This window comes from Solanum tuberosum, unplaced genomic scaffold (genome assembly GCF_000226075.1).
Source record: "Solanum tuberosum cultivar DM 1-3 516 R44 unplaced genomic scaffold, SolTub_3.0 scf00001, whole genome shotgun sequence".
Lineage (NCBI taxonomy): Eukaryota > Viridiplantae > Streptophyta > Magnoliopsida > Solanales > Solanaceae > Solanum > Solanum tuberosum.
In genome coordinates this window covers 208,960-266,156 of record NW_006238927.1, presented here as the reverse complement: position 1 = coordinate 266,156, position 57,197 = coordinate 208,960, and the positions used below count along the sequence as shown (strand labels likewise).

The window sequence follows — 57,197 nt, the reverse complement described above, 5'->3', positions numbered from 1 at the left end:
AGCTTGTGAGTTGTTTGATGTATTGTATTGATATATACTTGCTTTTAATTTTGGTATAGATATCATGGTGGCCTCGACGGCCCAATCAGGACTTCTGTACTAGCTGACAATTTCTTTATATAAACTCTTGGGAGTAGCTGTTTCTTTTGTAGATCTGTTGACAGGGGCCTTGCCGGCCAACGGCTTAGCTTTAAGCCGAGATATACTTATTTGATTTCTTGATTGCGTGTGGCTGCCATGCGCTAGTAGCAAATGGATCAGCTGGGTGGGCTCGGGCCTGAGTTTTGGCATTAGGAGCCAGTTGCGTCCCTCGAGTTTGGGGCGTGACACAATAAACCTTGCAATACCTTTATTGATTGTAAATGAATATGTTTGTGTCATAATTCAAAGTATACCTCACACGTAACATGACATATAGGATTCCGAGAGAACCGCCCAAGCCACTTAGCATACATCATCCAAGATAATAGAAAATCAAGAGATTTTAAAAGACAATTTCAAAACATAAGAGTTTATAAAATGTAGCGGAAGTCTAACATAGTTTCAAAGCCATCTAGTACATCAAGAGTGATCGGGATGTAATCTGTACATCACATACAATACGAAAAGTAAAGACATATGAAATAAAGGTTCGGTCCTCGAAACATGAGGACTCACCAATCTTCAATCTACCAAAGTGATCCCTAGCCACGAAAATGTGAATCAGGAGCGTCGGACCCTACATTAATGAAAGAATGTAGGCAAGAGTATGTGTTAGTATATGAAATGTATCAAGTATGATAGCAATGCATAAAAGATAAGAAATCATGCTGGACTTTTCATGACATTACATGCAATAACCAAGATAAATCAAAAGATGAAGGGGTTATAATACATATATCATAAAACATGGTCAATGCAAGCTTAACATCTTTAAACATTTGTAAGATACTTCTTGAAGTAACTTTAGTTCATTATTGTGGGAGATTTACCTTTAACCTACATAGAGACCATGTGAGCTATAACATAGAATCCAATGTCTACCCCACATCGAAAAAAGGTGTTCTCACTTGCCAAGGTGAGAACCATGAACTTCTAGCTTATGTGGATCCACTAGCTAATGTCTATCTAGACAAACCTATGGTGACACATAGTTTATGGGACATGGATAATCACCACTTGTTCACTCGGTGCTAAGCATAAATCTCATAGAATATTCATTAGTCTTAAATTTTCTTATCATTCATGGGACATGGGTAATCGACACTTGTCTTATCACTAGAGGTCATGGGTAATCGCTGCTTGCCTCTTTATCCATGAAAGGGCACATCAAGTATCCAATCCAAGCTAAGTTTCATTAGAATAGCTCATTAAGTCTTTATTCATCTTAGGTGAGAAAAACTTTCAACCATATGAACACTTTATGTGAGAAATTCTTTCACAACAACAACATTAATGCTTCACTCTCAAAGAAAATCTTAAATCATTTTCATCAATTTCATAAGAGCATGCATATCTTCATAAAACTCATCTTTCATGATTCAAAAGCTTCATCATATGATCAATTCTAGAAAACATGGATCATGCATGGGATCACATGAGTTTAACTCAAAATCATGCACTTATCTCAATTCATGCATAAAAAGACAAAAATCAATCAATTAAATCATGATTGAAAACAACCCATGATACTGAGTAAAAATCCTAACTTTCATTAGAGATTCTACCTTGCAAAATTAGAGAATTTAGAAACCTTAGGGAGGAAAGACTACATCAGTGAATACTATCATACCTTGATGCCAAGAGCTTACAATCGATGGTGAATTTGGAGACTTGACATGAAACCCTAGTCTTCTTCTTCAAGCTTTAGAGATAGAAATATTTGGGAGGATGAACTTGTTCTTCTTTTAGGAATTTGAGAGAATGAGTTGAATTAGGAGATTTGGGGGGGGGGGGTAAAACGTTTATATAGGGTTTCTAATAGAGGGTAAAATGACATAGTATTGAGTTGAAATAATTAGGAAAAAGTCCAAAAATTCTTCTTAAAAATAACCTTATGAACATTTTATGTGAGAAATTCTTTCACAACTGTTGCATCCAAAAGCACACACAAGTGCACGTGGTCACTCAAGTAGTACAATGACTCTTTTGAGCCAGATTATCGAACCCAAAGGACTTCAAATCAACAAACACTAACTTTATTGTAACTAAACTAAACTTACTTCTAGGACAAACGTTTTCAAGAATTTGTTTATATCAACTAAACTGAACTATCTCAAATATTAATTACTACAATTAAACAGCTTCAAACAAGGGAATTTTGCAATTTGGGAAAATATTCCAGGGTTGTAACATATACCGATTTCAAGCACAATAATAACTTATCCTATCATTCGACATGATATCCTTATTATTGACTCACAAGGTTAATTTTACGATCATGATCTCCCGACCTCTAATCGCCTACCACCATTAACAACCTAACTACATCGTAGAGCGAAGATAGGCATGCATGAACCAATGTCGGAGCATTAAGCTATCATCTTGTATATTAATCAAATGCGGCATATAAGTATAAACCTATCCTATATACGAAACACTCTAAGTTTTACCCTAGAATGAACACGCTTCTCACATTCTTTGGTCTATCCCTTTATTCGTCTTTCGATTTCAAGAGCGGACAATGAGTTTATTTTAATGTTGATCAGTCATTAAAATAGTTAAACAAGAATGTGAGCATAAATCATAAGAAAATCCATCTCATGCTAGAAACAAATATTATTACACCATTAATCGTAGCTACAACCCTAGAATAAGGGAATTTAACTACTCGATCATATAATAAAACATCATCCAATAATGTTCAAAGATCATAGAAATGTTTACCAAAATGAAGGACTAGAAGAAAAGCCCTAGATAGTGTCAGCAAAATTTCCCAAATCGATGTTCTTCCATTTTTCAAAAATTGAATAATGATAAAATAATACAACTGAACTATTTATAGTCTGAAATAAAACACGTGACTCAATTTTGAAGTCCAGGTCCGCAACGCGGACCTGTTCCCTCGCAATAATTTGTGCACAATTGGATCCTCTCAGCGATGCGCTCCTGGCGCGCACTCCACTGTTGAATTAAATTGTTTTCCACATACTGGCTTCAGGTCCGCGACGCGGAGTTGCTCCCTTGCAGTGTATTTTTTTAGTTTCTTGGCCCTTCTCCTTAGCAACTTCGGCTTCTATTCTCTGACCTTTTGCATAGTGTCCTTTTTCGCTCCTTTTTCTTTGCTTTTCACCCTGAAACATCTAATCATATTGGTTAGAGGAAAACACAATCAATGGACTCTAAAATTTCAGTTTTGATTAGGAATTTGCTCTCAAACTTTGCTATATATATCAGATAAATTGGTTATTAGGCGCATAAATACGCCTAAGATCAACAATAACAACATTAAGTCTGATTTCTAAGGTGTTACACGCACTCCTTAGGATTCTTGCGTTCTTAGTCAGTCTCATGTTTCCTCATGCATACATGCTTATGAAAATTCTGATTTTTTGAAGATATGATTTAGCTTGATTGATTTCTTCATGATTATGTGCATTTGACTACAATATGCATGTATTCCTTATGAAATGATGTTTTGAATATGTTTTAGCTTGGAGTCAATGTTCCTCCTTGGTTATGTGCATTTGGATGAATTACATTCATGTTGGGTTGCTAGTTTCTCTCCTACTATTTTCATGCTAGCTTGAGTTTCATTCAAGGACGAATGTTTCCAAGAGGGAGATATTGTAACACATAGGGCTTTGAAAAAGGTTAAAATGAGTTAAAGGGCAAATTCACGAACCCAAAATAGACCATGAACCCTTTACGGAATCCTAAACAGTCCGTTAGGGTATCACTAGACGCGTATTTGGATGAATTGCATTCATGTTGGGTTGCTAGTTTCTCTCCTACTATTTTCATGCTAGCTTGAGTTTCATTCAAGGACGAATGTTTCCAAGAGGGAGATATTGTAACACATAGGGCTTTGAAAAAGGTTAAAATGAGTTAACGGGCAAATTCACGAACCCAAAATGGACCATGAACCCTTTACGGAATCCTAAATAGTCCGTTAGGGTATCACTAGACGCGCATTTGGATGAATTGCATTCATGTTGGGTTGCTAGTTTCTCTTCTACTATTTTCATGCTAGCTTGAGTTTCATTCGAGGACAAATGTTTCCAAGAGGGAGATATTGTAACACACAGGGCTTTGAAAAAGGTTAAAGTGAGTTAACCTTTACGAACCCAAAATGGACCATGACCCCTTTACGGAATCCTAAAGAGTCTGTTAGGGTATCACTAGACGTTTAGGGAAAGTGGCTGGCCATTTAGGGCAACCTAATTTTTGGCCTCCTTTGTACGGTTCCATAAATGGACCATGTTGACCTATACAGTCCGTTTAGGGGTTCATATAGGTCACCCATCAACTTTTAAAGTTAGGACTATTTTAGGTCTTTTCCTTTGTGTTCGGTACCTAAGCTATGTCGTTTTAACCCTTATTTCTAGACCTATATAAGTGATATAGGTCCTAAAACCATCCATTTTAAATCATTCACCTAATTTCTAAATTTCCCTCCAAGATCATCCCCAAAATCCTCTCTAAGGCTAAGGAAGAAGCAACTAGAGTTTCACTTTAAGATTCTCAATTCACCATAGCTATTGGGCCTTGATTACTAAGGTATGTTAGTATTCACCTATGAAGTCCTTTCCTCCATAGGGTTCCTCAAAGATCTTCCAATTTTGCAACTTAGATTCTCAATTCAAAGTTAGGGTTTTATTCAATCTTCAAGTGTTCTCTTCAATTACAATTCAATTACTTGTTTTCTATCTTATAATTCATGAATTGAAGTACTTACATGATTTCAAGTTGAATTCATATGAAACCCATGCATGCTCCATGATTTTTGACTATGAACAGATGATGAAGCTTATGAATTATGATTTATGGAAATTATGCATGTTTTATGAAAACAATGTTTATGACTTAAGTAAGCTTATAGATGAAGGTATCTATATTTTCTACGAAGCTTGGCCATATGACATGAATGTCATCTAGATTTTCCATTAATGCTTTTGATTATTTATATATATTATGTTTTGATTAGTATGGTAGTCAAATATGCCATCAATGATCATGGACCAAGTTTCTAAAACTAATATCAATAGTAGTATGACACTTTAGTATGAAGTTAATGTCTATGGGTCTTATAAAGTTATTATGAAAAGATTATCGATGGTGAAAGGTTTTATCACGCATGGTTTAAGTAGATACTCTATGATATTTCTAGCTTGTATTAGTAAACTTAATTGTGCTTTTCCATGAATCATAATATGAATATGATTAATGACATTGAGATTGAGGCTCTCCCGCTGTAGAGGTCGGGTCTCTAGTAGCAATCTCTTTGTCCCAAACTATGTGCCACCATAGGATGTTGTCTCAGATAGACATTACCTAGTGGATCCACCTTAGCTCAGACTCATATTCCTTACCTTGGCATGTAGGATTTTTGGTGTGGGAGCAGTACACTGGATTTCATGTTATAGCTCACATAGTTTATGTCGGTTAATGGTAAGCTTCTCACAATAATGAACTAAGGTTACTTTTAAAGTATCTCACAAAGTATTTTGAAGATGTTAAACTTGCATTGAGTATGATTATGACTTATGTTTTCTAACCTTTGATCTTATGATTTAGCTTGGTCATTGCATGTCATGTAAAGTCCCTTTTTAGCATGATTTCATAACTCTTACGCATTGCTATCATACTTAGTACATTACATGTACTAATGCATACTTGTGCTTGCATTGTTTCATAATGTAGGGCTCGATGCTCCTACCTCTCATACTCGTGGCTAGTTGATCCATTTGACATTTGAAGATTGGTGAGTCCTCATGATCCGAGGGCCGGACCAAGACACTTTTATAACTTTATATCATTCTAGTTTTCAGACATTTGTACGTAGTGTATGGGTTACGTTCCAACTGCTTCCTTTGAGTTAGTAGATGGATAGTTGAGACTTATGTTAGACTTTCGCTTTGTCAAACTCTTTTATGATATAAGACTGTTTCATTTGAAATCTTTATTTCCATTATTTTGTATGATGTATGCTGGCTTGTGTAGGGCCTTTCAGGATTTTATACGCCATGTTACTACTAGGGTATACTTTGGATTGCTTCCTACAGTTCGTTGACCCTACTCGTAGAACTCAACCTTAACCCCAAATTTTTAGTAAGTCAGGATTGCTTCTACGGAACCTATCTACGACCCATAGATCATTCGACAGATCCTCCGGGTCAACCATAGCATGAGATACTAGAACATCATTTTTCAAAAAATATTCTCCCATTTCTACGAGACAGGTTTACGACCAGTAAAAATTTCTACGACCCGTAGACTGGTCCTCTAGACCTGAACAAGTAGCTACAATTTATCCAACCTTTTCCCTTTTCGAAATTCGAGGTGTTAATAGAGGGTAAATAATTGTCATCTCAATAAATTGATTACTCAAAAAACATCAATTTTCATTTAAAAAAAAATATAGACCATATACTTTTAAACCAAAAAGATGGTAAACAATAGTAAAATCAAATAAACCATCTACGCTTACACATAAATATTGCAAGTTGTAGTTTTGATATGTGTGCAATTTTATAAATTGTTCAATATACAAATAATTAAAAAATCACATATATATCAACAAATAATATATTCATTTAAGATCAAAAACGTCATGTGGTCATATATTTGTCTTTTCAATTAGTAAATGTTAAACAACTCCCATTTCGAATATTGTATTGATTTGTTTTGATTTTATTTAGCAATAAACAACTCTTTCTAAATAATAAAATTTGTAAGCTAATTTATTTAAAAAATTTCTAGTACAAATATAGATTAATCCCATGATATTAAATTTTATGTATTACTAATACCACCAAATAGAAGGTATTAATTATACCTCCTATAATACCATGTAGGGTGTATAACTAATCTATTAATTAGTTATATATATGCCCAAAATTCCATCTAACACAGTACTAAAAATATCATACATAATATATGAACTATTTCTCTTAAACTCCGTGCTAAACGACCCTTAAGTGTGGTTCATATGCTTTTGAGGATGTATTGATTCACGTGAATAAAGTTAAGGGATAAAGAATTATCCGTAAAGTTGAGGAATTTTTTATGTATTTTATCAAAAGAAATGTGGCAAAAAATGTGTATTTGATCATATGGTGGGTCAATGGTGGACGAAGTTGCTTACCAACCGCGGAAAGTTCCTCCAATTGGGTCACTTGGGTCCACCTTCAGCTGAAGAATCTGATCACTTGTTCAGGTGCCCATTTCTTAATTTTCTTATACAATTTCACGAGGAAGAGAAGACAGGGAATTGGTGAACATGGGCCTGGAAATCTTGCAACCTAACACTTGCATTCGTGGTTGTTGTACCAGCCAAAAAATCCCCATTCATCTCCCTCCTCCTTCTTATTCTCTCTCTCACCCTATTGCTCGAGGTCTTATTCATTTTACACTTTAAAATCTCTACAGACATGCAGCTACATACCAAATTTTTACTAATCTTTATTTGGTTGCAGGGGCTGAAAGTGTGGTATATGAAGCCATTCTTGATGGTAAAAGAGTTGCTGCTAAAAAACCAATCTTGTCCACATCTGAAGACATTGATAAGTTCCATAAAGAACTGCAATTATTGTGGTGAATTTCCTCCCTTATTTTGTTTGATTAATTTGAAATGTGTTTTCTATATTGCAAAGTAGATATCATTGAACAGCAAAGTAAGTAGTTCTTACTTTGTCCTTACCTATGACCAAAATTGGTATTTATTTATGGCCTGAAATGCCTCTCAACTATCCTCCATCTAACTTTCGGCTCCAAATACCCTGACATTAACCTTTTGGCCCCAAATACTGCCTCTTGGAACAAATTATTTCTATATGAATGCCACAAGTTTAAGAAAATTAAATTTAAAGTGATTGAAAAGATCGCAGAAGAGAAAAGTGGAAGAGAGAGGAAGTGAAGGGGGGTGGGGAGGTGATTTTACTATGGAACTCAAAATCAGGTCAATCATATGAGTCCATATATTGATTAAGTAATTTCAAATTATTTTAACAGAGAAGGGCCTAAAATGCTCTTAAACTATGTGATTTGGTACAATATTGCCCTCCATCCACCTTAGGAGTGTGAACCGTTAGAAATAAAGATATTTTTTAGCCAAAAGATTGACGTCAGGGGTATTATTGAGCCAAAAAAATGACGTCTAGGTTATTTGGGGGCCGAAAGGAGGACGGAGGATAGTTTTGTACCAATTCAAATAGTTGAGGTCATTTTAGGCCCTTCTCCGTATATTTCCGTATGCAAAATTACAATTTCTGATTGACAAAACTAGAATATCTACCTTTTAAGCCATATGAGGATACTCCCTACTTGTTGTTGTTGTGTTTCCCTACAAGAATATCATGAGTTATTGTTATGTTTTTGAGGATAGTTAATATATTTGTTTGTTAAGTTCTGTTAAAATGTCTTTTGGATATAGCACATTGGATCATTGGGGGATAGCAAAGCTAGTGGGGGCACACGCCAAGCCGCCAAATTACATGTTTTTCTTTGAATACTATGAGTCTGGAAATCTTGCCGGGAAATTACACGTGGATGAATGGAGTCCAAGTATCAGACATACACTTGAAATCGCAGCTCGTTTAGGTGTGTTATGCATGTGCATTTTCCAGCTGCTTGTCTTTTTCCACGTAATCATGGATAATACTAACTTCTTTTTTCTTCGGTGTGGGGATTGTTTAACCTATCGAATAAGGTTAATGATGTAATGTAATTCCAAAGAATTTATAACATTTTCCATGAAGGATCATGTAAGTGATCAATCTTGTGAAACTTGCATTGAGAATGCTATGCTATTGAGTGTGATTAGGAAAATATTCATTAATGAAGTGAGTTAAGACCCATGAGATGGCAAATTCAATTCCTAGCTGAGGCAAAAAACATTAGGTGATTTTTTTCCATCTGGCTAAGCTTTAGTGGATAGACATGTGCTGGTGGGAGGTAGCTGATGTCCCCATGAATTTAGTTGAGGTGTGCGCATGACACTGTGGTTATTAAAAAATAAAAAGCAATTAAGCGTCTATTGGAAGACTACAATATCAGATTGTCATTGATAGTAGATGACACATATGGACTAAAAATAAAAAGGGAAAGAAAGGGCATTGGATGACACTTGAATCATTACTAGACACCTGGACTGCTATGAGAATTTGTAGTTTAATAGTTATATCCGCTATTGAGAATTTATTTAACCATGATGAAATATATAGAAAGAAAAATCATTGAGTGGTGGGAATGCAATAGAAAATTTGGAGGAGGTGAAGCAAATACCAGGATGTTTCAGGAAACGCCATCACATCTTGTTGAGTCCCAGTTACATTTGCGGATGAAAGAGTAATCTTCTAGCTAAGATGTTTTTTCCTACTAAAGTTAAGTATATCCCACACTTTTTCTACTTCCTCAAGTTTTCCCTAAAACTGGCTATCTTTCCAAATGGCTTTAAGCATAGAATATGTTTGCTTAAATGGCATTTCTTTCTCCGAACACTTTTGATATCAAAGCACACCAACTACCCTACTGTTTTTGGCTACATAGGAAATGTATTGAATTGTTTAGGCTACTTTGTTTTCTCTCCTTTATTCCTCTGTTAATGAAAAAAAATCAATTCAATGGTAGCAAATTTACAGTGCTCTCGCCTTTTACAGCAAAGGCCTTACAGTACCTACATAACCTTGGGATTGTGCACAGGGATGTGAAACCAGCAAACATTCTCGTAATGTCTTTGATCTTCCTGATTCTTTTTGCAGTTTTTATGTATATCATTGTCCACTTTAAATAAGTCCCTCTCCCAATTATCTCAATGATAAACTTCCATTGATTTTTTTCGCTATACTGCAGCTTGATAGACAGCTACAACCACATCTCGCGGACTTTGGTTTGGCCGAATACAAAAAAAATCTTAAACTAGTTTCCACTGAAAACTGGAAATCGACTGGCAAGCCAACTGGAGGTTTCCATAAGAGGAATATGGTTGGTACGCTTATTTACATGGCACCAGAGGTGCTGACGAAAGAGATCCACACTGAAAAGTCTGATGTATATAGCTTTGGAATAACAGTGAAGTAAGTATTGTAGTCACCAGCTGCATTGCATCACAATAAGAAATGGAAGTGATTCTGCAAGTTTACATACCTGCTAGTAACTTGTTATGCCTGCTTTCAATGTATACTATGTGCTGTTTGAATGTTGTTTTGCTTCTAAACAAGTTTCTTCCTATATAGAATCATTGATTTGTTGTCATAATTCGGGGATGTGATTTCTCCATGAATATGGAGTGGTGAGAAGGCTGGAAGCACAAGGGCTGAATATTTCTATCAGAAGTTCAATGAATTGAATCCAAATAAATAATTTAGCTGTATATAAACTCTAACCAGACTCCATTTGGTGGGATTTCATTGGGTATGTTGTTGTTATATAAATTCTAGAGGAAAAAGATCAGCATAAACATGATACATGCTCCATATAGGGTAAAACAATCCATCCCTAGCAAGTGAAAACTCATCCATTCACATTCCAAAACACGTACTTGTCTACCTTAAACCGTCTCATATGTTCATCTTACAGATACTGGAAACTAATAGACATTCACAGTCTGGAGATATCTAGTAAATACATTAACCCTCAACCTTCATACAGAAAACTCCCACCTGAACTGAATGTTCTCTATGTAATGATATCTGAAACATAAACATGGATATATACAACAATTTGAAGCTAAAAATGCTCAAGAAAATTGTACCCAAGGGTGTAGCCTAGTGGTCAATAAAGTAGGTTGAGCATCATGAGGTCTCAGGTTCAAATCCCAACAGAGATAGAACACTAGGGAGTAGTTTGGTTTGCATACAAGTTATGATGGAATAAGTTATGCTGGTATTAGTTATGATGGATAAGTTATGTTGAGTTTATTTCTTATTGAATGTTTTGTTTGTTGTATTTGTTGTATTCAAAATAATATACGTTGCATGAATTTTACGAACAAGTTATATGTTCACAAAAATATCCTTCATGAATATGAAAAGTGATGTATAAAAAGGGTTCAAAGGGATATCTTTGTCATTTACCTATTTTATACCGGGATAAGTTATCTTAGAATTACTATACCACCCCAGGGGAGGGATAACTTATTCCGGTACTAATTATTAATCCCGGAATAAGTTATCCCGGACATGCCAATCAAACAACAAATTAAGTGACACTATAATTTAATCCCATGACTATTTGGTGTTATCGTTCACACCAAACAACCCCTAGGTGATTATTTCCTGTGTTCTAGCCTTGGTGGACAGAGTTACTTGGTGCATGTTGCTAGTGGGAGGTAGAAGTATCCGTGGAATTAGTCGAGGTGCACAAGCTGGCTGGAGACCACGGTTAACAAAACAAAACAAAAAAAGATGCTCCAGAAAATTTAAATGGAATGCTTTAGCTTTGACTTCATCAAAATTTCTTCAGTTGAAGAATCATTGTTTCAGTGTGCTGCAAGGTAGATATTTCTCTTTTGATAAATGTCACAAAGAGTGGTAAATTTCATGGGTAATAGCTCTGGTAATTTGATGCTCACATCACTTCCACTGCTTGCTTAGCAAAGCTGAATTGATTACTTGTCCACCATGTAGCTGTTGTAAACTTCGCAAATTATGTGAACTTGTTGTCTTCCAAACATAGTCGGTTACGCAAACAAGCTGAAAACATTTAATGATGTTGATTCAGTGATTAATGCAGCTTCTGTAGACCGTCAGCTACTTTAAGTCATTATCTTGATACCCTATCTCTGCATCCACATGGATCTGTCGAGGTTCTTGTGTGTAGAAGTAAGTTAATCAGCTACTGTGTATTCTCTTTTTTTTTTTTTTTTTGACAGCCCTAATTATTATCAGATAGAAGATTGCTCACCGAAAGGCCTTCTGAGTTGTCAAAAGTGGTTTGGGCATTGTTTTCCCCAACTTGGATATAATTGACTTCTTCAGATTTTTCATGCAAGATGTTTCATGGGTAACTGCCCAAGTCCTATGTTTCAGTCTTAATTATTGAAACAAACATATTAGCTTTTCTAGGTGACATACCTCTTACCACCTTTACAATATTGTGATAAGAATTTAAGAACTCTGTATGGGCTACTCATGCAAGAAGAAGATTGTGTGACCTCTTAAGGTCTCAGAATTTATTTCAGGAAGTGTGGTTTTCAGAAACTTTTGTGTGTCCCATGATAATAATTTGAGACACATTGCTATTTGCAGAGACAACAACAACAAACCCAGTGTAATCCCACGGGTGGTCTAGGGAGAGTAGAGTGCACCTTACCCCTACCTTGAGAAGGTAGAGAGACTGTTTCCGTTAGACTTTCGGCTCGATGTTTGCAGCAGCATTGCTTCTATTTTCTATTACTCATTAACTCCTCGGCTCGAAGTTTGCAGCAGCATTGCTTTTATTTTCTATTATTAGCTTCTTTTTAATGGATCATGACAAAGACCAGGTTGTTCCCATAATGAGCTAGTTTTGTGTTACTGTATCCAATCTACTGGCATATCCTTTTCTCTTTGGTTAGTGATGCTATGTTGGCAAATACGTTGATGGGGCTGCTAGCAGTAACACGGATTAACCTGTCCTCAGTTTGTAATTGATGCTAAAAGCCTAAAACATGCATGGACTAACTCTTTATTTGAAACTTTTTTTGAAATGTATTTTTGTATTTCTACATTCTAAGAGCTTGTGGATTTATCATGTTGCAGTGAACTTCTTACTGGCATAGTTCCATACACTGATCTTCGTGCTGAGACACAGGTTGGTGTTCTTTTCACTTCCCCAAATAGTCAACATTTAATTACCATACTAGTTACACCTTAATCTCAAGCTAGTTAGTGTCGGCAAATTGTCGGCCTTCATTCCTATCAAATTTAAGGTAAATTTTACCTTTCATAAAAATAAGAAAAAAAGACCCTCCATTAGACAGTCAAGTATTCTTCAGCTCTATTTCCTTTTGTTGGGTAAACAGTTCTGCACACCATATATGGTCTTTCCAGAATGTAGAATGAGAAGAAGAGAAGAAGAAAATTGGTACTACCAGCTCAATTATTCTCTCATGCTATTGAGACTTAAAATATTGACGTACGCATGCTCTAAAATTGGAAGGATTCTAATGAATACCTAGTAAGATGCAGAGAATCTTCCTAATTTACTGTAATGGATGTACCAAATTGACATTACATTATGTTGCTACTCTCTCCGTTTTAATTTATGCATTTTTTTTTTCTAAAACTGGTAAGGTTGTATTCTTCAGCATTAAGGGCATGCTGGCCACCACCAAAAAGTGTCAATTACAAACTTCCTATCAAATCTACAATTTGATCTGTACCTACTATACACAACTGTTTACACCAAAAAAGTAGAGATACTATACAATTCCATTTATGCATCTTTCGTACCTTTTTAGTTTATTTAAAAAAATACCTTTCTATATTTAGTACTCCCTCCGTCCCAATTTCTGTGACATAGTTTGACTGGACATGGAGTTTAAGAAATATGAGAAGACTTTGCAATGTTCCAAAACTACCCCCGAAGTAAATGGGTTTTTAAATAGAAGAGTACACTTTTATTAATTTCTTGCCAAATAAGTCGGATCCAACAAGGGTAAAACGTTGATAGTGTCAGTAAACACTTGCCAAATAAGGAATTGTGTCATTCTTTTTGGGAGGGACTAAACAGGGCAGTGAGAAATATAAATTGGGATAGAGGGAGTAGGTTTATAATTCCAATATTTCCATTTTATTTTTAGTGACAATCCCTTGTAAGAATGAGATGATTTGTTTAAGTCCACAACATTCAAAGGGTATTTCTGGTATATTATACACACCTTTAGTTTAATACCACAAGATTCTAAAGTCTTCTTTACATTTTAAAACTTTGTGCCTAGTCAAGTGAAGACACAAAATGAAATGGAGGGAGCCTATCTCAACACTTAACTTTAAACGGACATGTACATATTATATGCTACCATCTTGTTGCGAAAGCTATTCGTTAGTCTTGAAGTTGTTTTGTTAGGATATCGGCAAAATTATTCATTTGAATTTTGACGAAATTAATAAAAGTACATACTGATTTGATCTTTTGATAAAACTGACAATCTATCCCTATGTGTTTTGGTCTTCCGTGAAATACGGGGTATTAAACCATATGTATTGTGGTTTGATTGGTGTTATTGATTCTTGGGAAAAGGGTAAAAAATGCCCCTCAACTTTATTTTATTGGTTGACTATACCCTTGCCGTTAAAAAGAAGTTATTTTTATCCCTGTCGTTACTAATCTCATCATTTATACCCCTCAATTGGATGGAAAACCCTAAATTGACTTAATGTAACCCAATTTCAATTGAAATTACCCAATTTTATATTTTAACCCTAACCCAAACCCGACCCACAATACTAAATAGTAACAAATAACAACAAACCCATCTCTTCTCTTTTTCTCTCACATCTGATAAAAAACTTAGAAAGTGATGAAGGATAAGAATACATTCCTTCAAGTATGATGCTTTATATCCTGAATATCGTTGAAGAGTTGCACTCCATAAATGTGCATTTGGTTGTAGTGTAAACCTTGAAAGGAATAGAACAGAAGCAACCACCAAAGAATGTAAAAATTTCACACAGTTGTAATCTATGGCCCACCACCACTTCCTTTGTATACGTATGGCCCGTAATGTAACAAAAATCTTCAACATATGATGGACTAATTCCTCGTACTTCCTGTAAATCACCATATCAAAATACTCTCATTAGCAAAATCAAATACATAACCGAATTTCCCATGGGGGAATTCAATTCAATCCAATGTCAGGCTATAATACTCACGCAACAATGAGCATCAAGAAAACGCCTAAAAGCTGAAGTTTTTGCCGATATGGGTTGAGTAAGATGAGCTAAAGGGTGTTTGAGGATGCAGTAATTACTATGGGTTTGAGCAACGGTTGCGAAGAAACACCATGAATGGGGTCAAGTTATCTTCGATGGTGTTTCAATGGAGGAAGAACATTAGAAGATGGGTTTGGGGTTTAATTTGATTTTAGTGGGTCGGGTTTGGGTTAAAAGAGAAAATCGGATCATTCAATCGAAGTTGGGTATTTTTAGCTGATTTGGGCTTTCCATCCAATTGAGGGGTATAAATAATGAGATTAGTAACGGCAGGGGTAAAAATAACTTCTTTTTAACGGCAAGGGTATAATCAACTAATAAAACAAAGTTGAGGGGTATTTTTGACCCTTTTCCCCCGATTCTTTCCATCAGCGATTCTTGATAGAATGGTTTTATCGTATAGGCTTACATGTGACTAAATCTACGGCTAGATGCCCTACACTTGATCTGGCCATACTTTACCAAGATATCAGATTACCACCATTTAAATGCAATATACTGATGTGGATCATCTATTTAAAGGAGATCCTGCCACTTTGCATAAAAATTACTTAACAATCTTTACATGTGCATTGTTCTCATATAACCGTCCTTCCAGGAGACCTCTGAGAATTCAAATTACAACACTCCATTTACTATTGCAAGGAGCTTGGAGAAACTGACTCAGCACAGTAAAACTGAATGAGATGACGGTTTGTGTAATTATGAGATGAGTTAGTTAACAAGTCTCCTGTATCAACCTATCCTTCGGAGGCTCCGTCTCCAGGAACAAGTTAAACATTTGGGGTATCAGTAGGTTTGCAGTCTCTCATACCAGTTTCTTCCATTATTTTTTCATTATGAAATGACAAAACCACTACCGCATCGTGCCTTTTCGGTGCCTCAAAAATGTTTCAAGTTCCAAAAATCCTTAGTTTTAAAATAACTGGAGATATTGTTTAACTGGGGTGATATTTCCATGATTACCTATTATGAAAATGTCATCAATATAAATGATCAAGAAAATGTGCTTGCCATGAAAAGAATGTATTTGAAATACTGAACGAGTTGCTTCACATGAAAGTATGTGGAATTGCCTGACAACAGTGCTGAAATGGCGAAATCATGATTTTCTTTTTGATGACAAGGGAAACCCGTAGCCGCTACCCTTTGGGTGCTCATAGGGTAAAACCCCAGCTCCTATGCAATAACTTGCAAACCACATAGGAGAGATAACCTGCACTAGGCAAGCCCGGTGCAACGAGCTCGACCCAGAAGGCAAACCCCTTACTTTCGCTGGCAAGGGGTTTCGAACTTGAGACCTCCAACATGAAAGTCCCAAGCCCAAACCATTGGGCCACCCCCGAAGGGTACCATGATTCTACATAGGAATAGACAAACCGACTACGTTAGACCAACATGTTCTTGATTTATGTACTAATATATATTAAGTTGTATGAACACTCTGGGCTGTAGGACTCAAGTAATAGTAATGAGGGAAGAAGGTGAGTCTCACCTATTGCTTTAACTGCAATTTTTTATCCATTAGCTATTATAACAGTGGAAAAGGTCAAAGGAGAAGTATGTAAGTATGATTGTATGTGTGATAGCATCTACTATACTAGGAAAGTAAATGAACCAATGCGATGATCCAATAGAAAAATCTATTTTCTTAAGAGTAGATTATATGTTTTAACTTCCATTTCCTTTTCATCAAGATGTTAAATGAATATTTATTGCTACAATAGACTAATTTTTTGAAGCCAATCAAAGGTATGCTCATTCTAGTCGTGCATTTTCTAATCTTGTATGTCTGATCACTATACTAGGGGGTTGTTTGTATGGCTTTTTTAAGTGACTTATAAGCCAAAAGCCGAAAGTCATAAGTTGGGGACGCCCAATTTTTGACTTTTGGCTTATTTTGGTACTTTTTCAGCCTTAAAAAAGTGCTTACCCAAACACTTCCAAAACTAAAAAATAGCTTAAAAGCCAAAAGCCATTAAAAATAAGTCAATCCAAACACCCACTAGATAGAAGCAATTTTATGGTTATAAAGATTCATTGAATGCGGTTCTCCTTTTGAAATGACAGAGAACTTGCAGTTTTTCTCCTTCACATACAAGATGGGAGTTGGTTTTTAATTCAAGAAACTATTTTTCCAAATACATGATCTTTTTTTACATTTGGAAAGACGTTACTAGCAGTTGATTTTGTCTGTCATATATCTTAGATGCTTTCTGGTTCCTATATCTATGTATGGCAGGCCCATACGGTGCTTGAAATGAACTACACCGAGCAGCAACTTACTGCAGCCGTTGTATCTGAAGGCTTACGACCCGTTCTAGCTGACCTTCAATCCGGTGCTCCAGCAAGTTTAGTCTCTTTGATAGAAAGATGTTGGGATAAAGATCCGCAAAATAGGCCTTCTTTTGATGATATTGTCGTGGAACTTGATTTCATTCTGGAACATGAAGTTCGAAGGGGCTGTATGGAGAAGGCCTCAGGGGAAGCTTTTATTTCTTCAAATGGTGTTGATGCTGCAAATTTCCAAAGCTATCAGGAGAATATTAGCTGGTTCAGTCAAGGTAAAGACTTTTTGAAAAGAGTTCCTACTGCCCTTGCTGCTAGCACATGGCTGGATTCTTCAGATGATCATATCTATAGTCCAGTTCTGTCTTGGGGTTCCTTTGCATCATGTGGGAGAAGGGAAACAATGGAAGATAGACACTTCCTTATGCCTCAGTTGTGTGATGAAAAGGATATTCACATCTTTGCAATCTTTGATGGTCATCGAGGTAGTATACCAAGTCCTTCCTCTGTTGTGATTCTTACTGTTGAATTGAATGACCACCGAGTATTCAGCATGTAGAAAAAAAAGGAAACGGGATTGAACAAATTTCTGAATTCCTACCATTTTACCCTTAGGTTAACTATCATTTAGAAGGGAAATAAATAATTTGTTACACACATCCAAACTGAATGTTCTCATTAGCTTTGTTAGATTGAAGAGCTGGAAATGTGGGTGTCTAGTAATTTTTGGAAGAACACGTTGGTATCATACCTCATGTCTTTACTACTTGGTTTTTGAAAAACAAGGAACATTGTGTCCAATATCATATAAGCTTTTTCTGCACTTTTATATAGTAATAACAGTAACAAAACTCAAGAGCAATGCAAGCTAAGATAGTAATAATAATGAAGTGGCTAATATCTTGCTATTATTAGTGTATTTTAACAGAATCTTGTGACGTTGTCCAAAAGGGTTTGACAAAATGATTGAATAGTTAACTCCTTTTGTTGGACTATACTAACTTCACCTCTAATTTGGCATTATTACAGAGAGCAGCATCCCTTTAATCTGGAAACTGTGTTGGCATTTGATTCCTTAATATTTGCTGTTTGTTGTACTCGAAAATGAACTTTCCATTTCTCCAAGCTCTTTAAAATTGAATAATTTTGTTCTCATAAAAAAAATTAAAAAATATTTGAATAATTTGGTATTCTAATAGCAACTGATGTTAAAGTGAAGTTTTGAGGATGCTAAAGTAATTTTCTTACCTAAGTGATTGTACTTTATGGTTAAGCAACAAAGGAGATACCAGCCACTATGAAGCCATTTTATTTCGCGTAAGTGAAACTTATTAGAAACATTTTTCACTGGAATATGGCCGTCTTAACTAGTGTGCCTACAGGTTCAGCAGCTGCTGAGTTTTCCTCTGGAGCTTTGCCAGGATTTTTGCAGAATCTTGGTTCAGTTTGCAGGTTTTACATGCTTAACTTGTGATTTTTTTGTTTGTGAATGACCAAGAAGTTTTTAAAGAGTCAAGGCACTCAACTCTTGGATGTTTATGACTTTGCAGTCCCTCTGATGCGCTTTTTGAAGCATTCATAAAGACAGATGTTGCATTCAGGACACAACTTGATTCTTCTCGCAAACGCAAGGGAGCAGTTCAGAAAGATTGGCACCCTGGTTGTACTGCAATAGCTGCTCTTATCGTCAGAAACAAACTTATTGTTGCTAATGCTGGTGATTGCAGAACAATCTTGTGTCGATCTGGGATCCCATATGCTCTAAGTAGGGTGAGATGATTCATTTTCTTAGCTAACTTTCTGACGAATCAGAAGGCTTTGCATTTCCACTGATATACGGTACTGTTATAGGATCATGTTGCAAGTTGTCTTGAGGAGCGGGAACGTATTATCCGTGCAGGTGGCCTTGTCAAATGGCAAGTGGATACATGGAGGGTGGGTGATGCGGCTCTCCAGGTTAGTCTTCCCAAGTTCACATACATATTTTCATAGCCACTGCTTAATGATTAGCATAGTATCCAGAGCACATTTTTTTTCTTCCATTTCTACCAAATTCTTGCCAATTTTCAGCTTCGGCTTGGATGTTCTTGTTTGTCCCTTCTATATGTGTTTATATATTCTAGAAGTCTGCATTTATGCAAACTTCCCAGTTTGTTGGAGTAGTTCCCTTGTTATATTTTTGATCAGAAGAATCCTTTGTCTGGAAGATTTTCACTTGCCTTCTGATCCCAGTTCCATTTGAAATAGATACAATAAGCTATGTGATGTTAAAAAAAGTAGCACTGGTGCATGGTCCAAATGTATATACACATTATCCAATCCTTTTAGTAAGGGAAAGTGTATATATATATATATATATATATCATATTATCCAATCCTTAGTAAGGGAAAGTGGTGTCTGCATTATATTCATTCATTAACTGTTATAAAATGTTTAGATATCATGAAGCTCAATGATCAAGTTGTTATACAAGTTATAAATGTATTAATATCAGAATAAGTGGTCATTGAATGTACTACCTTGACTCCTTCTTCATGTATTGTATGACGAATGATAAGTTAATGACTTGTGTTATAGAAGTATGGAAAATATTTGACATTCGAAAATTATATGTGGGGGTGGTCGACACCTCTAGACTAGCAGCAAATAGCAATGGATCTGTATTTGGCAGAATGCATATTTTCAACAGTTGGTGATTCAGGCGGGCCTTGTGAGGACAACAATGGAAGAAATAGTTGGTGATTTAGGATCTTCCAAAATATAGATATTGTATTATCATTTAGTAATCTGATTGCATTTACTTTCTCTAGGTCACAAGGTCTATCGGCGATGATGATCTGAAGCCAGCTGTAACTGCGGAACCTGAGATAACTTCAACTACTCTTTCTGCCGAAGATGAATACATTGTAAGGATTACAACAACAAAATTTCATTCCGTGATATTTCAATGACTACTTATTGTTATCAAATCCTAGTAGTGAATCTATCTATATGTTTATATGTGACCACATTTTACCCACTTCCAGACCAATAAGTTGATTCTCAGATTGGATTTAGCTTCTTATCTCTGGTTCTATCAAAACAAGTTATTTGCAAACACATACTGCGTTGTTGCACAATCAGTTCCCACATTAGGGTCTGTTTTTCAACTTCCATTAAACATAATGACAAATAACATACAGCTGAGGACATCGACTCCGGTCTGTTACTAATATCATTTGTTTGTTTGAGGCCCTATGTTTCCTTGACTGTTGTTGCTTCCTCTTTGCAGCCACTCTTATTACTTTGACTTTGACATGTATGGGTACAGTCAGACTTTTTGATTTGACTTTGAAATGTATGGCCTATGGGTACTTCTGTTTTCGTTTTCTTCCCTTTCTCCTCTGGTTTTAATAGGGGATTGGATATTAATTTAACTGGTAGCGTGAATATTTTGTGTGGGGAAAGGAATTTGTAATGCTGATATTGGATTTTGTTAAGTGCATTAGATTTTTGAAGGGCACTCACAAGGTCATTTCAAGGCATTCATAGTAAGGTATGCATAGTTGTTATTAGTTAAGAAAAGTTAGTCCAAAATCCAAACCCTTGAATTCTTGTTCCTTACCTAATTCTATGAGTTCATTGTGCTTGTCTTTGGGCGCTAGCCATCCAGTTAAATTGAAGTTGCATATCATTAAAACATTTTACGCTTAATTATCTTTGATATGCGGAATATGCCACCAATTAAGCCAGAAAGGTTTTTGGTCAAGTGTTTGCTAGCTTTCTAGTTTTCTATCTCCAGATAACTTGATAGATCATTTATCAGCCAGTTGTGGATGGAGTAATTCTAAAGGAGCAAAATAGGAGATTAGGGTCCCTGGTGAGAGATATGTAACCCCTTGTGTATAGAAAGAGCACACTATTATCTCGTGAATCCCCTTTGTCTTTTCTTTATTTTTCCTCTTCTCGTGGTCTCCTTTATTCTGTGTATATTAGGACATTCTCGTCGCCATTTTGCTTCTAATCTTGACTTGATAATGTGTATGCACCAAGGTTGATTACCAACAACTCTCAATTAATTGCTCCAGCAGTTGAGAATATGCATATAGTGATGCTAGTTATGATGTTACAGTTCCGATGCTTGTTTTGTTTGGATTTAAAATGATGATATGTATATAGTGATGCATGTTTATTTGCTTTATCAGGTAATGGCGAGTGATGGGCTTTGGGATGTTGTTAGTGAGAAAGATGTAGTGAACATAATCAGAGACACAGTGAAAGAAGCAGGAATGTGTTCAAAGAGGTTAGCGACAGAAGCTGCAGAAAGAGGCAGCAAAGACAATATAACTGTTATTGTTATTTTCTTACGTCCAGTTTCCACAGCCGAGAGAATCTATTAGCTACCTCTGCTTACTTACTGGTATCATCATTCTTTGTAAATCAATTCATCACTAACTTATTTGGATCAGTTGATTATCTACGCTTTCAGCTTCTCTTTTTGGAAAAATCTTAAAATACATAATCAGTTACCTTATCTCATATTTGTTTTTTCCATAATATATAATTTACATACCGGCTCTTTTACTCTTGTTCTTTCTTTCTATATCAATAATTTTTCTTTTGATATAGTACAACTTTTTTTACAATATTAACTATCAAAAATAATTTATTCTAGCATAAAGTATGTTAGTTGCAGTATGTTATAACACCTACACGGTGTATATATATCATATATATATCATATATATATATATATATATATTATTATTATTATTATTTTATTATTATTATTATTATAATAAGTGGGAAGCTCCAAAGTGAAAAGTTGTACTACAATTTTGCTCCTCTACTAAATTAAAATTTGATTAAATATAAATATTTTAATTACATAATGATAGAATTTGAAGTCCTTAAGCTCTTTAATAATTTAATTATCATTTTCTTGATAAATGAGTACATTGATATTGCTTTTAATCGTAATCATAAATCTCATAATGGAAGAATTTGAAAAGTTATGATATGGAAAGTCATTCATCACTTTAATGTAGAAATCAATTTCAGAATTAAAATTTGAATTTAAAGGGTCATTTCCTAATGCTATTTAAGAACTAACTTACAAAGATGGAAGCTCACAATAGGAAATCGAATTAATGAAATTGCACAATTCAACATGAGAAGGTAAGACAGTTAGAAGTTGCAAGTGAGGATAGCCAAAAAAATGCTGAAAATTGGTAATCAAGAAGAAAAATAGCAGCGGAAAAAAGAGAGTAAATTTAATACATGTGTAGTATTAAACAGTGAACAGTTTTATGTTGATATGTTGTCTCTAACAATAACAAAGTTTTCTTTTCAGAGCATGAAAACTTTCTTTGCAATAACCTCAACTTTTCGTTCTTGCTTTCTTTCTCCATTATAGAATTTTTCTTCCATGAAGCATTTAGAATTGTATGGGTGTTGGACTTGAAGTATATATATCAATTTAAGGTATATGTAGAATTTTTCTTATTGTGCATTTAAATGAGAACCATTAATCATTTTTGTTATTCATTTTTGCACATACTAATGTATCATATGTTTGGACCTAATAACATAAAAATCTAACTCATTATTTTAATTACAAAACTAAATTTTGTAGGTTCATCAAATGTATAATCATTTGACATACAATAAAGAAGTTATTTGAATACATTGATTGTTCATCTTTTTTTTTTGAATAGCTTGTGATACTGATTAAAATGTGATTTTGACAGTAGGACATACCTTTCATAGTACTCACGTGCAAAGCACGTGTCCAAGACTATATATATCCATTAAATTGTGTGGAGTGTCCATTAGATTTATTCAAGAGTTAATTCATGTGTATATGCTTCCAAGGTGATAAAACCCATTTGGATAACTATGTATCTACTAGTTTGTGACCTTTGGGAGTGATATCCCATCACTATAAATAGAGATATCATTCATTATTTGGAAGACACACTTGAATATAAAAAACATTCTCACTTCTATCTATACTTATTGTCTTCTTCTTCTTAATATATTATACTATATTATATTATTCTGAGCTTTCTTTTATAATACGTTATTAGCACGAAGTTCCTACTTGCAAAGGTATTATCTAAATACTCTTATTTAATTCATCTATTCTCTCATAATCTCATCATGTCGAATTTATCCAAACTTGAGTTTGTGGCACTAGATATTTCTGAAAAAAATTACCTTTCATGGGTACTCGATGCTGAGATTCACTTAGCTGCTAAAGGTCTTGATGTCACCATTACTCAGGGAAATGAAGCATCAAGCCAAGATAAGGTGAAGGCTATGATTTTCCTTCGTCATCATCTTGATGAGGGCCTGAAGATTGAATATCTGACGGTAAAAGATCCACTTGAATTGTGGACTGATTTGAAGGGGAGGTATGACCACCTAAAAGCTACAGTATTGCCAAGAATTCGTTATGAGTGGAAGCACTTATGGTTTCAAGATTTTAAGACCGTAATTGAATACAACTCTGTTGTATTCAGGATAACCTCCCAATTGAAGTTATGTGGGGAGATTATAAAGATGAGGACATATTGAAACAGACACTTACTGCTTTCCATACCTCAAATGTGATATTGCAGCAGCAATATCGTGAAAAGAGTTTTCAGAAATACTCTGAATTGATCTCATGCCTTCTGGTGGCTGAGCAACATAATGCCCTTTCAATGAAAAATCATGAAGCTCGTCCCACTAGAGCTGCTCCGTTACCGGAAGCGAATGTGGTAGAAGCACATGATCAATCTGAAGTAAAAAGAGATGATCATCGGGGCTATAATAATGTGCGGGAACGTGGCAAAGATAAGAGACGATACAACAATCGTCGAGGTGGTGGTCATAATAAAACGGAGAACAACATGAGTTCTTAAAATAACCCCTCAAAAATAATTTTCATCGTTGTGGCATGAAAGGCCATTGGAAGAGTGAATGTCGGACACCTGAGAATTTTATTAGACTCTACCAAAATTCCTTTAAAAGAAAAGGAAATAAAGGTGGTGCCTCATCTTCCAATGCTCTAGTTGAGTCACATTTGACTCTTAAAGATGATAAACCGAGAACATCTCAGAAATATGATAAGGATGTTGAAGCAAATTTGACTTTAAAGGATCATGTTTTTGATGGCCTTAATGATATTACTCATATGGAAGTGTATGACTTCTTTGGAGATCGAAACTGAAGTTTGATCGTTTAGTCGGGGAATGCAGTCTGTTGCTAGTATACTTTTGTGTTTTTTCTAATTATCATGTTCTTTATGTTGAAGTACTTAAATTTTTTGTTGTTAGTTTTATTTCGTACTTCTTTTGATGTATTTTTATTTTAATGAAAATTAATAGAAATCTGCAGTTGTCAATTCGATCGAAGATGGGTAATGGAGATGTCTGCCTTCTTGATAGTGCTACAACACATACTATATTAAGAGAAAATAAATACTTTTCTAATTTGGTTATGAAAATGGCGTATGTTAATACAATAACAGGTAGTACAAAATTAATTGAGGGATTTGAAAGAATGACCTTATTACTACCCGGATGGACAATATTGACTATTGACAATGCATTATATTGTAGTAAGTCTGAAAGAAACTTATTAAGTTTCAAAGTTATTCGTCAAAATGACTATTATGTTGAGACTGCTAATAAAGGAAAGGTTGAGTACCTTTACATTACTACAATTAATACAGAGAAGAAAATTTTGCATGAAAAATTACCTGCACTTTCTTCTGAGTTGTACTATACAAGTATAAGTACAGTTGAATCATATGCCGTAGCAAACATTTTGTTTGCTAATTTTAATGATTTTATCATTTGGCATGGCCGGTTGGGCCATCCCGATTTTAATATGATGCGCAAAATAATTGAGAATTCACATGGGGACATCTTAAAGAGCCAAATATTTCCCATCTTAGAATTTTTGGATGTGCGGTATATGTTCCGAATAATCCACCACAACGCATAAAGATGGGCCCCAAAGAAGGTTGGGGATATATGTTGGGTATGAATCTCTTTCAATCATAAAATATTTGGATCCTATGACTGAAGATTTATTTAAGGCAAGATTTGCTGATTGTCATTTTGATGAATCAGTATACCCAACATTAGGGGGAGAACATAGCCGTTGGGAAAAGAGATAGATTGGAATTTATCATCACTATCTCATCTGGATCCTCGAACAAATCAATGTGAGCAAGAAGTTCAAAAAATAATTTATTTACAGAATATTGCGAATCAACTGCCAGATGCTTTTACTAATCTTCCAAGAGTTACTAGATCGCATATTCCAGTTGGCTAATGCTCCAGTTCGAGTTGATGTCCCGACGGGACAAATTGTTAAGGTAAATGAGTCTAGACCACATTTGAAGCATGGTAGACCAATTGGTTCCAAGGATGAAAATCCCCGAAAGAGAAACAGAATAAATGATCATGAGGGTGAAAGAAATTTCTCAAGAAGAGACCCGAGTCATAACACATGGTGAAACCTCCGAAGAGGTTCAATTTTTTGAAAATAATGAGAATAAAGAAATTTCAATGAATTATGTCTCGATGAGAAAGAGGTGGAACCGGAATAATGTTTGATTGACAACATGTTTGCCTATAATGTTGCTGTTGAAATAATGCAACAAGATGAAGATTTTGAGCCAAAATCTGTCGACGAATGTAGACAGAGAAATGATTGGCCAAAATGGAAGGACACAATTCAAACAAAATTGGCTTCACTAGAAAAATGTAAAGTTTTTGGACTAATAATCCAAACACTTGAAGGAATCCAGCCAGTGGGGGGGGGGGTACAAATGGGTTTTCATGCGAAAAAATTAAAAAAGTGAAGTCGTGAGATATAAAGCCCGACTTGTTGCTCAAGGTTTTTCTCAAAGACCTGACATTGATTACATGGAGACATATTCTCCTGAGGTGGATTCAATCACCTTCAGATATCTAATAAATCTGGCAGTTCATGAAAAGCTTGAAATGCGCCTAATGGACATTGTCACAACCTATCTATATGGCTCATTGGACCATGACATTTTTATGAAAATTTGAAGCATACAAAGATTCAAGAGAAACTTGTTCAATAAAGTTTCAAAAATCTTTATATGGATTGAAACAATTAGGGAGGATGTGGCACAATCGTCTAAGTGAATATTTTCTAAAGAAAGGGTACAAAAATGACCAGATTTGTCCTTGAATTTTCATTAAACGGTCGGAATCTGAATTTGTTATAATAACCATGTATATTGATGATTTGAACATAACTGGCACTCGTAAAGAGCTTTTAGAAGCCGTTGAGTGTCTGAAAAGGGAAATTGAAATGAAAGATCTTGGCAAGACAAAATGTTGTCTTGACCTACAGATTGAGAATTTACCAAATGGAATACTTGTCCATCAATCAACATACACAAAAAAGATATTAAAGCGCTTTTACATGGATAAATCACATCAATTGAGTACCCCAATGGTGGTAAGATCGCTTGACATCAATACAGATCCATTTCGGCCTCAAGAGAAGGATGAAAAGCTTCTTGGTGATGAAACTCCATATCTTAGTTGTAATCAGGGCACTAATATACCTTGCTAAAACTACTCGACCAGATATCTGTTTTGCAGTGAGTTTGCAGGCAAGATTCAGTTTTGTAACATCTCACTATTTGAAAGAACTAGAAAGAGTTAGAATCGGAAAGAGTCATTTTAGGAAAGAATGAAAAATCTTGGAAATTTGTTAAGTTAAGCAAAGTTGAGTTTTTAGGTCAACTTCAAACGACCATAAATCCTAGCTCAAGATGAGTTAGGTGTGCTTACAGATACCTTAGGAAAGACCTTGGAATTATCTTTCCAACGCCGCCGAGTTTGAGCGATTCCGAGTTTATATGAGTGAGATATGCCCATTTGAAGTTGAGCTGTTCAAATAGGAAAGTCTAATCCGAATTTTTGGAAGGGTAGTTTGGTCTTTTCCATATCCTATTATTTTAATTTCATTTTTGCTAATTAGTTGAGGTCTAAAATGAACTTGATCAATTTACGCTTTTGAAAAAAGAGTTAGGGTTTTGAGAGAAGAGAAAAGAAGAGGAGAAAAGAGGAGAAGAAGCAATGATTCGTCGTCTTCGTAAGGAATTGATTGCGGATTTCATCAAGGATATCATCCCACGAGGTATGTGAGACTTTCATAGCGTTGGGTTCGTTAACCCATGCGCCAATCTTGTTTTTTTCAGCGAAATTGATTTCTAGAAAGTTGATAGTATGATATTCTTGAATTATGTTCTTGAAGTTTTCTTTAGTTCTTGATATTTGATGGGATTGTGGAGTTCTTGCTACGGAGTGTACTAGTCATCCGTAGATAAGTTACCAGGACTTCAAATGTTAATCAATTTCGACGGAACCCTATGTACGACTCGTAGGTCATCCTATGGACTGTACATGCCAACCATAGAACTCAACCTTGACCCTCAAAATTTTTATATGTTTGGGACTCACCTACGAGACCTATCTACGACTCGTAAAAAAGTTGATGGACCGTTCTTGTGAAGCGTAAAAAGGATAATTGACTTGATTTCAAAATTTTATTTTTCCTAGTTCCTACGATTGCCATCTATAACCAGTAGGTGCTCATACGCTGCGTAGTTGGGACATATACACACGGACAACTGCCCAAAACTGCATTTTCCTTCCGTTCTAAATCCGAGGTGTTACAATATCTCCCCCTTGGGAACATTCTTCCTTGAATAGAACTCAAGACATCATAAGGAGGGTAGGGAAAGAGATCTAACAGCTCAATAAGAATACCACTTCATCACAACACATAACCAAGGAGGAACATCAACCCCGAGCTTAACATATTCAAAACATCATTTCATATGTACATGAAAATCATACACAACTGCACATAATCACGAAGGAATCAGTCAAGTTACCTTTTTTTCTCAAGAAAATCAAGTTTTTATGAGCATGCATGCATGAAAAAACACGAGAATAACTAAGACACATGAAATCAAAATAGTGAACCATGAGGGACTAGATACCTCAAGCTAGAATAGGGTCGGAGGAAAAGAGATGGGGATAAAGGGACGTCATATTGGCCTCGCCTCCAAAGTAGCATCCTCAACTCTTTGATTCCTCTAAAAAGCATTTACAGAAGCAACTTCCTTATTTCTTAACTTCTTAACTTGCCTGTCCAAAATCTCAACCGAGACCTCTTCATAAGAAAAACCCTCTTTTATATCAAGATTCTCAAATGATAGAATGGATGTTGGGTCGCCAACACATTTCTTCAACAAGGAGACATGGAAAACCAGATGTACCGACGCCAAGTCATTAAGCAAATCAAGTTCATAAGCAACTTTACCAACACACCTCAAAATCTGATATGGGCCAACATAACGAGGGCTAAGCTTCCCTTTCTTCCCAAACCTTATCACACATTTCATGGGTGAAATTTTCAAGTAGACTCAATCATCAACATCAAACTCTAGATCTCTCCTTCTAATATCGGCATAGGACTTTTGTCTACGACTACATTTCTGGTCCCTAATTTATGATGTTAAAACTAGATAGCTGGCCCTTAAAGCATTTAGAGACTCGCATAATCCGGTCCCTAAAAATGTTTTCCAGTGCTACAACCATTTATGGATGACTTGCAGCTAATTAATAAGTTAGATCATAAAAAGATAATACAAGGAGCCTTCTTTGATAAGCATAAATATCGAGATACATTATTTACAAAAAAAGGATCAGTATTTATCAGTAATTAATAATGTACAACCACAATGTCTGGTAGTCATAATATTATATACATATTTTTTTCTTAGAAAAAAATGGATATTTAGCTAATAACCCTAACCTATTGTATAAAATTAGTCAAACATTTTTGCAAAATGATGGTCAATTTCAATTGTACATCCTCAAAAACTTGCTTCATGTGAACTTCAAAATCCAAAACCTTTAAAAAAACAATATCAAGAGATTTCATTTAGAAAAAAGGTATAAAAATCAACTAGACAATAGTTGAAATAATCTAGTGTAACTTCTAACGATAATTTCATCACACTGGTTAGACTCACAATTGAGTGAAGGTGAAATCTACCAAGGTGAGAAGACGAGTAAGAATATGAAGCAGTCACTACTCTCAAGATTTACCAAATAACAAAATTGAAACCATGGGATCCACTTTGAAATAAAATGAGATAATATTAAAATCTCATAATTAGATTGGTTCCAGTCTGTCTAGCTAAGGGTCCTAGTGAAATATCAAATTTAAGCTTCAAGGGTGTAACACCCCGAAAATTTCTAAGTTAAGACTCGAACGATTCTTCATTTACTTGTAGGGTCATATCGGGTGATTCTTAAATTGCCCATATGTGTAAAGGTAAATTCTTTAGTGTGGAAATGATTTTGGATACCAATTAAGGTCACTAGAAACTTCTAGCACAAAGTAGAGTTGAAAATTTCCTTATCGATTAAGTTTTGATATAAAATTCAACTTGGGTCAACTTCAAACGATCATATCTCTTTGAATATAAAGAGTTACGTGGCCCATAAGCTATCAACATAAGGGTATTTAAATCTTCTTTCCAACGCCACAAATTTCGCAACAATCTGAGCTTTGAGTAAAAATTTATGACCATTTTAGAAACCTGGTACAGTGCAGTGATGAATTAGCCGACGAGAAAATATTAAAAAGGGTCGTTTTTGTCTTTTTACCTATAAGAAAACAGTAAATGAATTTCATGACTAATTAAAGACTAAAAAAATAATCATATTTTCATCTCTTAATTCATCATTCTCTTATCTCTCAAACCCTAAGGCAAAACCCTAAGGAAAAATCAAAGTAGAAGATTCCATTCAAAATTCTTTCAATCTTTTTCAAGATTCTTCTTCAATGTAAGTCTTTCTCCAAGAATTTCATTCTTTCCAAATCAAATTCATCCATACAATTATGAATCACTAACGAAATCATAATTCTTGCCGTAGAGTTTCAATAAACTAATTGAAGAAATCTCAAGAAAGGTTTTCTTGATTTTTCTCCTTCAAGCTAGGGTTTCAAGGCTTCTAATCAAGTTCTTCTTCAAGATTCTTCAAGAACCTTGTTTTTCCAGGTATGTAAGACTATCATAGTGTTGGACTCGTTCATCCTCACGCCCTACATCTACTTTTAAATCATTAAAAGAAAAATCTAGGATTTTACCCCTAGATTTGAGTATTCTTGAGATGAGTTGATTTTGAGTTCTCGAGTTCCTGTTTCTTTTTTAAATTCTATTCCTAATTATCGAATTACTATATGTTATGAATTTAAGATTCTTTAGTTGATTCGTTCATGTCTATATTTCAGCATGAACCCTATGGATTGAGTATTCTTGAGATGAGTAGTGTCCTTGAGTTCTTGCGTTCTTGAGTTCTGAGTACTGAGTCTTCATATTGCTATTAAGACCCCTAAGTTGAGTCATTCATGTCCATAATTCCATATGAACTCCATGAATTCAGTTATAAATTTTGAGAATCTTTTTAAAACCAACATTTGAGTTTTTTAAACTAACTTTTTGATAAAGAAAAAATGAGTTTTGAGAAAGAGTTTCTAAAACATGATTAGTATGAAAATTGAGTATACCATCAATGTATGAGCAGTATGGTATATAGGTATACCATCAATGTTTATGTCATATGACTTCCCGAATCATTAGTGATCATATTAAGATGTGATTTTGATATGTTTTTGAGAAACAGTTTTCAAGTATGAATTGAGTAAGAGTATAGGTGTATTCCCAGAGGTATCAATTTTTACATTGATAAAAGAGAATTTGAGATTTCTAAATAAGTTATGAGTTCAAAAGATATTTCAAGAGCAGTTACCTCTTTTAAGAGGGTAGTTTGAACAATTATCTCAAACCAGAGCATGAGTTATGTTTTTAAACATATGAGCATGAGTATATATTATTGGGAGTGGTATTGAGCACCGATATTAGGACGAGTTCAGACAATTCAAAGTCCTCATAAACAATGTATTCCAACTTGGGTAAAGGGTCATACTTTTTAGATGATTCCTTATTGCTTTTTAAGCATAACTTAGTAGATCCACTTAGTTGAGGTGATCTATACCCCTACAAGGTATATGACAGTTCTAGCAGCATGGACAAGACGTTGTATCATCACGTAGCTTATAGTGATGGTTGTTGGTTAGAGAATCTCCCAATAGAGTTAAAGTGTATTTTTATATATCAGTTATTATGTTGAGTTCAAAGATGAGAAAGTATTTGGTAAAGCTTTAAATGATTCAACTCCCTTATTTCTTTACATTCATCTTGAGTACATTGTTATCTATTGAAGTCCTTCCTTTCCGTTATTTGTTATTCAACTCTATTATATCGTACATTGAATATATTGATGTCATTCTACCTTCATATTTTAATGATAGAGATACATGTTCTTAGGATCCTTAACAAGAGTCTGCTGAGATCACTTCATCCGCTCGTCTTCTTATGACTAAGACCTCATTGCTTTCAAAGTACTCCAGTTTTAAGAGTTGTTACTAGTAGTTCTATTGAGGAGTCGCGGGTCCTGTCCCAGCACTCATCCTTTAATACATTAGAGGCTTCATAGATAGACAGTTTTGGAGAGTCTTTCAGTTTCACATATTTAATTTAAAACCAATGTTTAATACTCGTATATTCAGAGAGTTTTGAGATTTAATGCACTCTTGATCTAGCATTTTTTCAGTTTGATATTTATGTATGCTCGAGTTAGTCTTCCGCTTGTAGCAGTGGCGGAGACAGGAATATAATCAAGGGGGTTCAAAAAAAAATTAAGCACGCTAATAATATCCATAAATAAATGGGTCAGATCATATATGAACGGATTGAACAACAAACGGGTTGATAAAAAAAATCCTTAGTTCACATAATTTCTTACAATTACAACTTATCTTAAGAAACAAATTTAAAGTACATATCTATAAAATGATAATATAGTAGCACAACTCATTCAAAAATTTCTACAAGTTCTTCAATTCCTTTAGAATTCTCTTCGGCTCCGGAAAGTAAAAATGAAGAGCAAACACAAATTTAACATTAGAAAGACTAACAATAAACACAAATCAAAGAAACAACACTCTTTCTTCACAAAAATTATTTTTGGCATAAAATGGCTTCATTACATTACAAAACTACACAACCTTGAAGGGAGGTTAAGAAACCAAATATGCGGATAAATCTATCAAAACATAATTTTACATTTGAAAATGCAACTACATACATAATTACAATTGCATTCTACGAGGTTTTGATATCTTGAAATGTCTTAATAATAACATCATTAAAAATATTATCAAATATATCTTTTTCTAAATAAGGCAACAAACAACCACTAAAAAAATCATTCCTCATTTGACTCCGCAAATCATTCTTGATAAACTTCATTGCCAAAAAAGCTCTTTCAACGGAGGTTGTGGCAACTAGTAAAAGTAGAGCAAGTTTCACTAAGCGAAATACCAGAGGATAATTTGAATGTTTCTTTCTCTGAACTAATCTTTTGGAAAGATCACAAAGACCATTTAGATCGGATAACCTTTCATCAACATCACGAACATCAATAATGTAACTTGCAAGTTGATTCTCAAGAATACTCATATTGGATTCATCAAAGTCATCTGGATATAATTCAGCCATTCTCATTACTTTTCTTAAGTCAAAACTTGAAAATGAGTTGAGGTTGCCCGACTTGAGGCCTCCATTCCGGACATGATTCAGACAGCCCTGACTGATGCTGTGATACCATTGAGCTCTACCATTGATGCCCTTGCGGCTAGTATAGCGGTGTGTGAGAGTGGCCAAGGGACCACCGAGGAGGTGACGGCTCTAATGGCCGCTATTGATGTGTTGAGGAGGGATGTGGATCAGCTGAAGTCCACCGACATGTCCATGATTTTCGGGACGGTGTATATCCCAGATGTGTCAGTTGAGCCAGATATGCCTCCGGCTACCACTGAAGATGATGTTAGAGTTGAAGAGGTAGCTGATCCGGAGTCTGAGGCATAGACAAATGAGGAGATGCTTGGGGTTGCTGAGGAGGTTTCTTACGAGGGCCTTACAGAGACTGAGGAGGCCATGATAGATGCAGTTGTGCAAACCTATTTACATGATACACCTTTGGCTGACCCTTTTGGAGCTGGTGGTACTGTTGATGTGACTCCGAGTACTGAGGCCCAAGTCCAGAGTGATGCATTGGGCACTGATACCCGGACATATGGAGCGACTGAGTAGATAGGATCCCTTTTTTACCTCCCTCTCTATCTTATTCTTATTGATTATTGGATATTATTTTGCTTGCATTCGAGGACAAATAGCTTTTATTTTTGGTGGGGTGAGGCCCACCTTTTCTGGTTATTGTTTTGGTTATATATTTGGGTTTTTATGGTATATATTGTGTTTTGGCACTGATTTTGTGGATGATTGAACTTGTGGCTCCTTGTTTTAAATTGTAAATGATTTTTGGACCTTTCCAAATTTTTTTGTGGCACCTCTTGTTTGTATTTGAATGTGGATGTTCTCTTGCAAATTTGAGTATCGGTCTTGATCAATACCGATGACTTGAATAGTGCTCATAATTGAATAAAAATGAATGTGTGGCTACGATAAGGCCAAATGAAGTTGCATAGGCAATATGTGAACTTTTTGCATCTCGTTGTGACTAGGCAATTAACAAATGAGTCTCTTGCGATGAACATGACACACTAGCGAAAGTGTGGAGTCTTGTGTGACATTGGTGTCAATGCCTTGTGTGATGAGCTTATCGTGAACCATGTGTGATGACACCTAGAATTTTACCCGTTGGTCTAGTTGACTAAGTGATTCAACCTCTTGAAATGATCTTAGGCAACTTTGAAGAGATTGAAATAATTTTACATTATACCTCTTTTGTGGCGTACCTTTTGAGTGTGTGAACTTCTCTTGAACACCTTTTGAACCTTAGCCTTTTCTTGGAAGAAACTTGATGAAATTGTGACCTTTCTTTATCCCTTCACCCTTAATCCTCATGAGATGTGGTTTGTGTGAATAACCAACTTAGGCCAAAAGCCTAAGTTGGGGGTATGGTGAAAAGAGAAGGTAAATTAAGAAGTGCAAAGAAGTCCCCCTAACCCATGGTTTTGAAAAAGAAGGAACCCCTCCATACAAAAAAAAAAGAGAAGAGAAAAATGAAAAAGGAAAAGAATGAAAAAAGTTTGTGAAAGTGCAAAGAAAATTGGGTGTCTGGTATTCCATGGAATGTGAATAATGGGGTGACCTGTGAGCATAAATGAGAATGATAAAGAGAAGGAAATGAAGTGTTGTTCACACCACATTTCATGAGGAAAGAAGTCACTGAGCCTAAATGACCATACCTTTACACTCAGCCCCGTTACAAGCCTTGAAAAGACCTTTTTTGATCTTGAAGGAGCTGAAACAATGGTTAGTTGGAAAATAAGGGCAAACCTATGGGTGAAATCATGCCTTGTGTTCATCTTTGTTAGTGTAGGTGTTGCTTTGATTCTGGAACTATAAATTGTTGAACCATTGTGTGTGAATATGGAATCATTCTTTGTGTGAGGGCATTTGAGTACCTTTGTGGAACTTGAACTTGCATTTGAAGCAAGTATTGTGAGCTTGAGAATCTTTGATAATGGCGAGTCACACTTGAATCTTTGAGTGCACAATTGATCCTGCATGAGTAAGTTGAGTCTTTTTGTGTGCATTCTTGATTAAGTTTGTGTAACACTATTTGAGGCATCCTTTTTGAACTGCTGAACTTGAGTTTTACTTGAGGACAAACAAAAGTTTAAGTTGGGGGTGTTGATGAGTCCATGTTTTGGACTCATTTAGGGCTTTATTTTAATAGATTTAGTGTCCTTAAATGTCTTATTTTGTGCCAATAACTGATGTAAATCCTTGATATTCAGGTATTTGGATTGAGGAGCAAAGCATGGACACTAATGAGCAAAAAGGAACAAGGCAGCTGAAAGAATGAAGAAAAGAAGGCATGTTGATCGCCTAACCCATTGGGCGAGTCGCCAAATGGCCACTATCGCGCCTAAAGTTCCAGTGTGCCAAGCCCTGAAGGAGAAAATCAAGTCGGCGCTAGAAAGGAGCCGTCGGCGAGTCGCCAAACAGTTCCGCGATGCAGTGTTAGATCTCCCAAAGTTATAGAAATTGAGGATGCTGAAGGCCAAAGCAAAAAGGCGGTGGAACTAACCAAAGGGCTGATCGCCGAGCTTATCGGCGATCTCGACTTACTGGACCGAATGGTCCTTCGCAACATATTTTTGGCGACTATACATACATTTTCAAACATTATGTTTAGTATCAAATTTTATTAATTCTTGAGTTTGAACTGAGAGTATTGAGACAATATTATCCTTAGCTTTGAAGATTTGAAGATTTCCATTTTTGAGAAATTGGAAGTGGGTCTTGGAGATTCTTCAATTTAGACCTTTGTAAAGGCGAAATTAATCTTACCCAGTTGATGGAAACACAATTTGGTAACGATTTCTATATTTTTTATGATGTCTAGCTAAAACTCCAATTCTTGGGATGTGATTATGTGATTATGGGTTGATTTAGCTACTGGGTATTGCTAATTGTTAGTGTAAATGTTGTTTAGAAGTGATTTCATTCAGTAATTGTGGTTGAAATTAAAGGGTTGTAGTTGCAAATGCAGTCCTAACTTCGTGTTTTTGGCTTGCTCGAGGGAGAGGTGTTTAAACCAAGATTATTGAATTCATGGTCTGTGGGTATTGGGTTGTCATCAGTTCAGCTTGAGAGAGTGAATCCTAAACCCTTTTCCACACATCCAGCTCAAGAGAGTGAATGGACTAAAGCGTAGGTTGTTCTTAATTGATTGCTTGTTGGTGTTCGAGAGAAATCAACTTGATTCAGGATAGATTGTTCGAGAGAAAGTTTATCCCCATTAAAGTCTAACTTATTCACTAGTTTACAACTATTTACTAACAATTGCAATTACCCATTTGTCTAAATTAGTCCATAATCGAATCACATCCCAAGAACCCGTCTCAATATTGTTGTTTTCGTATTATTTGCTGTTGTAGTTGATAATTACTATCAAACCCCCTGTTATTTGACACTTGTGTCACCCTAAATTTGAATTATGTTTTTATTCGTAAATGTTTCTTACTATGATTGACTTGAGCATATTCGCACTTGTTTATTGATTCTCAAACACATACCACTCCCTGTGGGATTCGACCCCAACTCACTTAGTTGGGTTATATTACAGACTAACGATCGTTGGCGCTTAGTAGTGGATGAAGTGTCCTAATACGTGAAATCAGTAGTCACCTCATCAAAACTATCATTAAGTTCTTGAAGTTGCCAATCAATGATATTGCAAAACACTTCAACACGATAATGATGTAAGATTGTATAGTTGGCAAGTTTCCGACGTGATCTTAGAGAGCTAACATATGGCTACTCAAAGTTAGGTATCAAAACATCACGTTTGATACAAAATGTAGATACCTTGGCAATAAGAGAATCCCATTCATCATCTCTTAAGACTTGCAACCTTCTCTTTGCTACTTCAACAGGTAGCATGACATTTGCAATATCTTGCTCTTTTTTTTGTAAGCATTTATTAAGATCATTTGTGATTGCTAAGACATCTCTTATCAAATGCAACATAAACGCAATCTCAAATGTTTGACAAGCTTTAAGATGTCCCATTGCCTTGGCTCTTTCATCCATACTCCTTGCATCAAGAGCAAGTGATTCAAGAACCTCAAGAATAGAACCAAACATAATAATAAAATTATTAAAGGATTTATAATGAGATCCCCAACGAGTATCACAAGCTCTTGAAAGACCAAGTTGTTGATTCAAGTCCCTACCGTTTGTAAGTTCATCCATATCTAATGCCACTTGAATTGTTGATTTTTGAGAATCTAGTAAATTATCCATACACTTAAAAGAAGATCCCAATACATTAAAAATATTTGAGATCAATATTACAAGTTTTCCCACTTCAACACACTTTTTAGAGACCCCAACAAGAGTTAGTTGAAGTTGATGAGCAAAATAATGGATGGAATGAGCCGATTTACTTTCTCGTCTAATCAACATATTAAAGCCATTGATCTCACCTTGCATATTACTTGCCCCATCGTAACATTGTCCACTCTCACTTGATGGACTCAAAGAATGTTGAGCAAGTAAATTAAAAATTGCCTCCTTTAAAGATGAAGCACTAGATCTTGAACACGAACAATGTCAATAAGTCGCTCCATTCCAAATCCCTGTCTATCAATGTATCGAAATACAATAGCCATTTGCTCCGTGCGTGACACATCAAAGGATTCATCAACTAGTAAACCAAAGTAGTCACCATTTAATTCCTCAAGAATAGCTTTAACGGTCTCTATCTTACATGCACTCACAATATCTTTTTGAATCATTGGAGAATTCATTTGATCAGTTAAAGGAGTATGTTCCAAAAAATAATCACGAATTTTATCACATTTTTTTGCATACCATGAGATAATTTCAAGAAAGTTACCCCTGCTAAGTGATTATTTAGATTCATCATGACCTCGAAATGCAAATCCCCGACTTTTGAGAAGTCTTACTACATCAACCGACGCACTTCAACGCATCAAATATCCATGCTTGAGTTGGTTAGATTGCCTCTCAAATGCAAATTGAATAGACCATTGTTGTCGTAGTAAATCTTGACATTTCTTTTTTGACCAATTATGTATGCTATTCGGTAGACCAATATGTTTGTCAAAACCACCCTTTTTGTTCTAACTCTTATATCCTATAGTTGAAAATATTTCCCCTCCTCTTTGATTAGTGTTATGATCTTTAAATAGATAGCAATACAAGCAATAGACTGCATCTTTACTAACACTATACTCCAACCAATCATGATATATATCATCAAACCATTCATGATTAAAAGGACTCATTGATCCAAAAATATTTGTTTGAGGATACTCATGCACCGCCAGACTAGGTTGGCAAGGACCATTCAAAAGGTATGATCTTCTAATAACATCACGATGATTTGTATCATAGCTCAATATTGATGTTCTTTCACCAAGATCAAACTTTAAAGAACTCAAATCAAATTCTTGAGACGAATCTAATGATACTTCTGAATGATTGGTATTTTCTTTTTGATTAAATTGACTATGACTATGAGGGGCTAAACTTGATTTCGGTACTTGTGTAAAATACTTCTTCATTGAATATTGAGACTGAATCGTAAAATAATAATTTAGTTAGAACTTACAAAAATTAAACATGCAATAAGGACCAAAATAAAATTATAGGCATAAGGCTGTGAACCAAAGTTTGAATCTCTAACAAAATAAAAGTTGAATGTTCAGGAACAAATGTTGAATGTCCATACACCATAGTCCATACCCAAATGAATAAATATGTAAAATCAACCAATAAGCCAAAACAAAAAAAAAGTTATAACTTTCATGTTCATGTAATCAGTGAATAGAATTGAAATTTTCATATGAAAAAAATATTGTTAAGGGAAGTGAATATCCGAGTCAAATCAGCTAAATATACGAGCACATCAACAAATACCAAAATCAAAGCATAAATAGTTTTGAAAAACAACTTAAAATAAAAAATAAAAAATACAAGAACTTGCAGAGGTTGCCATCAATGGTTGAATCACGAATGGAGGAGAGAATGAAATGATCCGCGGAGGTCGGAGGACCACCAGCGGCACTGCAACGAGCAGTGACAAAAAGAAGGAGCAAGAGGCGGCAGAAGCAAACAGCAAAACGATACGTAATATTCCATTGAAAGAGAAGACTAGGAGGAAAAAATAAAATATTGAAATCCCTAGAAAAGAGGGATTTTTTTTTATTTGTTGACTTTTCAATTAGAGATTTAAAATATAAAATTTTAATCCTTATGAAACGTCGTCGTTCGTTCTATTTACTTTAATAAAAATGCTTAAAACTTAAAGCCAACAAAAACACTTAAAAATTAGAGAAATTTTTTGCTGCTTGCTGGATTCGAACACGTTGCCAAGCCCACAAACACGATTTCCTGAACCCAGTTTACCATTGAGCTACTCCTTTAACATATACTCAGGGGGTTCAATTTTAATTATATACACATAAACAAAAAAGTCGATCTTACATATACAGTGTATTTTTTTATCGAGGGGGTATGAACCCCCTCGGCACACTGTACATCCGCCCCTGCTTGTAGTCCGCCAGGATGAGGGTTTGCTTGGGACCAACAATGGCTCTTGAGAGATATTGAGGAAAATGTTTTGGGATTATACGATTCGCGCCTATGTTGATATTTTAGAATGACCCGCTTGAAATATTAGTATTAGAGACCGAGTTTCTAAGCCTTTTATTTTCATAAAAAGTAAAAATATAAATTAGGGACCAAAAAATAATCTTATCCCTATAAGTATGTCATTATGGTCCATATTTTATAGCCGTCTTTAAAATGTGGTCTTTAATAACCCTTTTTCTTGTAGTGTCTTTTGAGGATACATTGAGTGGTATTTACTTGTCATCCTGGCGGGCCTTCTTGTTCCTTACTATATGTTTTGTTCTATTCGAGACACAAAGACATTGAAACTTGTATTATCTTTCAAATTCTATATAATTAAACTAGTGACTTGACAACTAGATTTTAGGGGTTTTATAAAATGACTATGTTTTCTGCTCTTAGGCTTTTATTGTTTTACTTTTCACATTTCTTTAGTATTGTTGGTTTTGAGGATGACTTGTCTTTGTGAGATTAGACGAGTGTCATCACATTAATTTTTGGATCGTGACATATTTAAGAAAGCTCCAATATTTTCGATGTAAGAAAACACCCCCCCCCCTCCTAGCTTGATTAATTCTTCCTTGACTCATATTTGGAGAAATGTTCTCCTCCACAAGCTTCATTTTATGATATTTCATATCATTTTTCATTATGTTTGAAATAGTTTCGTGTGTAATCTGGGTTATTAGTTAATTATACGGTTGAGATAATTTGAGGTAAGATTCTACACCTACTTTACTTATAATCTCATCGCTTAAAGTTTGAAATCAATTCCTAAGACCTAGGTTTTGTTTTGGTGCATTTTCTAAAAGTTTCCGAGTTGGTATGGTGTTGAACTATTGAGGCAGATTGTTATGATCGACAAATAGAATCTTTTGGGTTAATGTAAATTTCCTCCAATCACCTCTCTTGTATTTTTACATTTTTTTTTGTCATTTTTTCAGTTTTTAAGCCATGATATGACGTTTGACTGCCATGGCTCTGGTCCACCTAGTTGTAGTGTTGTTGTAAGTTGTTTTGACATGTATATAGATGCTATTAGGGTTTGTTTGATAGTTGGATAAAATTATGATTCTATATTTGTATTAGTAATGTGGGTATTAGTTATACATGTATTAGTAATGTGAGTATTAGTTATGCAAGTGTCAGTTATATAGTGTTTAGTTATCAAGAGTTTATTAATGTTAGTATTAGTTATGCAGGGTTTAGTTATGTAGGTATTAGTTATACAAGGTTTAGGTATGTAAAAATTATGTAGTTATTAGTTATGTAGGAATTACAATACATTAGTGAGTTTATTCTTATGTCTTAATTTCAAAAATGTTAAGTGAGTTAATAATTATTAAACCCATTAAAATAAACAACCATCAAAAGAACACACTAAATGAAATAAATATCAACAACTAAAACTATAAAATAAATAACAAATAAGTAGTATTTACGTAACATATATTGAACATGATTAAGCAATTAAGTAATTTAAATAAAAGTAATTAACAAATAACTAAAAAAATCATTACATGTTGTTGGGATAAGCATTGTTTTTATAACTGACGAAACACAAGGAACACGTTGGCAAAGTAATCTCAAACGTTGGTTTTCAAGGAAGACTTCTATTTCATAAAGGAGTTTCATTGCAAGAAGAACTCTAAATGAAATAGAGTTTTTGAATGAAAGAAGAGTCATTGAAGGAGTAGAAGACTTCAGAAAGAAAAAACATAAATAGGAGGAGAGGCGTCCATACTTCTCACGCACTTACAAAGCAATAAGCAATTAAGTGATTGACTTTCAAGGTGCTGCTGAATGGAGAACATTGAAGAACATACTCTAGGAAGAATCTTAGTGTTTGTGATTTTATTGTATTGTTAGTTCAATGATTTATAAACTGAATCTAGGATCTTAGTCTTCAAGTTGAGGGAAACTCAAAGACATTGGGAACACATATCTCGGAGGTTTGTGCTAGAATAGAGATTAGTTGATTAATCTTTATGTTACATAACTCTTGCAATCTTGTTGGTTGGTTAGGCTCATTGAATCTAGTGAAGTTGGGGTAAATCATGTTGAGGAACAGGTCGTGGTTTTTACACGTTTTTAGCAGGGTGTTTCCACGTAAAATTTTGTGTTCTTACTTTACTATCTTTACTTTGTCATTGAAACACGTTAGGCAACTTGGTTCACTTAGGAAAAATTTAAAGAAGAGTAAGTAAAATCTAGGTCATGTAGAATAACAATTGGTACCAGAGCAGGTTATCTTATGCAGGCTAACACCTAAGATAAAGATCGCGATGAATTTTGCACCACCTATCAGGAAGAACGAAGGACAATCAACTGTCAGACCACCAATTTTTATTGGATCTCACTTTGGCTAGTGGAAGGCACGCATGGAAGATTTCATACAAGCTGAAGACTATGAACTCTGGGATAGGATAACTACTACACCTACCATCCCTATGAAGATTGTGGAAGGAGTACAAGTTCCTAAGGTCAGGATTGACTTCACTGTGGAAGACCTATCAGCTCTCAAGAAGAATACTAAGACCAAAAACATTCTAGTTTGTGGCCTAGGACCAGACGAGTACAAGAGAATCTCAAACTGTACTACAGCTAACCAAATCTGGGATGCACTTGTCAATGCTCATGATGGAACCAATCAAGTAAGGAAATTCCGAGTAGCCATGTTGTTTACTGAATATGAAACCTTCAAGATAAAGGAAGGTGAACCTTTATTAGAAATGATTACTAGACTCACAAAGTTGATCAATGAGTTGTCATCTCTAGGAAAGGTTCTCACTACTGAGGAGCAGGTTGACAAGGTGCCGAGGATTCTTCCACAAGTGAAATGGTATATAAAAGTCACTGCTATAAGGGAAGCTAAAGATATCTCCATAATGACACTTGATGAACTTGTGGTAAATCTCAGAACATATGACATGAATATGGATGACTTAAAGAAGGAGCAAATGCTTATTGAAAATCAATGGCCCTGAAAGTATCTGATGAAGAAGAATCTGATCTTGATGAAGAACAGATGGCATTCCTGGCAAAGAACTTTGAAAAATTCCTTAGAAAAGGAAAAGGGAATGAAATGAAGGAAATAAGTACTAAGAAGTGGTCAAATGAAAAATCTCAGTTTGGCTGCTACAAGTGTGGAAAGACTGATCATCATATCAAGGATTGTCCACAATGGGAAATTTAATGGAGGAAGAAAGAGTTGAAAAGGGAAGGACTGCAAAACAAAAGGAGGAATGTGCAATGGTAGCTGCTTAGGGATCAGGAACTGAAGAATCTGGTGATTAAGAAATTGATGAAACAACCATCATAGCTGTAGGAGACTCAGATCTCGAGGAGGTAGAAAACTCTGAGGAAGAATGTGCAGAGGAAGCTGCTTGGGGATCTGAAACTGATGAAACATCTCTCATGGCTGCAGGAGACTCAAATCTAGAGGAAGAAGAAAACTATGAGGTTAGTATCCTTGATCTAAAAGAAAAGTTGCATCTTTTTTCAAAATATAAATTGATCGGATTAATGAGTGGTTTAATTGGTGATTTTCAAGAATTAACCTGTGAAAGAGATCAACTGTTTAAAGTTTTTGTAGATCAGAAATTTGAGTGCATGGAACTCAAAAGTTGCAAAACTATAACTGATGAACAAAATAGTTGTCTAAAGAAACAAGTTGAAAAACTTGAGTCTTTTAATCTGGATCTAAAATCTGAAATCTTAAAGATGTCAGTAACTGGAAAAGGAAATGAAAAAATGACTGAATCTGAAATAAAATTGGAAAATAATCTAGAAAAATGCAAAAATGATTATTTTTCTGAAAAAGAAAATGTGATAAAACTAAATATAGAAATTTCTATGATAAAAATGGATCTTGATAAGACAAATAGATGGACTCATTCATCAAGAATAGTTAATCACCTGAGTTAGAGAAATCACAATGAGAAAGCTGGCATTGGTTTTTATAATGATATGGCTATTACAACAGACTTATTCTATATTTGTGGCAAATTGGGGCATCCCACCACTCAATGTCCTGTAGCCAACAAATCTAGGAATAAGAGTGTTGAATTAGCAACTAACAACTGTTTTAAAACCAATCAGAAAAACAGGAGCAAAAATTGGCTGCCAAATTGGGCAAAAAGAAATTTTATTCACCCCTTCAATCATTGGAAAGGACCCAAGCTAGTCTGGGTTCCTAAAACTAACCTTTAAAATGTTTGCAGGAAAAAGTGAAAGGAAGCAAGCACTGGTATATGAATAGTGCTTGTTCGAAGCATATGACTGGAGACAAACATAAATTCCTTCCACTCACAGCATTCAAAAGGGGAAGTGTTTTATTTGGAGATGGAAAGAAAGGTACTATTGTAGGAGTCGGGAAGATTGGAAAGTCTAAATCCAAAGCACCGGAATAAGTGTACCATGTGAACGAGCTAAAACATAATCTGCTCAACAACTCTCAACTATGTGACAAAGGTAATAAAGTAATTTTTACTCCTGAAGATTGCAGGGTTGAAAAGCTGGATACAAAAGAAGTTGTCTTAATAGCTAAAAGACACAGAAATGTGTACAAAGCTGACATCATGGGAATGCTGGGCACAAATTTGAAGTGTCTCAGTGCAATGGCTAATGATCCCTTACTATGGCACAATAGACTTGGACATGCAAGTTTGAAGCAAATAAACAAATAGTTAGAAAAGGAGATGGTTATAGGCTTGCCTTAAACCAAATTAAAAAATGACAGAGTTTGTGGTGCATGTGTAAGGGGGAAGCAAGTGAGATCATCCTTCAAGTCAAAGAACCATGTAAGCACAACCAAGTGCCTTGAACTGATTCATATAGACCTATGCAGACCAATGAGGGTGAGAAGTAGAGGAGGAAAAAGGTATGTATTTGTCGTTTATGATTTTTCTAGATTCACTTGGACTCTATTCCTAGCTTCTAAAGAAGAGTCCTTTGATGTTTTTTCTATTTTTATCAAGAAAATGGAGAAAACTCTAGGGCTGTCCTTGATTTCCATAAGATCTGATCATGGAACATAATTTGAAAATGCAAAATTCGTAGAATTCTGGTCATATCATGGAATAGATCATAATTTTTTCTGCTCCTAGGACTCCTCAACAAAATGGAGTAGTTGAAAGGAAAAATAGGACTTCAGAAGATATGGCCAGAACCATGATGATTGCCAATAATCTTGAAAAGAATCTCTGGGCTGAGGTCATCAATACTGCATGTTACATTATCAATAGGTGCATGACTCGTCCTATCGATGAGAAGACTCCCTATGAATTACTCAAAGGTAGAAAACCAAATATCTCTAACTTGAGGACTTTTGGTTGTAGATGTTTTGTTCATAATAATGGGAAAAATAACCTGGGAAAATTTGATGCAAGAAGTGATGAGGGAATCTTCCTAGAATATTCTCCACATAGTAAAGCATATAGGGTTTTGAATAAAAGAACAAAATGTGTTGAAGAGAGTGTGCATGCTATTTTTTATGAAAACAACTCTTTATTTGAGGCTAACATGCAGGGTGATAATGAAATTGAGGAACACATGCAGGAACAAAGTGAGCAACCCGGTCCCTTAGTTGAGCAATCAGAGACTACACAGACAAGGGGAACAATAAGTCAAGATATTGGTCACATTGAAGAACAAAATGTAGTAGATACTACTGAGATCTCTTCAGGGTTGAATGTAAAAAGCTACAAGTATCAAAGATCGCATCCAATTGACAGTGTTCTTACAGACCTAACATCTGGAATCACTACCAGATAAGGCTTACAGAACTTATGTGCATTTCAAGCTTTTGTGTCCATGGTTGAACCCAAAAAGGTGAAGGAGGCTCTTCTTGATGAAGATTGGAAACAAGCAATGCAAGAGGAGTTCAATCAATTCGAGAGAAGTAAGGTATGGCATCATGTTCCACCACCGGAAGGGAGAACAATGATTGGAACTAAATTGGTATATAGAAACAAGCTAGATGAGAATGGAACAGTCATTAGAAACAAGGCAAGGTTGGTGGTTCAGGGGTACAATCAGGAAGAGGGAATCGACTATGATGAGACTTTTTTTCCTGTAGAAAGAGTTGAAGATATTCGATTACTCATTGCATTTGCTATTTTTAAAGAGTTCACCCTCTATCAAATGGATGTGAAGAGTGCATTCTTGAATGGATATTTGAAAGAAGAAGTATATGTAAAACAGCCACCTGGTTTTCAAATTCTGAGCTCCCTGACCATGTCTATAAATTAGACAAAGTTTTGTATGGGCTGAAGCAAGCTCCAAGAGCATGGTATGAAAGGCTATCCAAGTTTCTACTAGACCATGGTCATACAAGAGGTAAAATCGACAACACTCCTTTTTCTAAAAACAAATGGAAAAGACTTGTTGATTGTGCAGGTATATGTGGATGACATAATCTTTGGATCTACAAATAGTCTGATGACTCAAGAGTTTGTTAAACTTATGAGTGGATAGTTTGAAATGAGCGAGATGGGTGAACTTAATTTCTTTCTTGGATTACAAATCAAGCGAACACCCACAGGTACCTTGATTCATCAACAAAAGTATGTGAAGGAATTGCTCAAAATATTCAACATGAATGAAGCAAGGGAAATTGATACTCCTATTGCTACTACTACTAGGCTGGATATGGATGAAACAGGTGCATCTGTTGAGCAAAAGGTGTATTGGGGAATGATTGGGTCTCTCTTGTACCTTACTACAAGTAGACCTGATATTGTGTTTAGTGTAGGACTTTGTGCCAGGTTTCAAGCAAATCCCAAAGAATCTCATCTTAAATCTGTTAAAAGAATTTTCAGGTATCTCAAAGGAACCACTGATTTGGGACTTTGGTACTCCAAAGGAAGCAACTTCAGTCTCGTTGGTTATGCTGGATACCTGGTCAACAGGAAATGTACCACAGGAATGGCTCACTTCCTTGGAACATGTTTGATATCCTGGTCCACCAAGAAACAAAATTTTGTAGCATTTGTCTACTGCCGAGGCTGAATACGTGGCGGTTGGATCATATGGTGCACAATTGCTATGGATCAAACAACAATTGTTGGATTTTGGTTTAAATGTTGGTAGGATTCTTATCTTATGTGACACTAGTGCTATTAATATAGCAAAGAGTCTTGTGCAACATAAATGAACAAAACACATTAATGAGACATTATTTTCTGCGAGATAATGTAGAGAAAGGTCACATATCAATAATGTTCTGCTCCACTGAGGAACAAATTGCTGTAATTTTTACCAAAGAGTTACGTAGAGAGCACTTTGAGAAAAATAGACTAGACTTAGGAAAGATTAAGATTGCATAATTTCCCTCCCTCAATGATTGGTTAGAAAACAGTCATTATATGAAATAATAAGTGTTTAGGCTATGAAGTGATAAATTCTCTAGTCTATCAAATACATTCACTTGTATATCAATTTTGTCCTTATCAACTCTAATAAATTCTCATGGATCTTTGCTACTCTGAGCAATGAAATATAGGTACAAATTAGCTAAGCAAATCGTGGAGCTTACCTCAAGTATAAAATGTTTTTAATATAGAGTCACACATGCTGATACATATTAATAACATGGTTCTTTTAGTTTTTTCTCTCTCATTAATACTAACCGCCAAAACCAAAAACCCATTGTCTCCCCTTCTTTTCTACTTTTCTCAGAAAGTTGTCACCATCACATCACCCATCCTTTCGTATGTTCACCTCCCCAAAGCTCCTTCTCTAATTCCCAAATACTTTTGTTGATTACCCATATTCACCAAAGGCTTGAATCATCAGAGATGGCGTCTTCACCAAAATCCCCTGGAGAAACTGAAATCATGAAGCCATCTGATAGTTTTCTTGCCTTAGTCTGTGTGGCACCCCTACCAACTATTATCTTGATTTTGTGGACGGTATCACCCATGTTTTGTCGCTCAATGGCCCTCCTCCCATCCTAACTGTTGAGGAAAATAGTCTCCCGGACCTCCCTTTGGTTCTTCCTCCTGAAGCATCGAGTGAGCGTGGATCAAGAGAGCATGCAACTATCAGGGTCGCACTAGATGGGTTTGCAAATTGGAGCTCTGTAAGTCGTAATCACTTTCTTCCTCTTTTCACTGAACTCTGTCCCATGGCAAATGATATTATCCCTGTCCCCTTGAGTATCGATACCACTGATGAAATTCTTTTGGCTAATATTAAACCTACAAAGGGTAGGCGTCGTCTTAGAACTCTCAATAGAAAGTGTGCGTCGAATCCTGTGTCTGAATCATCTCTACCCACAGCTGAACCATTCATTTTGGGTGTTAGGGTCCCTCAAACTAGACAGAAACGTCGTCAGGCTGAGGTTGATCTAGCCTCTGCCATGGCAACAAGTAAAAGGAAACGTGCTTCCACAAGAACTTTACCTACAACCCAGACATTGTTATTTCTGATGATGATATTGTTCTTAGTAGGTTAGGCGTGGGAAACACATTGCTTTGAAATCTTCTTGCTCTAAGCCAAAGCCCACCCCAAAAGACATGAAATCCTCTTTTTCCAAGCCCTCTTCGAAATCTATCCTGAAAGTCCGATCCTTAAGAAATTTAGTGTCGACATTCAAAAAGAAACAGGTTGCTTCCCTTATTTCCTCTTCTTGTTCCTTGTCTGGTTCAAATGCTAAGAATCTAACCCAGTCCAATCCTTCAACATCATCCGCTCAGCTTGATCGAATCATTCACTTCCGTCAGCAGTCAGTTCTTAGAGGAAGAGTGGTCATTGGATTTGGGGTCCTCAGATGGCTGTGTTACTGTCCAAGCTGGAGGCCCAAGGTTGGTCAACTCTTTTTCTTCAGGGAGATACCCAATGTAGGATGGCAAAGAGGGAGATAACTGAATTCTACATAAATGGCAAAAGTGATGGTCTATCTTTTACTTCCATTGTGCAAAACACTCTTATTCATTTGGTCCTTGCTGATGTTGCTCGGATATTAGATATTCTTCTGCTGGGCGGGCTCACTATGTGAAACTTGAATGGCCTCCTCTACTTAACAAGTCCTCTGCACTAAGTATCTATCGAAAGTTCTCCTCAAAACCTACTCTGACTCATCATCATTGCATTGAGAAGAATGAGATGTATCCACCACATCAGCTCTACTTTGATGTGGTTCATAAGATTATCCTGCAACCTAAGCAACAACGGACGCATGCTATCTTTCTTGATCTCACCCTTATGGAGTTATTGGATACACTGAGGTACCTATTGACTTACCCTCTCTGATCATCAAACGCATGCACAGGGTTCTTAATCAGGATAAAAATTGGCATGCTCTTCTTTATGGGTTTTGGATGGCTTCTATCTTTGAGGCTTTTGACGTGCCAGTACATGTGTGGGTCTCTCAAACTGTCAAGGATGTGGTAGGTCGGGTGAATCATATGGCTTTTCATGTTACTATAAGACGCCTAGACTCCCCTCTTCAGCGATTGAAAAATCAGCCTGCTGAGAAGGAACATGAACTAGTAGTTATGACGACTGCTCATCAATTAGAAAGGGAGAGTTGGGAAGCTCGGGTAGTGGCTCTCCAAATTGAACTTGCTCAGGAAAGGACTACTAATATTGCCACTGTGCGCCACTTGACTCAGCTACTGACCCCTCAAAATCCCACCTTATCCCCTTGAAACCTCTCTTCTCTTCTGTCTCTCTACTTGACTATGTTGTTTTTGTGGATCTTGTGTTGTGTGTGCTCTCTCTTTAAGATGTTTAATGCCTTTTGGTTGTATTCTATGTTTCTGTTTTGGCTCTTCGTACATTAATTTCAGCTCTTGGTATTATTGTTGATGTTAATCCCTATTTTTACCTGATTTGGTAATGATCTTGATTGCCATATTTTGGTGCAGATTAGGTATTAATCATTTATATTCTTCTATTCTTATTAATTACCTTGAAACCATTTTCGATGATGCCAAAAGGGGGAAGAATAGGGTGTGCATTATTTATAACCAACAACTAATCTGTTTTGTCCAAAGTGTTCCATGCTTAAATGTTAACAGGTCAAAATAGAAAAGCGGAGAAGAATGTATAAAATGGACATAAGTTTGTCATCATCAAAAAGGGGAAATTTGTTGGGATAAGCATTGTTTTGATAACTGGTGAAATGCAAGGAACACGTTGGCAAAGTAATCTCAAATGTTGGTTTTCAAGAAAGACTTCTATTTCATAAAGGAGTTTCATTGCAAGAAGAACTCCAAATGAAATAGAGTTGTTGAACGAAAGAAGAGTCAGTGAAGGAGTAGAAGACTTCTGAAAGAAAAAGCATAAATAGGAGGAGAGGCATCCATACTTCTCATGCACTTACAAAGCAATAAGCAATAGAGTGATTGACTTTCAAGGTGCTGCTGAACGGAGAACATGGAAGAACATACTTTAGGAAGAATCTTAGTGTTTGTGATTTTATTGTTAGTTCAGTGATTTATAAATTGAATCTAGGATCTTAGTCTTCAAGTTGAGGGCAACTTGAAGACATTGGGAACACACACCTTAGAGGTTTGTGCTAGAATAGAGATTAGTTGATTAATCTTTAGGTTACATAACTCTTGTAATCTTGTTGGTTGGTTAGGCTCATTGAATCTAGTGAAGTTGGGGGAAATCCTGTTGAGGAACAGGTTGTGGTTTTTACACATTTTTGATCTTGGTGTTTCCACGTAAAATATTGTGTTCTTACTTTACTGTCTTTACTTTGTCATTGAAACACGTTGGGCAACCTGGTTCACTTAGGAAAAGTTTAATGGAGAGTAAGTAAAATCTAGGTCGTGTAAAATAACACATGTATTAAGAATGCGTTGTAGAGAAACTAAATGAAAAAATGAATTAAATAAACACTAAAAATAATTAACAAGAACCTAAGCAAAAATATAAAAGCTATTAAGCAATTAACAAGACAAAGAAACCTAAACAAAAAAAAAATGATAGTGCTTGTTTTTATATTTATTAATTATTTGATTTGTTTTAAATTATTCTACGCTCAGTAAATTACCCGCGCTTTGCGCGGTGATAAACTACCTCAATTAGCTTACCTATGATCATTTATTAATATTTGTGTTTCTAGTGAGTACACTGATTTGTGAAGAATATGTTATTTCATTCTATCTATTTATCTTTTCGTGAAGAGGTAAAAACATTTTATTCATCAATTCCGAGTATTTTCTCTATTATGCAAGGTCTCTTAATACCTAATCCAAGTGTTGTGATTCTTATTGAATTAGTCGTGTAGTTTACTATTTTAATGAACATAAAAAACACATCTTCTTGAGTTTGATCAAACAACATATGTTCCTTTGGATTAAATAATGTCGTAGGAAATCATTTTATTTAAATTCATCCATTATCAATGGGAATAATTCCCCAGCCAAAAGGAATTGAGATTTGGCGAGGGTAGAGTGGACACTTACCTTATCCCTACCTATAAAGGTTTTTTGCAAAAGACCGTACGCTCAAGTAACACAAAACTAAGTAGTAGATAACCCAAATGCAACAATAAATAGAACATAGAAAAAATTGCAATTTTGATTATGAATAATACATCACATGTAATTAGGCAAGACTATTGGGATCCTTGTAAAAGTGTGTCAATTTATGAAAACCTTCTGTAGAAGTACCCATTTAAGCAGCTTAGTACATAGTAATTACGATGTTCATAAATTTACAGTCCGGCAAAACACAAAGATCAAATAAATAATACATTTGTTCTATTTTAACAAAAATAAAATCTCTTTAAGTAATCATGAATTAAAAACACATTGTTTTCTTAAAACACGACTAAAGATAATGAGATTTAATACGATAGGAGTTTTCTACAGTGTTGATAATCAGAGGACAAAGATCTCTTTAGAACGGTGTCAAATTAAGTGACAGAATTGAATCCTCGCGAGCTTAAGAATAACTTATCATTATCCTCCTACTAAGCAAAGGCGGACCCACACTATGGACAGGGGTACACGTGCACCCGCTAACTTCCGAAAAAATCATATGTATATATGTATATCTATTTTGAAAAATTGGTAGAAATTAGGATATAGTTAACAGTGCACCCATGAAAAGCATAGAAGTGCCCTTGTGCTACTGGTACAAGCTAGAGATACCACACTTGAGACTAGGGTTCGAATTCAACTATAAAGCCTTTTTTTTTATTGTTTTTATTATAAGTTTAGCTTAGAGCTCATATTTGAGCTATGTGTATATTGGTGCACCCAAAATTTTTATTTTAAGTTTAGCTTAGGGCTCATATTTGAGCTATGTTTATATCGGTGCACCAAAGTCTTCAAATTCTGGATTCGCCTCTGTTGGGATGGTAACTTACATCTTAATATCTCAACTCCTGATCAGTATGATGATAATATACTTTAGAAACCAGGATAAACTTCATCAAATCATACCTGGATGGTGCATAGGGATTTGAGGTGGCATTTTGCACAACCTCTAAGGCAAAAGAGGAGAACTTTTGAAATTAAATGAATCTAGGAAAAAGCTCGGCTAAGAGATGAACTATAATAAACAAAGGCGACCCTAATTTAATAACAGGTAAGGCATGAAATTATTCAAAATTAGCATAACGTTTTAAAATTTCCAAGCCTCCAGCCATACATAAAAGAAAATGTTAAATGTGTCTAAGACAACAATGTGATAAGGATAAGGATACAGAGTCCTAGTACATTAGTATGTTTGAGTCATATAAGTAGTTAGTTTCTCTTCTCTTTAGGTCTCTTACGTTCAACATACTCCTTTCTCTTCTATACTTGTTCATGTATAAATACCACACATTGTATCAATAATATTTTATGCTTTCATAATCATATACAACTCTTATATGGTATCAAGAGCCTCCTAAAACTCTGACGAGTATATCCGATCGTCTTCCTTTTATTCCAGAATTCCAACTCCTTTTTCCCAGAATGCCTGCTACTTCCTCCTCTCCTAACTCTCCAGCAGTCACTCTCAATCAAGGGGTGTCGTTCATCCCTCTCAATTGATCGCTTTTAACCCTGTGTCTCAACTATCCTTCAAGCTAACATGAAGTGCGAATTATCCAACTTGGAAATCCCAAGTTACCACTCTATTGTTTGGCTACGATCTTCTTACCTTTGTTGATGGTTCTCTTCCCATCCCAACTGCACACATTCTGGACAAAGACAATACCTAAATCCCGAACCCCAACTTGAGATTGTGGCAGTGACAAGACAGTCTTGTTCGCAATGCCATTATGGCATCAGTTGATGCTACAATCGCTCCCCTCATTGCCCATGCTTCCAGTGCCAAAGAAGTTTGGGATATTCTCCAAACAACTTATGCGAGTAAATCTCACTCAAGAATTTTCAGTTTGCGCGATACTCTGGCGAATGTCAAACGAGACGCATGTTTAATTAGTGATTATATGAGAGAAATTAAGTCCATTGCAGATGATTTGGCCTACAGTGGTTCACCCGTTAACAGCGAAGAACTTATCATTAAGGTACTGAGTGGTCTAGGTCCTGAGTACAAGGAGTTATCTACAACAATAATAGCTTGCGATAATCCTATCACATTCGAAGTACTCGTTGATAAGCTCCTTGCACAAGAGATGTTCATCAAAGACTCAGAACCTAAGGTCGACACACCCATGATCACTGCTCAACTTCATCAACATTCCACCAATAATGGTCCCAAAAATAGACAGCCTAACTCTTCCAATAGTAGGAACACTACTCCATCAGGTTCATACAACTCTCGTAATCAGTTTTCTACCCCGAATAACAATTCATTCACCCAGCAGAATACAACCAAAAGCAACAATTAGCGGGTCGAATGTCAACTTTGTGATAAGTTTGGTCACATTGCAAAGGTATGTAGGTTCAAATCACACAGTACTACTGAAGCATATGCTAATTTTGTCAACCGTCACTCTTATGCTTCCAATTCTCCAAGCCCTTGGGTTGTGGATTCTGGAGCCTCGCATCATACTACAAACAACTCTCATTCTTTTTAGACTCCAACTGAATTCTCTGGAACGGATGCAATAATTGTTGGTGATGGTAAAAGAATTCGTATCACTCATATTGGTCACACTACTCTCCTAATCTTGTTGCCAACTTTCTTTTAAAAAATGTTCTTTGTTCTCCATCTATTAAAAAGAAGTTGATTTCCGTTGCTCAATTTTGTAGGTAAAATATAACTTCCATTGATTTTTTTCCTTATTCTTTTGTTGTGAAGGATTTGAGCACGGGGGAATGTCTTCTTCAAGGCAGGAGTAATGGTGATCTCTATGAGTGGCCTACGGACATGACCAAATCAGTCACACCTCATCCTCAAGCACATTTTGTTGCATTAAAAACTCTATCATTGCATCTATGGTATGCTCGTCTTGGCCATCCTCAACCTCGTATTACCAAAGCTTGTGTCTCTTCTTTCAACCTACCAGTGAACCATGTCGAGTCTTACATTTTGTAATTCATGTTCATGCAATAAGAGTCATCGTCTACCATTTGGTAACACTTCAATTACAAGTTCTAGGCCTTTTGATGTTATTTACTCATATGTTTGGGGTCCCTCTCCAACTATCTCTTTTGATAATTTCAGATTCTATGTTATTTTTGTTGACCATTTCACAAAATATACTTGGTTGTTCCCTCTCAAATCCAAATCAAATGTTAAGGATATTTTCATTAATTATGTTCAAATGGTTCAAAACCAATTTCAATTGAGAATTAAAACGTTATACACTGACGGGGGAGGTGAATACATTGGCCTTAAATCAACCCTTTTGAATTTTGGGATCCAACATCTTATAAGTCTTCCATACACTCCCCAACTAGTTGGCACTGCCGAAAGAAAACATCGCCACGTTGTGGACAACGCTTTAAATCTTCTTCATCATGTTTTTGTCCCTCTCAAATTTTGGTCTCTCGCTTTCCAATCTGCAGTTTACCTCATTAACAGGCTGCCAACACCACTTCTTGGTCTTAAATCTCCATTTTAGTGTCTCCTTAACACTACCCCAAAGCCTCTTAAACTAAGGGTTTTCGGTTGTCATTGTTATCCATGGTTAAGGCCGTACACGTCAACCAAACTTGATCCCAAGTCCAATCCTTGTGTGTTCATGGGATATTCTGCTACCACCAATAGTTATGTTTGATTAGACCTTGCCACTTTCAAAATCTATATCATGTTTGTTGAACATATTTTTCCATTCATAACCAATTATCCTCAGTTCTCTCAACCATAAGTCTCGCACATGGAAAAATGTTGTGTCCAGATTCCCCCTCAAGCTCTTCCTCTTCCTCACAATCTCCTTCACTTCCTATTGTTGTAGACCCAATTCCAATTCCTACTACTACTGATTTGGTCAATTCCATGTCTACTCGTGTATCGCACACTCAAGGCCATCAGGATGACGTGCCAATCGGCTCCCTTGTAAGTCCTTCTGCATACTCTTTGTCTCTTTCTCCTTCTCATAATAACTGTCCATATGCATCTCCACAACCAACTGCTGAAACACCATCAAATCAAATGGTCACTAGGTCTCAAAATAATATTTTCAAACCCAAAGTGGTTTTCGATTACCTTGCAACCTCCACCATAAAACACCTTTCGCTTACCCCAAATACCTTTAGTCAAGCATCCAAATATCCTGAATGGTAGGCTGCTATGAATGAAGAACACATAACTTTACTTAAAAATAAAACTTGTTCATTGGTTCCATCTACTCCCTCTCAAAACATAGTTGGGTGCAAATGGGTGTTTCGTGTCAAACACAAGCCTGATGGATCCATAGAGCGTTACAAAGCCAGATTAGGGGCAAAAAGATTTCATCAATGTCCTGGAATTGAATTTCATTCCACCTTCAGTCCAGTTATCAAAACCACAACTATTCACCTCATTTTGTCCCTAGTTGTGTCTCTTAAATGGTCGTTGCGTCAACTTGACGTAAACAATGCTTGCTTTCATAATCACATACGAATTTTATATAGTGCAGATAAGTTTTTTTTTGTCCGCAGCTGAGGAGTATTTTTGTAGCCCATTAACTATAACCACAAATAGGAAATGATTAGAATTGTAATTATACCTTAATATTTATCTTTTCCAGTTCAGAAATTGTGAGCATATCTTGTTGTTTTTCGTTTCAGAGTGGTGTGGTTAAGAGATGAATTGTAGTTAACAAAGAGGATCATAAGGCAATAATCGGAAAAACATGGAAATATACAAAGTATACTTAAAGTTCCAAGCTTCCAGCCATACGTAAAGGTATGTGTAAAAGTGGCAAAGACAATGATGTAGTTCAAGTCTTTTTTTAGGTTCGAAGTTCAAGAGTTCTTTTGGCCTATTATCCATAAGCATAGAGAGGCAATGATTAGAATAGAAGTTCAAGAGTTTTTTGGTGTCATTTATTAGAATTTTAAGATTAAAGAGCAATTTTGAACGACTCATAAACAAATGTAGATTGCGAAGAAGGATCTGGTGTAAAGTGTGAAGTAAGATTTCAAAATGAATAAGGGAGAAAAGATATGGAAAGGACATCTAAAGTACAATAAAAGCTTGTGTAAATCTGAGGATTTATTTATGCACAAAACATCTGAGGTAGAGTATAAGGAAAAACCATATATTGTTAAATCTTACAAAAGCCTGGAAGTGTTTGAAAGCCATAACACTTGGGAGGTAAATTATAAGTAAAATGGAAAAAGGCATTGAAATAAAGTAGGGGTCAGTTTTCAAGCATGCAATGGATTCCAAGAATTGAAGAGAATCATAAATTGGGTGTGTTAGAGTGAATTTGAACTTTCTTGAGAGTAAGTATAAGATTTTCTGCATAGTTTGGTTAAATGTATATGGAAAACTTGATCTAAAGAATTTTGGGAACTTGGAAAATATAGTATAAACTGAACCATTATGTTGTTGTTGTGTGTGTGTCTTTAGAACTTGCCTGGCGAATGTGTCATATGCATGAAGGTCATATGAAATCTCAATGCAATTACATGTCTTTCATTTCAATTATATGAAGCAAAGTATATAGCCCCTCTTGAGACTGTACTGGAGGCTGCCCCGGAGATTGAGGAGGATGAGGTTGTGATGACTGCCTTTTTTGGCGATACTTTACCACTATCAGACCCTCCCGCGATGCTAGGAAGCACTACCATTCTTCAGACCACACTTCTGATGCCGATGAGGCCTGACCAGCACGAAAAAGAGAGAGGCAGGAGCTTGAGGCAGCCCAAAGGTAGTCCATTCTTGATGAGGAGATGCGGCAGCAGAGGGCCCGCGAGGTCGATGCTCTGGTTCTAGGAGAAATACTGATGGTGTTCCCATTGTTGGTGAGGGCGCTACTGATGGCATCCCTAGTGTTGATCCAGCGAGTTCCGGGAAATCAAATCCACCAGCTTCTTGATGGGTCTTTGGCGCATTTGCGCCACAGGTTTATTTCACCCTATACTTACTTTTTATTTTATGCATTGAGAGCAATTGCACCTTATTTTGTTGGGGTGGGGTAAATGGATTGTGAGTGAAGGGTGAAGTCTGAGTAACCCAACTCATAATCCTCTCTTGGGGTTTTCTT

The 57,197-nt window shown here is 35.7% G+C and overlaps 3 protein-coding genes across 7 annotated transcripts; all 3 read left to right on the top strand.

Moving 5' to 3' along the window:
• The first annotated feature begins 7,181 nt into the window (after nt 1-7,181).
• Nucleotides 7,182-21,840, top strand: LOC102578572 (protein kinase and PP2C-like domain-containing protein). 5 transcript variants are annotated; one of them, XM_006337897.2, is made up of 12 exons: nt 7,247-7,535; nt 7,617-7,734; nt 8,573-8,739; nt 9,798-9,865; nt 9,991-10,214; nt 12,879-12,930; nt 17,296-17,830; nt 18,728-18,797; nt 18,896-19,115; nt 19,197-19,280; nt 20,157-20,252; nt 21,531-21,840. In XM_006337897.2, the coding sequence occupies exons 1-12, from the start codon at nt 7,421-7,423 to the stop codon at nt 21,723-21,725; spliced, it is 1,944 nt and encodes a 647-aa protein (XP_006337959.1). In that variant the 5' UTR covers nt 7,247-7,420; the 3' UTR covers nt 21,726-21,840. The 5 variants fall into 5 exon arrangements, 4 of the variants coding, with proteins under 4 accessions (XP_006337960.1, XP_006337959.1, XP_006337957.1 ...); XM_006337895.2 differs by having other exon boundaries at nt 7,253-7,535; nt 19,197-19,301; XM_006337896.2 differs by having other exon boundaries at nt 7,256-7,535; nt 17,299-17,830; nt 19,197-19,301.
• A 1,647-nt stretch (nt 21,841-23,487) lies between these two features.
• LOC107059723 (uncharacterized) lies at nt 23,488-24,233 on the top strand. Its single transcript, XM_015306532.1, has 2 exons — nt 23,488-23,763; nt 23,850-24,233. The coding sequence occupies exons 1-2, from the start codon at nt 23,488-23,490 to the stop codon at nt 24,231-24,233; spliced, it is 660 nt and encodes a 219-aa protein (XP_015162018.1).
• Nucleotides 24,234-52,874: 28,641 nt separating this feature from the next.
• On the top strand, nt 52,875-53,447 carry LOC107059702 (uncharacterized). Its single transcript, XM_015306505.1, has one exon. It carries the CDS (start codon nt 52,875-52,877, stop codon nt 53,445-53,447), a length of 573 nt encoding a protein of 190 aa, XP_015161991.1.
• Nucleotides 53,448-57,197: the final 3,750 nt, after the last annotated feature.

Excerpts from the sequence above, each read along its gene's own strand:
- LOC102578572 (XM_006337895.2), top strand. The coding sequence starts at position 7,421 with ATGGGCCTGGAAATCTTGCAACCTAACACTTGCATTCGTGGTTGTTGT. Across the intron at positions 7,536-7,616 it reads CTCTCACCCTATTGCTCGAG|GGGCTGAAAGTGTGGTATAT; the intron begins GTCTTATTCATT and ends ATTTGGTTGCAG. Across the intron at positions 8,740-9,797 it reads TGAAATCGCAGCTCGTTTAG|CAAAGGCCTTACAGTACCTA; the intron begins GTGTGTTATGCA and ends CGCCTTTTACAG.
- LOC107059723 (XM_015306532.1), top strand. The coding sequence starts at position 23,488 with ATGTCGAATTTATCCAAACTTGAGTTTGTGGCACTAGATATTTCTGAA. Across the intron at positions 23,764-23,849 it reads ATGACCACCTAAAAGCTACA|GATAACCTCCCAATTGAAGT; the intron begins GTATTGCCAAGA and ends TGTTGTATTCAG.
- LOC107059702 (XM_015306505.1), top strand. The coding sequence starts at position 52,875 with ATGGCATCAGTTGATGCTACAATCGCTCCCCTCATTGCCCATGCTTCC.